Genomic DNA, 69,525 nt, shown 5'->3' on the forward strand with positions numbered 1-69,525 from the left:
CAGGCGCTGAGCCAGGAGCTGGAAGAAGTGTCAAAAATCCGCTAACACGTTCTTGAAGTGGTGCAGCCTATGTTTGGGTCCAATCGAGTGGCAAACATGGACAACAACTATGCATCTGTGCAACTACTGCAGGGGCAACGCCTGAAAGGACTGTATGGACGCGGTACCACTCGCATCAACAGCAAACACTTTCCCGGTCACACCATGCTTGACAAAGACGATAAGTGTAAACGTGGCGAGAGCGTCAGGCAGAGTCCCGAGAACATGCAGTGGTAGCGGGGTCCTGATGTGATGGCAATATTGTGCATATGGTGTCCAATGCGGATGCCTCCACGATGGCAGCGGTTAGACAAACAGTCGGAAGCCTGGCCCTAGAATTTCTAGCGCCTACATGCATCAATGAGTACACCCGCAACATGCAAGGGGTGGCCAGATTGGACTAAATAAGAGGAAGGTCCTCCATTGCTAATGGACATAGCTACAAGCGGTTGCATAATAAACTCGCTGTCGCTCTGGTCGATGTAGCTCGATCGAATGCACTCCTGATTAGGTGCTTGGTCACGCCAGAATCCACCGTGCGCGACCCGCACAGAATGTTTACGACGAATCTAGTAGGCGAACTTATCGGTGGGCCAAATTCGAGTACTTAGGTGCTACCACTGGGTCCATGAACTGCGTCACAGCAGTAGCGAGAGCATCGAGCCCACAAGTGTCGACATCGTCGCTGAAGAATAACAAGCTGCGTTGAGTCCACGAGCGTCACCGTCAGTGCGGAAGCGGCGGCTACTACCGCAGTGTCGACGAGAGCTTCGACGTTTTCACCATGCTTTAGCCCGTATATTCGGTAGCTATGACACGACTACTATCACGAACATAATTTGAAGCAGCATCGTGAGCGACGGTGTCTGCGAAATACTGTCAACAAGAAGCTGTATTTGCTACGTTAGTACTAGCGTCGATATATGTAAAGCAACTGTGATCCTGATCTCTAACTGCATGGGACATCAAGCTTATTGATAAGTTATACTTGATACAGAAAGGTTGCATGCATGGTGCTCGATAACTTGGCCAAACTAGAGAACTTACCACAGCTAATCGAACATTAGACATGACACATAGTTCTCGTGACGATACCAGTTTTGCATCTTCTTCAAACAAAACGTTGTTCGCAAATACTATTGTAGCCTGACATATCGGTGATTTCGATGATATAGCTGCATTTGTTACATCCCCTGCTATCAGGAGTACTTTGTGTAGGTGGGGGTAATTTCGCATAGACTGTAGGATACGATCCTCACCAACTTCGCAAAACTCCGCCCGTAGTTCAATTCCAATGCACGCTCGGACGTTGGTTGTAAGCACTACCTGTTCTAACATGTTATCAACTCCCGCGCCTACGTCGAGGAATAAATCGTTGACGTCCAATTGGAATCAATGTCTCCGTTAGGTAAAAACCTCCAACTGGGATCACTTCACCAGCATTGCCATGCATTCGACCGGCCTACTGTCGTACTGCACCCGCCCTTACGTCGCCAAAAATAGTAGTCATGGTTCGAACCGTTTCCGGCTGGGACAGCGGTTCTGATGCGAAACGTAGTGCAGCCTTCTCTTGCGATAACGTAGTCCTAGGGATCCCTCGTGATGTAAAATGTCTCGAACTTGGAGGGGATGCTACCGATGGCGATGTGGCTGGTGAACTCGCAGGTGGCACCAAAGTGCTTGACCTTGACGGAGACGTAGTTCTCCGGTTTGATGTCACTACTTCTGCTATTGACGTCACCGCTCTTGGATGGCTTGCCAACGGTACTTCATGGGAGCATGGTGATGGTGATGCAGCTGGTGGTGGGTGACGCACTCGCAGGAGACGGCAGTGACGCCGCTGTCACGCTCGATGTAGCTCCCCCAACAGTCGCTTGCTGCGACACGGAGGTTGGGCTCGGTAGCGTGTGTGTGCTCGCTGGTGCATGTCCAGCTTCTGGAGGCGACGATATTGGCATTCATGCCGCCGTTCGTGGCGGTGACGTAGCTCGTGGACTCGTTGGTGGAGGCGACGTGGGTGATCTCGATGGAGACGCTGCTCTCGGACCCGACACAGCTCCTGCTCTAGCTGTTAGCGGCGGGACTGGACTTGGTGTCACTGACGGCGACACTCGGGAGCGCGATGTAGGTGCTCCAGCTGGTGGTGGCGGTGCTGCCGTTGCTGGCCTCGGTGGAAACGCACTTGTTGTGGCCGACACAATTACTGCCGCTGCTGCTAGCGGCGTCACTGGACTTGGAATCTCCGACGCAGCTCTTGGGCTCGGCAACGGTGCCACTGGTAGAATCAGTGTTGCTGCCGTCGGTGGCAGGGCTGGTGTTGCCCTCACGTTTGGCGATGATGTAGATCGAGACACAACTGTTGTTGGTGGCGAAGTAAAGCGGTCAGTGGTGGCGGCGCTGCCACCCTTGTAGTCGTCGCGGATGTCGCAGTCGTTGTCCTTGCTAGGTCGACCGGAATGTTGCGAGATCCCAGCCAATTCTAGGCCACGACCCGTCAGTCAGAAACCCAAACCCTACCACGTACCGGCCCCATGGCATCTCAACCATGGATATTTGTTGACCCAAGTCTGGGCTTTGTACAGAATGCAAGTTGGACTGGCTTGATCAGGAAACTGGGCTCTGTGGACGTCAAGATGCAGCAACCTCGGACCACAGGTCTCAGATTTGAATTCAGTCTGGGGCTGAGGTCTGGGATTCATTCTAGAGGCCACATGTCTGGGGTTTCAGTCCTTGAATCTGGCCCTGGGTAGATATCTGTGCTTCGGCCTTCTGAATCTGTGCCTTGGAGTCACTTGGTTGCTTAAGTCTCAGATCCCAGACCTCAGATCTAAATGTTTGGGGTGCCTAGGATCCTGAGACCTCGAACGTCTGAGCCCTTGGGATGTGGAGCTTAGTCTGGGGTTTGTCTGTGCACCAGACCCAGCAACGAACGCGTGAACTGGTATTGGCTCTGAGATGATCAGTCTGGGGCCTGGGAAGAGAGCCTGGCGTTCGGTGTCCGATTTCATCTCGGCTCTGGGGTGCCACAGCTGGGATATGAAATCACGACCTGAATTTTGCCCCAGCTCAGATTCTGAGCCTGGGAGTCTCAGAACTTGAGCCAAAGCTGAGAGTCGGCAATTGTGAACAGAGTTTGGGAGCTGGGATTGGAGTCTGAGTGACGGTGTTATCTCAGAATCGGAAGTAAGGAGTCTGAGATGCGGAAGGAAAACTGCGCGGAAGTGATCGGTGACCCGAGTATTAGGTGGGAGCTGGTCTGAGATTTGGCGTTATCCCAGACTCTGAGACTTGGCGTCTGGGATGCTGAGATATGGCCCAGGTCTGGGTTATGATGGCGGAGTCTCGGAAGCTGGGCTAAGACTGGATGAAAGCCAGCGACTGCCCCCGTGCCCAGAACGCGTTTGAGAGTCTGAGGTGTGGCTCCCAGACTTAGGATGAGACTTCGCAGTCTGGGATATGAAGTGGCTACATGGTGCTAGCTGTAGGGACGGTCTGGGATCTGCGGTAGTTGGTCATTGAAGTTGGCGGGTGCCTTTTCGAGGGTCGCTCCGTTGAGACTTTTCGGTGCCTGGTGTCTGGCACACAAGATTCGGCCCGACCAGTCGCCTTTGGATATGAGGCAATCGGAGGCCTGGATCTTGGCGACATCGGATTACACCTGATTTGTACCCAGAGTAATCAGTGCAATCAAGTGATGACAGACCAATTCCGGCCAATCCAGGCCACAAGTTCCTGGCGTAATCGGAATGCTCGTGATTTGCACCCAAGAATCTGATCTTGGGTCAAAATTACGATACTGATTTCATATCCCAGCTGTGGCACCCCAGAGCCGAGATGAAATCGGACACCGAACGCCAGGCTCTCTTCCCAGGCCCCAGACTGATCATCTCAGAACCAATACCAGTTCACGCGTTCGTTGCTGGGTCTGGTGCACAGACAAACCCCAGACTAAGCTCCACATCCCAAGGGCTCAGACGTTCGAGGTCTCAGGATCCTAGGCACCCCAAACATTTAGATCTGAGGTCTGGGATCTGAGACTTAAGCAACCAAGTGACTCCAAGGCACAGATTCAGAAGGCCGAAGCACAGATATCTACCCAGGGCCAGATTCAAGGACTGAAACCCCAGACATGTGGCCTCTAGAATGAATCCCAGACCTCAGCCCCAGACTGAATTCAAATCTGAGACCTGTGGTCCGAGGTTGCTGCATCTTGACGTCCACAGAGCCCAGTTTCCTGATCAAGCCAGTCCAACTTGCATTCTGTACAAAGCCCAGACTTGGGTCAACAAATATCCATGGTTGAGATGCCATGGGGCCGGTACGTGGTAGGGTTTGGGTTTCTGACTGACGGGTCGTGGCCTAGAATTGGCTGGGACCTCGTTACACTTAACGAAAAGTGTCTTAGATGTGAGATAATTCACGGCTGCGTTAAACTCTCGCTTGACATGGACTAGCCTCGGCGACTTGAATTTTAGACGTAGACTCGAACTTAGCTAGCAACAACGGAAGCTTGGTGTTCAGACATTGGATCAGGCCCTGAACTTGTTGTATTGCAAGAATCTCCAACTACGACTAAATCTGAGATCCCACGTTCCAACGCTATGCGAGTACCTTCAACGAGACAATGATACTCAGCTTCATTCACCGTGATGTCGTCAAAGCGGAAACCCCATAGCTTCAACAACATCCCAGGATGGCAACTTCCGCATAATGCACCCAGAGCTGCCACGCCGAAATGAGAGCTTGGCTACTCCGTCGAAACTAAGCAGCCATCCGTCGTAATCAGCTTCGAGCATATCCAGACTGATAGACGGGGGTCGGACTACACGTCCCCTAGCTGGGATCAGGTTCTCAGTGATTTTATCGAGTTACTCCCGGGGGGTAATCCCAGCTCCCAAAATTGCAGCAAGACCATCCTCATTTCTCCGTGAACCTCTAACGGCCACGGAGGTAGGCGAGCAGCCCACTGCTCACAGCGACCTCCCAAGGACTGAGATCTGAACAACCATTTCAGAACCGAATATCGGGTATAGACACTTGGTTCCAACCAACATCGTGTAGAACACGCTGAGAACCCAGAGCAAGGCCACGACTTCTTTCTCAGCCGGGTGGTATCTGAGCTCCTGATCGTGAAGCACCTTCCAGGTAACGCACCGGATGAACAAGGCAGCGATAGCCTGTACCAACCACAAGTCGTCGTCGTCACGTCCATCGGGGGGGGGGTTGAAAAATGCTACTCCCTGGAGGATTTATACATCTCTTTTATAAAACAGGTTGGTATTGGTGATGAGGCGCAAGTAGGGCACACCAATAGGCGTGTTGGAAATGCGGCAATTTGGCGGGGCTGTTATTATAATTCCTACGGAATTAGACCCTTAAAAGGGCGACTAGCCCTAATTTAAGGCCAATTCTACCTAGGATTGTAACCGATCCCCCAACTCCCTCGATGACATATCGACGGGAATACGGTGGCGGGTAAATATAATAATGACATTGCTGTATTATAGCAAACCGCCGTTCCGAATGCACTACTGCACCTCCCTCTTACCCGGTCTTGATTACTGTGGTAGCTTATTCCGCCTCAACTTCTCCTCACATCGCCACTCCTAATTCGGTCACGGAGTGACAGCCCGTAATTAGCGTGTGAATTAGCCATGAACATTAGAATTACCCCAGACGAATAGGTAAAAGACACAATACATGTTGCAAATAACATCTAGTCTATAGGCACTGCTATCCTGTGGCAGCATGAGGATAAATAAGCTGGAGTCTACTTCTCGTGGCTAGCACTGTACGGCAGTAGCAGTTGTGAACGGACGTCGCTCCAGCACGCGCCGGTACTTGAGTGCCTTCTTGGCAAGCAGCGCGTTAGTGCTGCAGACGTCGGTCGAGGCGGCCGTTGCGGCCAGGTGCACGAGCTCGGAGATCTTGGCTTGCGTGCGCAGTCGAAAGACTTCATTTTGAAACGAGACGCCATCTGCGCGTCGCGAGTACCGCTCGGAAGCCGCGGTAGCAGATAGTTGCCGCCGGGCTGCGACGTTGAGCACTGGCAGGCGAAGCGGCTTGGTCGAGGCGCATTTGGAGGCGGGGTCCTCAACAAACGGCGCGCACTGCATCATCATCATGTTGCACATTGCTGCAGTGGGTGGAGGAGTGGGTGCTGCGCGGTGTAATTGGAAGTGACTCATCCAGTGGGCAGAGCCCGTCGGACACGCCGGTCATAAATAGCGGCGCCGGTTTGCGGGTGGCAAGCACACGCGCGGCGCTCCGCGCGACTTTGCCACTTCAACATCCTCGATTAGTGCTTGGATCGCCTCACAGGCGCCTTGCATGCGCCTCGCGCATTGCGGCGGTTTTCGAAGCAGGGCTTTCGCCTACAGCAGCGAATGCGTTACACAACCTCGTCGAGCGTACATTGAGGCGCTCGCCTCATCGCCGCTTCAACTTGCTCTTCGTGTTTCTGCTGCAATGTGACGAGTCCCAGCATCCGTGCGGGCTTTTCCGCCGCGTCGTCATCTGCACCGAGCAGCGGTGGTGACAAATAAGGCGAGCGTGAATATTGCGCGTCGCTGCAGCGGGGATTGCTTGGAGCAAGCGTAGGTTGAAGTCGAGCAGCGTTCACAGATCGTGAGTCGCCACACACGCGCTCACGCATCTTTGATGAGTTTACCGGAATTGGCGCGCGCTCTGACCTGCCAACTGGGCCGAAGCTGCCGTTGGCCACGGGCTTGGGCGACTCGCCACCCCTCCACTCAACCTTGATTGGATCGCCACTAAATCGGGAACGGCGGCGACGGGGAAGGCGACGCACGTTTTGGCGCTGCTGAGACGGTGGCGCCAACGCGCGAATCTTCCAAAATGGACGGCGATGTTTCGTAGGTTGGGCCAAGTTGTCGGTAAAGTACCTGCAACCAGAGCAGCTTGGCCGCGGCGGGGCTGGATCTTCATCTCGTCTAACTCGTGAATAGCACATGCCGACAGAATGGACGAATGGGCGAGATTTCCCGACTGGACAAGCCGTCGAGCTTGCTCAATACGAGAGCATCATGCAAGCAAGAAGACCCACGCAATTACGTAGTGCATGTTACTGCTGAGCTCTAGACGTAGCTTTTGTGCTGACACCTCGCACAGCTCAGAGAGCTGCTTGTACAGGAACCTTAACGAAATCCGCTGAAACTAAACAGCGGGTCGAGGAAGTTCGCCAACAGCGCCAACACCAGTAAGAAATGAGGTGAACCACCAAGTACTGAAGCGTGTACACACTCTACAGACAACACCGTGCATCGTCAAGAACGAATACATCCTGATCAGTTGCTGTAAGGCCCGACCGGCTTATTTTGTGCGGATAGTAACTTCGTGGTCAGTGCTCGCTGGATAATCCATCTTGCGTACAAGTACAAGTACTGGTGTTGCTTGGCTACGCCTCACAATTCCATCCATTTTCGAAGGGGAAATCCGCTGTCAACAACGAGGTGTCACTAACTACTGCTTGGCAAACCGGCAATTCAATCTCGTTGTTCGTCCCCGCAGTACCCACGCGGAGTTGTAGTGGAGCCAAATTTCAGACCTTACGGTGCCGATATCATAGGGGAACAGTGGTTGCACAGTAGTGGATAGTTTCAGGAGTATAGCGTTCAGATCGCCGCGGGCCGTCGTGAAGCTTCATTTGAGATCCCAACGGTCCTGACAGTCGGCGGTCGAACCACCCTGCACTTTTATTTACTTCACTTCACTACGATGGGGGCGAACATTTCGGAGATCGACCATACGTGGCCTCGAAAGCGAACCGTCGTCGCGCAAGTCTCACCACGGCCACCATCGCCGAGGCACACCCGATTAACCTGCCCACGGTGTTCAAGAACGAGCGCAGCGTGTCGTGTCCGTTGCCTTCCGAACACTTAGTCCAGTCCCCCTTTGGCGTCTCCGTTGAGAGCGAGTCCTCCTCCGCCAGACCGAGGCGAAAATTCTGCAACATATTCACACGGCCAACTCGCCCGTGAGCTTGAGGTCGAACGCTCTGCTGGCCCAGAAGATGTCCACAAAGCGCTCTAGTGCACTAGCGAACGACTACTTGAATGATGGAGACAGCTAGCATACACCATTGTACGAGCAAACACTACCCACCCTAGTTTCTAGATGGATGCGACACACATCCGGGGATGACACCGTGATATCAGCCACACAAAGCATTTAGCTTATATTACAGCACCACTATTCATGTAACAACAAATATGAACGCTGCCCCAGCCTTTAAGACCAATCTAACGCCTCGATAATGGACAGGTCAGGCGAACACATGTTCAACTTTCGATGCTTATTAAGGACCTCGGCAATCAGCGCATTGTTGGCGCTGGTGAAGGCGTCCATTTCCTCGATAAGCTGCTGGATCTTCGCACGCGAGGCTTCGTCCTCGAAGGCGATATCAACTCCAGTTCGAACGGAGCGCTCCAGCTTTTGCTGTATCAGCTGTAAATTGCTCATTGAGTAGTCTGAGTCATCTGGGGCGGAACCCTGGAGTCGGTACACGAGCACGGAGGAGGTTGTGAACGGAGCTGGTGGGGTATCGTAGACATTGCTCTCGGCTACTGAACGACTCCTGCTCTCGTTTCGAAGAGTGGTCAGCGTCGGGGCAGACGGGCGACCGGACACTTTCACCACGAAAAATCTCCCACGCACGAGATCCCGAGTCGGTTTCTCTAGAGAGGTCAGACATGGATGCTCGCTCTACACAGGCTTGGCATCCATGTCGTGAGCTGGCGGTCTGGCATAGTACAGCGGGAGGGGCCCCGTGATCAACATGCAGCCTCAGGGACCCCCCTGTCACCTCCACCGCCAGAGCTGTGAAGTGGGCTATTCTCCACTGGCTGCGCTGTTGTGGCCTTCTCAGCATTCTGGTTGGCATGACGACTACGACAGCGATGACTCATCGCAGTTCGACGCGTTATTAATAGTTTAACCAATATTAATACATCTGTTGCGATACATGTACAAAACAAAGTACGCGGCACCTCTGCAGCTGGTTGCCGGCACCCTCCCTAGACGAAGACTCCTTGGCGGCACCGCTTCGAACGTCGACGGTTTCGTTGTTGCCCTGTTCTCCGCTTGGGCAGAAGCCAGAATGCTGCAGCACAATAAGGCTCTGCCAAAGCAACTGACGACTCGAAGGGGATAACAGGCGAAGCTAGGCACATTTACAAGTGGTTGGGTTTCTTACCTCCCTCCACGCCAATCCTATTGCATTCTGTCCGCGCTGTCAGATCTGATCCGATTTATTACATTTGGTATTATAATAGTCTCCGTAGACCAAGGAATCGCTTGAGCACCTGTGTGGCCCCAAGATCGACCAACAATATCTCGAACGATAGCGCGTCGACAAATGCTGTGAGTTTGGGAAATAAGCGCATATCAGTGAGGGTGTATTATATACATACACACATCACCTAAGGTTGGTACAACATCCGACGCTGCTCCGACCAATGTTCTCTTACGGTGAAAATTTACATGGCAAGAAGCAGGCGCTGAGTCCACTACACCTACAAGATAGAGGTGTTGGTACCCGGCATACACTGGTATCGATTTGTCTTTCGTGGGTAGTCATTCGTTCGGAGATTTTCCACCGTTTCGTGGCCGTACTGGTGGGATACAGTTGAGATCAACGTTTCCTAAGTACTCTTTGCAGGGATATAGTTTAATATTAAAAATATCACCCGTCACGGGCTGTTCAAAGTGAGAATCTCTACTATCGTCGGCACTGCTCTAGTTTCTGCCCCTGTTGGTACAAACCCGTTGTGGGTCCAAATCGGATTGGCCTTGAATTTTCGCTGCAGACAAATAAACACTAAATGCACGTAGCGTCAGCTCGGGTGTCAGAGAGGCATACTGCTGATGGACTTCTTGCAGGCTGCATTCGAAGAAGACTCGATGGTCGATTCGAAGACAAACTGGAGATCGAGATTCCACCGAATTGCTGGATAAGCCGAATGGAATCGTCCGTTTAGCATGGTCGAAAGTTGAAGTCTCCACACATCCTCGAGACCTTTCTAACATTACAAAATCACTCAATATCGATAGCCACACCCGCACGTTGAGTGTGTGTGTGTGATTGAGGGTGCTGTGGTGGCGCTGGCAACTCTTGGAGTAGTACAAGTACTCAACAAATATCAAGAAAATGATGAGCATAGGAAAAGCTAAACGACCTATGCGCAATGTACACTTCCACCGTCACTTTCCGCGTCGTCCGACACGAGTTGCAAACCAACTACAATCTAGACATCAGTAGACATCGGCGGTCAATCTCCGACAAGACACCCACTAAAACTTACCGCGCGGCTGACGATGCAGCACCCGAGCTTCCGCTTCTTGGCCACCCCGAAATGCGACTTGCACCTCCCCACACACTCCTTTGACGCAAGGAGCAGTAAACAAGTTGTGCGCACATTTCGTGGGCTAAGGCGGTGTCCTCGATAACAAGAGGAAGGACCCAGCTCGTATCGTAGAGCAACTACCGCTGCTACTTGTTGGCTTTATCGAGGTCACTGCTGTACATCGGTGGACTCTAACATGCCAATTCCAACGTTCTTCTTCCGGATTTCCCCAGGAAGCAGTGCGGTGGTGATCAAAGTTGACACATCGGTGCTGTTCGGCAGTCTGCAGTGGTGTGCGATGCTGGAACACGGAATGTCTCCACTTCAAGATGACTGTTGTACTTCGTTCTGATCGATGGAGATGCCCGTACCACCCGTGTCTCCTGGCTTGATTAGTCGGGCTCCGCACTGCAACACGAGCGGAGACCAATCCAGGCGCCTTCAAGACGGACGGCTCACTTCTGTTTTTGCCTCGTCGAGAAGCCTGCAGCAAATCGCGTCAAAACCTCGTCGCTGGATCGCGATGAACGAGTCCCCCACCAACGACTACGAGAAGAGGTACGACCAACTCTTGTATTCCATTCGTGTTCAATCATCTGAACTCAACCGACTATGGATATACCCCAGCATCGCTACCCCAACGGAGACGGACACGAATGCATCTCATCCAAAATCGAGAAGAGCAGGATGCTGTGGCCCGCGACGACTTGGCCTCCTCTTGATCGTATCGGGGGTCCTTTTGACCGTGACCGCCATCGTCTACGGATCAGCACTAGCCCCCGTGATCAACAGTAAGGTCAAGGATGGCGTCGTGGTGTGCGACGCCTCGGACGCTGCAAAGGAATCCTACTACGACGCATACGGCGACTGCGACGACTGCAACCCGTACTACTACACGATGCACATGTTCAACGCCTCGAACGCAGAGGCGTATCTGGCCGGTGAGGCCTCCCAGCTGCAGCTGGACGAGGTGGGGCCTTACGTCTTCCGTCGCCGAGAATTCAAGATCGACATCAACTTCCTGGACGACGGCGCTAGGGTGAGCTACAAATCGTACACGTACCACACGTTCGAGCAATCGCTGAGCTGCGACGGGTGTTCGGATTCGGACCAGTTCACGAGCTTTGACGTCGGATACTTGAATGTCATCGCCCAAGCTGGAGGCGAGGAGGCCTTCCTCACGAAGCTCGCAGCCGGCTCCTTCTCCACGAACGAGACGGTCATTGCCGACGCGATCGTCAACTACGGTTCGCAGATGATGCGCTGGGTCAATGGCCTCAACTCGCTTGATCCCGTCGCGATGAATACCGTTGCGAGTGGAGGCACTGTGCTGACCTTCCTAGCCACGGGCCCGGAGGCTATCGCGGACTTGGATTTGTCCGGGTTTGTCTACAACGGACTCTTTGTGACGCGGACAGCTTCGCAATGGGCTCTCGGATACCCAAGTATGCTGGCTGGACTGGGTCTTGGCAGCGAATATGTCACGAACTGCAACGTCACGAACGGATGGGACGAGAAGTGCGCTAGCTGCGAGGGCGACGCCTGCCTCGATATTTGGTACGAGTGCAAGCAGTGCGCGCTGGGTGCGAGCGTCGTCGCTATCAACAACGTCACGTGTGGCATCATCGAGGATATCTACGCGGAGGAATATGGTGCGGAAGAAGCGGCGACGTTCAGGAAGAACACGTGTGGGCTGTGCGAGACCTTCGGACTCTGCGCCGCCCCACTCCCTGGCATCGCTGAAGACTCGGGGCTGGACTACTCGAAGACCCCTCCTTCCGCTGACGATCTGGAAACGTACATCCAGATAACGGGGTGTGCTGACGACACGGCGATTCTGGACTACGTGGAGTTCAACGGCTTCACCTCCACAGCGCTGTGGGTCACTACGCTCGGCGAGGAGCGCCGGAATCCGACACTCTCAGAGATCATTGCGTTCAATGACTATGGAAACTGTGCCAACCCTACGTCTAACCTCACGTGTAGTGACGTCCAGGGCAATGACGCCACCAGTATCAAGCCTGGCGGTGCTGGCATGACGGGCTTTGACGATACACTCACGCAAGCATCGTCCGATATGTACTTGGACGAAGGCAAGCAAAACGTGACGCTGTACTCGACCGGAACGAAGGTCGACTACGAAGGCATTACCTTGCATCGCTTCAGCCCGCCAGTCGACCTGCTGGTCAACTCGGAGTACAACAACGCAAAGGGTACGGGTTGGCCAGTGAATGGAGTGCAGCCGCTAGCGTTCTCTGCGGGGTTCCTTGCGTACGTGTCCTACCCGTTATACATCTACGGCAACACGTCGCTTCTTGACGCCATCGAGATCAGAATGACTGACGGCGTGGTAGCGTCCGGCGAGTCCATGTACGATGCGGACTCGGGCGACCTGAAGCAGAAATACGTGGACAAGTACGTGACGTACATCGATGTGGAAGCTGGTACGGGCAAAACTATGGTGGCGCACAAGCGGCTGATGGCGTCGTACGCCCTGTCGTACTCGGCTCTGAACGAGTCGGCCCCCATGTCGGACGTGGTGTGGCCCAACCTCGATGCCGAAGTCATCTTCCCTGCCTACTGGGGCGAGGAAAGCGCCACGGTCGGCAGCTCGTCGGTTGACTACTACCATTTGATCCAGCACCTGTTGAAGTCGGTTATCCCAGTGCTCGTCGTCGGGACCATTGTGGGGCTAGCACTCGTGGGAGGAGGCTGCTTCCACCGCCGCAAGATTGCGAAGCAGTTGCACCTCCAAAGGAAGGACCCGGCGGGCGACGTGTAAGTTGTTGAAGTTTGCTCGTTTGCGTATCGTTGATAAGTGAGACTTTGCTCATCCGCATTGTTGCTCGACGGAATTTGGTCGATAATGAGGGGTTATCATCCCTTCCACAAACAGGGTCTCGGTCCCGGTCCTAAGAGGGTTTCTATGGAGCGGAGGACCTGACGTGAATATCTCCCAATCCGAAGCAGATTCACATTAACTCGAACTGGATTCACATTAACTCGGACAAGATTCACTATAAGTCGGACGAGATTCACTATAAGTAGGACGAGGTTCACATTAACTCGAACAAAATTCACATTAACTCGACGAAATTCATATTAACTAAGACTAAAGCAAACAAGCTACACAGGAGAAGAGACCTAATGCATATCGTCGAGGATCTTTTTGTGTAGAAGCGCTCGAAAGTTTTCTGCCTTCGTTGTATTCAACCCACCACGCGTCCATTTCTCGATCTCATCAGTAATAGAAGTTGGCTCAAACCTCGAAATCATGCTTGCAATCACATCCATGTAGAAAAGCATGTATATTCCGCAGTCCAAGCAATTCGACTGCTGAGGCTTCGTCTTATACGCATATGTACTCCATTCGAACACTGGAGATGAGGTGTCATTGATGGTGAGAGCGTGAGCGAAAAACCACTGCAGAATCACGAATATATACTCGGTACTGTGGGCGCCCTTTAATGAGTTGATGTGATATGCTTTTGCTTGGCCTTGTTGCGTAGCATTCTCAATGATCACAAAACTCCAGTGGTTCCCACCAGATATTGGGAGTAGCACATAGCGATACGATTTCCAGTCAAAAGCACTAATAGCGGCACGAATTCCCCGTCGTTTCTTCACGGGGTTGCCCATATTGTACGCTAATTCGATCTCACCAAACAAGCCAGATCCACAAGGGCATACGATGTTATTCTTTTGTGCCATATATCGAAAGATGAAATAATCTAACGATGATTCAGTTGTTGTTGCACCCTGCAATAAGCTGTCCAAGTCGTCGGAGAAAACATGGATTGTAAGCGCACGCTGTGAATCCGTCCACGTCACCAAGGGAACACTTTTAGCATACCGCTTCCTGAAAAAATGACTTGAAGGATGAGCACTGCCAGTACCCTTTGCAGAGATAGCTGCAGCAACTCCACCACCAGACACATTTGCGTCGTTTTCATTTTTGCTTCCATCTAGAACTATAGGTTCTGCAGCATCCTGTCTAGAGTGGCTGGCACCTGCATCTTCACCAATCTCGGGAGCACGTTCTTTGCCTTCACGACAGTCACCACACATTTCTTTTGCGATCGCATCGTCTTCGAGCTGTGCATCACGAGCCATGCTATCATCAACTGCATCATTAGTAACGAAGTCACCACTGTCTTCGCTAACAGCCACCATATCCACATCGCTATCACATTCATCACTTTCGTCACTTTCATCATCTGCAACACGAGTGCCCAATAAATCGACGTCACCACTGACATTTGCCGCGTTGTTGACTGCGACTTCTTGATCAACAGTGCTGATACCCTTTCCAGTCTCACGAGTATTGCCTTCACGTCTCTCCGCTGAGGAACTCCCATTACGCTGCTTCTGCTCTCGGTATCGATCAATGAATCGCCGCACCCATGTCTTCTGTGTGTTTTCCTTCCAACGAGCAAATTCCTCAATTCTGCTGCAGTATGCCAGCAGGTCACTTGGTGTGCAGCGTCCATCCTCTAATAAGCATTTGTCGTAATATTCCAACACTCTTAATTCAAATGGGGCGAGCTTATGGACGCGCCCCCCTCCTTTTGCACGCATTCGATCGCCGACTTTCGCATCGAGGTCTCGGTCCAGATCGTCCCAGTACCGCTTACGCCATCCAGAAAGAGTGCCTTTGGATACTTTTAACATCTTTCCGGCTACCTCAGTACTCCATTCGGGGTGCTGTCTCCACCTTCTCAGTCGCACAAGCTTCTCCTTCAACGGTAGATTTACGCAGGAACGAACCATCCCTCGTGCTCCCTGTTCCCGAAGAAAAGCTGTAATGGAAGGCTGAGAATATTCGACTTATTATGACTCCCTGGTCGACTTATTTTGACTTCATGGTCGACTTATTTGGAATTGGTCGAGTTAATATGAAACGAGGTCGAGTTAATCTGAATTGGCGGTCGAGTTAATTTGACACGAGGTCGAGTTAATCTGAATTAGGGGTCGAGTAAATCTGAACCTCACGCCATCTTGCACAGCAATATTTGGGACGCTAGAGGCATGCGATTGCATCGGCCTCAACTTCATCTTTAATCATTTCTGCATTTTGAGAGACCCAGTTCAACGACTTCTTCCGCGATCGACGGCACTTTTCAATAGCAGCCACAGATATTTGAATCGCAACTTGTTCTGGTATTGAAGATGAGCTTTGTACAGTGTTTGCAACAGCAATTACAAGATCCAAAACACGACGCCGACGATTAAAAAACCGGCGTTCCTCGGAATCACACCATTTAGTTCCATACTGCGACTCGAGATCACGTACAGCGACGTCACCATCTATACCAAGAGACCATTCATTCCACAATTGTTGTACAGTCTCCAATCCTCGGCGCATTTTGTACTGTTGCCTCTCGTAAGAGCTGCGCTGAGTTAGTGGAGAAACCGAGGCCGCTTGAACTGGGGTTGCTAGCTGAGCACTTGGTTGATCCCCTGATAGAATCTGCACTTGGAGGATTGCCTTACCATCCTGAAGGGGAGCCAGCACTTTCAGGACATCGGTAAGGCTGCCTTCAACAGCTTCTAACGTTGAACGCGCCTGACATATCGCACTTTTGAGATCATTATGTACGCCATCGATTTTCGCATTCAGAACAGGTACAGCTTTCTGTAAGCGCTGTTCAGCAGGATCTTCCAGGGTGCTCAAATGCTGCTTTGCCTTCTGCTTGAAGATTTTGAACTGCTGTGATGCAAATATGCTGTGCTTCCAAATCGGGTGGTTTGGTACTATATCCTGCAGCAAAACAGCATCTTGCAGCACAACCTTCCGCAGATATTGTAATAGTTCAAGAAAGCCACCTGACGCAATTGACTGCTCCGCCGCCCCGGTGTTGATAGCTTCTTGCCATCCTTCTACCTGTGGGAAAACTTGTCTTTCCAGTGCCACAGGTGGATCAACAGATGCGCGGACAACAAAAAAACTCCCTCGCGCGGGCTCAAAACCTGCCAATGTGCGCATTGCCTCCCTAGGAAGCGATGTGAGGTAGCATTTCTGCATGGCTTGATTGTTCCACCTGCCAAGGCGTCGAATTTGGGATTCGCTTGCACCAGCTACGTCCGCCATGCGCGACCCAGAGCCACGGCCAACATGTGTCTTGGCTGTACTATGAACACCGACGAATTTTAATGCCGCTGTGATAGCCTCGTTATGGGTTTTGTATGACATTGCCTTGGTAGTATCCTTTCCCGTTTTCAATAACTTGGTTGGGTACCAGCTTTCCGATGATGTAAAGTCTGGGAAAGGCTCGCCATCGATATGCCAACGCCAAAACAAGTAAAACCCTAGCAATCCATGAGGGCAAATTTCAACGTATTTGCTGCGCATGCAAGCGCCAAACTCAATGCGGCCAACCTGGTTGGTTTTTCCCTGCCTCATCACCATCACCAGTGCTCTGCACGGACTGTATCCCTCATTTTCAAGAAGAATGGAGTGTAAATCTGCTAACTCCAGCATACGCGCGGACTCTCCGCGCATTAAGGCGTAGTGACTTAGCAAAAACGCGAGGAGATTCCTCAAGCGTTTACCAGAATCGCGTCCTGGTGTCCAAAAAAATGAGATATCTGCTGAAGCTGCTCCATCGTAGTATACCCGTCAAGAAGGGTGTCAGCACCGCGATCTGCAAAGTTTTTCCGCTTTCTGTCGTCTTCTTCAAACTGGGTGAGCTTCAACAGTGCTGTTACGGCGTCGTCGCGAGGTGAGGGATTGCTGTTAATGTTTGCCCGCGCTTGCTGCTTCCAAAGATCTACCATCGCTGCAACATATGCATTCACACTTGATCTCCCTATTGTGGTTTTCCTTTCGCTGGTGTTCTTGGATCCTTTGTGACGCTTTACCCTCCCAATCACGCACTCTTCCAGGAAGAGATGGAGCTTCTCCCCTGTCACAGTGAAGCGCGTGAGTTCATTAAACGAGCTTCCCTTCGACCTGCACCAGTCCAAAAACTCCTCCTGGCGCTTGCTGTACGCCCTCACTGTATTTTTTGGTCTAAGGTTGATTGCTCTGCTATAGGTCCGCTGCACCGACTCCTTCAGCTCGACGCGCATGCGTGCTTCCTCGGCCATTGTTTTTTGTGATTGAGCGCGTCTAGCCTCTAGCAGCCATAATTTTGGCCAACCAGCAACCATAAGTCCTGGCGCTCAAATAACCAATTATCCTACTTCAAAACCGGAAATAACTGAAGTGATTTGTCCTGAATCCACAGGGTACCACCCAGTCCCGGACCGGACCCCGGTGATGATAATATCATATTATGATGTGCATGGTTAATCCGTTGCATGCAGACCGTGCATCACAGACTGTGTTTAGATCTAATTGTGTCATCCGCTAATAGAGCTTTGGATAAGAGCGTCAACGTCCACCGCGCTGTGAAATGAATCCGACCTGCAGGGCGGAAGGAACTGTCCGAGTGGCCGCCGAGAATACACTCGTCTGGGGGAGTAGGAAAGTTCGACACTGTCACGTCAGCGAAATGAAGACGGCTCTGCTGAATATCAAGCACAAGGTGGCCAAGTGGCTACATTGGCTGCACAACCTCAAGACGGAGCACCAATACCTCGGTCGCTACTCCGTCGAGTAGATCTGCCCATTCTACGCCTATTAGGAGAAGACAAGCATCTATCGAGTGATTGCAGTCATCACTCTGACCCTGTTACCCACTGCACTCACGTTATGGGGACGCGATTGCCTACACGCTGCGTGATCCGCGCGGCGGAGCTAAGCGTCACGCCACCACCTTCCTGCAATCGATTCTATCCCACGCGGTCATGGCGTACATGCTCCTGCTGGCTGGTACGCACTCAACCGTCGCAGCACGAGGTATACTCACAAGAAAGTTGCCCTCATCTCGCTTTGTGTGGCGGTCTGCCTCGAGGCCCTCGAGTCCTGGTGGATTATCTGAGCGTTCGAGTGGCGATTCCCAATACCGTGCCGTGATTTTCTCGGCGTGATATCATGGGGGAATGCTCACCGTTCTCTTCAACTACATTTTCGCCATAGACGAGCTCACGATCGACTGCGACGATACATTCCCGTTGTGGGTACCCCAGGTGATGCTTTTCTACTTTCTGCTGTTCCCGTCGGTCGGGCTTGCCGCCGTGCCGTGGTGGGCGCAGATTACAATGACCTTCCTATTTTCTATCGTCAAGCTGTCGATTAAGCGTGCACATTCGGAAATAAACCGCATCCTGAACGACAGCAGCGCGGACGTGACAATTTGCAAGGTGGAATCTTCAGGTTCGCTGTACCAAACCGTGTGCATGAACTACGTCCAAAGCAACTTGATAGCGTTACTTCTGATGGTGCTTGACTTCGTGCAAGTCGCACACGAGGCCCACGTATACATCCGCCACGATTATATTAATGATTCGAAGTCTACTATGCAAACTGCAGTAAGAATCGTCGAGAGTGCCCTGTACTCCGATACGATTGATTGAGAAGTCGACTGCTAAGAATTCAATTTCGCCGCTGCCGTTTGAAGAATACCACGAAGGTGGTCAAGCAACGGCATACATCTCCAGAGCAGTCTCTTGAACAACCGCCCAGGGTTCGTCCGGTGATCAAGGAACACCATCGTTTTCGTGACATGACATTTGAACCAGAACCGAAAAAGGATTCGTTCTCGGATGCCATGGTGCATCTGCTGAGGAAGGGCACTTATTGGCGCAGAAGAAGAAAACAACGTCGATCGCGCGCAAGTATGGTGCTAATGATCGGGGGGGGGGCAAGGAAGCCTAACGTCAAGTCCATGGGACAGAAGAGACCTAAGATTAAAGCAGCACATGAAAGTTCTGCTACTTCGACACCACGGCATAGTAGCGGATACTCTGATCAATTAGGCCCACGCGGCGCTGGCTTGCACGGAATCAACACCAGTCGTGAGGTCGCCACCTAGATTTTAATCGACTCGAACATGAGGCAATATGTGCCGCATCCTGGACTTCGGCCAGGTGTCTGTCAGCCACATCAAAAGCCTGATCTGAGTGCCGCGGGGGTTGAAAACGAGCTTCCAACTGCACTCGCGACGACATTTGTTCCATCTGCCAGCAAGCTGCGAGATGAATCACAAGACGTGGTCAAGGAGTCCCCTGATCGCAGAGTTCAGCGGCTCGAACAACCATAGCAGATACGTCATTTGCTCATGGGAGCGAGGCTTCGTCCGATCGCCCAACAAAATGTCCAGTCGATCCATCTTGCCTAGACCCGCTGGAAGACGGATGAGCAGCAGCAACATCATGACTGATTCAGAATCAGTCATGATGTTGAATCAGTGATTCTACTACCCCTCGCACTGATGATCCCGACGATGAACGATTGTTTGGACATCGCGGCATTGAGACTAACGAATATACAGTAGGCTCCATTGATGATATCTTGATTCGCTGGAAGGATTAAGCTCGCATACTTGAGCAAGCGCTGCTGCTTTATTTGTTGTGGAAGTGCTGCTGTTCGTGAAATATATGGAAGTGTTTTTCCCATCTTGAACGCTGCGTGCGTTGGTGGTTTAAGGAATCTACCCAACGCGAAATGTAATGTCATGCTCATGAACATGAGCTATAACGCGATCTTTGTTGAAGTCTTGACTTCGATTGGCTACGCGATGCTGGAAGTCGTGTCTTTCTTATCCGTGTATTATTCCCTCAAAAAGAAATACGGCATTCAGCACTCGACCGGCTCGCGTTCCTGCTCGAATTGTACACGATGACGTTGCAAGGCAAGCCCATTGGTTGCTTCATCACCATTCTCAATTCGTCGACAATGCACCATAGTATCGATATCACGTTCAAGTTCGACTGGGATGCCCTTCTCAAGACCCAAAATCCCTACAAAGCCGATCAGTAGAAACAACACAGATAAATCTACTGACACGGACAGAAAGTGTCGTTGAGTTTCGTGTTATTGTCAAGTTTCAGGTACCAAGCCATTTGTGCCATGAGCGTGGAGATATGTGTATATGCACGCGGTTGCACACCAGTACGAGTTATAGGAAGAATTTTCTTGTTGTGCTGGGGTTGAAGCCTTTTTAACCTTATCAATAAGGACAATGGCGCACGATCGCATCGAACGTCGAGCTGGAATTGGTTGCGCATCCTACGAACAGACTGCTCGGAACTTCGTTCTGGTGACGGACAAGAAAGCACGTCAAAAATCGGATTCGTCATATGGACCTGCGGCTTACCCGACATACGGGTGAATCTATCGATCGTGATCAACGTTTTTGTTGGCACTCCGACGTCGGCCAATAGACTAAATCTTGTGTTTCTCGTAAGCTCACCGTTTCTTTCCAATTCACGGACATGAGCCCAGACAGTCACACCAACAAGTTAACAGCATGGCTGGGCTGGCTGCAGGATTTCAAGAAGGAACAACCGTACATCGGCCGCTACTCCGTCGAGAAACTCTACGCTTTCCACGAATACCAAGAGAAAACAAGCATCTACCGTGTGATCGCGGTCATCGTGCTGACTCCGTTACCGACAATCCTCGTGCTGTAGGGGCTCGAATGCATCCCGCTACCCGATCTTCGCGGGGGTGCAAAACGGAACGCCGTCACGTTCTTGCGATCGATTCTGTCCCACGCGGTCATGACCTTCATGTGTCTCCTCTGCGGCAAGCAGGCAGTTGGTCTCAATGAAAGAAACACCAAGTGGGCATTCGAATGGCACTTTCCAACCCCATGTCGTGAGCTATTTACCTTGATACCATGGATGAGTCTCACGGTGCTGTTCAACTACATTTTCGCTAGAGACGATTTCCTGAGCGTGTGGGATCGGCTGCAACGGTATGTTCCCGTTGTCAGTACCCAAAGTGTTGTATTACTTCCAATTGTTCCTATCGGTGGGATTTGTTGCAGTACCATGGTGGGCTCAAATAACGATGATCTTCCTCTTCCTCGTCGTCAAGCTAGCTATTAAGCGCTCGCCCTGGAAATACGCTCGAAACCTCCACGATATCAGTGCGGACGTGACAATCTGCATGGTGGAAATCTCGGGTTCATTGTATCAAACCGTCTGCATGAACTATGTTCAAAGCAAGTTGATGGTGATACTCTTGATGGCGCTCGACTTCGTACAAGCAGCCCGTGAGGCTGACTTGTACATCCGTCATGACTACATCATCGATTCAAAATCTACAGTGCAGAGTGCTGTGCATGTTGTCGAGAACGCGCTATTCGAGACTGCAGATGCAGAGAAATTGACTGCGGACACCTCTCTCGTTGCCGTACCATTTGACGAAAACACAGATGAGCAATACAATCCGAAGACCATCTTGGACAGTTTTCGGGGCAAAAGCTTACCAAAAGTCCAGCCGTTGCCGAAGAGTAATGAAGATATGAGAGACACCTCTCACGTTCTACCTGTTATCCGAGGCAACAGTCTAACAACGAAAACGATACTATTTAAGAAAGCCTTCAGCAGAGCCGTGGTAACAGCACTTGGTCCCAATCAACGACAACACAGAGTATCTCCTCCAAAACCCAGAGAAGAAGTCTCAGACGACGAACGATTGTTCAGACACCGTGGCGTCGAAATGCATGGTACGTCTGGCATTTCTATTGATGGTGTCCTTATTCACCAAAGAGATCAGGCTCGAATCCTAGAACAAACGCTGCAGTTGCTCTTCGGAGCCGAGGTGCTGCTCTTCGTGCACGTGGAAATGTTTGTGCCTGTCCTCTATTCCGCTTTGATAGGGGGCCTCTGAAATTTACCGAACGCCAAGTACAACGTGATCCTGATGAACATGTCCTACGACACTATGATTCGTGAAGTGGTGACGTCCCTCGGATACGGTTCACTCGAGGTTGTGTCCTTCCTGCTTGTGTACATTTTTTTGAAGAAGCGATACGGCATTTCTGCACTCTACCAACTCGCATTCCTTCTTGAGTCGTACACAATGACTCTGCAAGGCAAGCTTGTCGGCAGCTACATCGTTATTTTGAATTCAACCACGATCCATCAAGGCACCGACGTCACCTCTGGGACGCGCTACTCAAGACTCCGAATCCATACAACTAGTTATACAAGCTAGGAGCCCGACGGACAAGGCAAGTTCATAATCAATGAATTAATAATATGCATAAGTACTCCGAGAAAAAATTATGTACGACAAGGCTCCAACAGTTCGAGAACAGCTTGGCACCTCCGCTGCCGCGCGAGCTTGACTCCGTGGTCGATGTTGCAGCTTTCGGGTCGGTTTTGCATGAGGAAATCGACCACCTGCACGTGACCACGCAGCGCGGCTTCGTTGAAAGCCCTCGCAGTGCAGCCTTCCGTCCGGTTCTGATGAAGGAAGCGCACGACTTCCACGTGGCCCCACAGCGCCGCATAGTCCATAGCGTCCGTCGTGCAGCCCTCTTGTCTGTGCTCATGAAGGAACCTCACGACGTCGAGGTGGCCTTTTGCAGCGGCTCGATCCATCGCCCGCGAGGTGCATCCTTCCCCCCGGTTCTCGTGCAGATACTTGACAATCTCCAAGTAGCCCCCCGCCGCCGCGTCGTCCATCGCCTTGGTGGTGCACGACAGCTCGGGGGCGTGGGTGTTCAAGAACACCAGAACCTCAAGCTGTCCTTTAAGCGCCGCCTCCTGCATGGGCACGACTCGGCTGGCGTCCGTGTATCTCTGCGGCGCCTGCTCGTGCAGATGGCGGACGATATCCAAGGCGCCTGCGGCTATAGCCTCGGACATGGCGCTCTTGACGAAGCCCTCGCCCCTGGAGGTCAGGTACTCGACCGTGTCCAGGTCTCCGGCCGCGCAGGCGTGCACCAGCGTGTAGGACGGGCGCGCGTCGGAGCCTTCCTCGTACAGGACGCGCAGCATCTGCGTCTGGCGGCGCTGGTAGGCCACGACCTTCGCCTCCGCCGTGGGGGCGTCTCGGTGGCGCGCGAGGATGGCTCTCACGGCCTGCAGGTCGTCGTTCTCGGCCGCCCAGCGTGTGGCTCGACCCGACCACTTCTCCGGCCGGTGCTGCAGCAGGAAACGCGCCACGTGCTCGTGCTGCGCGTCCAGAGCGCCGTCCAACGCTCTGCTGGTGCAGCCCTCGCGGCGACGCGCGTGCAGGAAGCGCACCACGTCCAGGTGGCCGCGACGCGCGGCGCCGTCCATGGCGTCGGTGGAGAAGCCCTCGGCGTCGAAGACGTGCAGCAGGCGCAGCATGGGCAGCTGGCCCTCGGCGCACACGGCGTCCGCCAGCCCGGCGGCGCACGGCGCGTCGCGCGTGGCCAGCAGCACCGTGGCCACGTCCGCCAGTTCGTCAGCCAGCGCCTCGCGCAGTGTCCAGACGAAGGAGAAGACGCGCCCCAGCGCGTCCAGCGGCAGCCGCGCCGCCACGAAGGCCCGAAGCGCCGCCTCCGCCTCGGGCTGCCGCGCCATGATCGCGATTATTTTTTCTCTAAAAAGCGAAACAAAGTGTACCCATGTGCCGCTGGTTTTTCACAAATTTAGAGTGCGGAGTCCGCATTTTCCGCGCGCGCCAGAGGAAACCCAAGCCAAGCAGCAGCAGCACGAGCATGGCCGGCGACGACGCGCCAGACGCAGCGGAAGGCCCCGCGCCGCCGACGACGGAGATGGACACGACGCCGGAGAACGCGACCGAGCCGCAGCCGCAGCCGCAGCCGCCGGCGTCTCCCGCGCCCCGCAGCGCCGTGTCGACCCCCGCCACGCCCTCCACACCCGGCGCTGTTGCTTGTCCGCCCGTGAAGCGGCTGATGATCACCAAGATGCAGCTGGAGAACTTCAAGTCGTACGCGGGGAAGGTGGAGATCGGGCCCTTCCACAAGTGCTTCAGCGCCGTGGTGGGCCCCAACGGCAGCGGCAAGTCCAACGTGATCGACGCGCTGCTGTTCGTGTTCGGCAAGCGCGCGTCCAAGCTGCGGCTCAAGAAGGTCTCGGAGCTCGTGCACCGCTCCGCGGGCTTCCCGGACCTGGACACGGCCACGGTGTCCGTCTTCTTCCAGGAGATCGTCGACTCGGACGGGCCCGAGGACGCCGCCGACGACAACGAGGCCAACTACACGGTCGTGCCCGGCTCGCACTTCAGCGTCACGCGCACCGCCACCAAGGGCAACGTCAGCAAGTACTACGTCAACGACCGGCCCAGCAACTTCACGCGCGTCACGGAGCTGCTGCAGGACAAGGGCATCGACCTGGACAACAACCGCTTCCTCATCCTGCAGGGAGAGGTGGAGCAGATCGCCATGATGAAGAGCAAGGGCGCCGAGGGCACCAACGAGGACGGCCTGCTCGAGTACCTGGAAGACATCATCGGCTCCAACGTGTACGTGGAGCCCACGGAGAAGGTCTGGGAGGAGGTGGAGCAGTGCAACGAGGTGCGCGGGGACAAGGTGAACCGCGTCAAGCTCGTGGAGAAGGAGAAGGCCCATCTTGAGGGACCGCGCGCCGAGGCGCTCGAGTACCTGCGCAAGGAGAAGGAAGTGTACATGAAGACGAACATTTTGTACCAGTTGTGGATCCAAGAGGCGTCCAAGAACCGCGAGTTGTGCGAGACGAAGCGTGATGAGCTGCAGGCCAAGTACAAGGCTGAGCTGGCTCGCATGGAGAAGAACCGCGAGGAGTTGCAGTCCGTCGAGGTCGTCTACCAACGCGTGAAGAGCGAGCACGACGAAGTCGCCAAGCAGCTGGACGAGGCCAAGGCCGAGTACGCTGACTTCGAGAAGCAGGACGTGAAGCTGCGGGAAGAGCTCAAATACGCCAAGGAGCGCCAGAAAGAACTACAAACAGCACAGAAGAAGGAGCTGAAGAAGCAGAAGAACATCGAGCAAAAGGTGCAAGAGAACGAGGAACTGGTGCCGCAGCTCGAGAAGGAGGTGGAAAAGCTGCAGGCTAAGCTCAAGAAGCAGGAGCAGGTGTTGGAGGGTATCCTTGAGAGCCACAAGGAAGAGACAGCCAAATTGCGTAGCACCATGGAAAGTATCCAGCAGGATATGGAGCCTTTTCAAACCGAGATGAATGCTTTACGGTCGATTATTGATACCACGGAGACGGAGATCCAGCTGGTGGAAGAACCCGTGACCAATGCCAAGAAGGCGCTTGAAGCCAACGCATGCGGCATTATCGAAGCGGAAGCTAACCTGCGTGGACTCGAAGAAGACCAGAGTGAAAAGCGTGAGAAGCTTGAGAAGATGAAGGACCGTATTGATGCAGCTCAGCAGGAGTTGGATGACGTCAAGAGCAGAGAAGGCAGAGTTGCTGAAAAATACCGCGAAGCACGCACGAAAGCCGAAGAAGCTTCAGGCGCAGTGCAATCGCATGCAACTCGAAACCGCATGCTGCGGGAACTTCTTGATGCGTCGAAACCGGGTAAGCCGTTGGAGCATGCTGGGCTGTTTGGCCGTCTGGGTGACCTTGGCGCGATCGATGGCAAATATGATGTTGCTATTTCAACTGCTTGCGGTGCATTGAACAACTTAGTGGTGGAGACCACTTCGGGAGCGCAGGCATGCGTTGCCTACCTACGCAAGCATAACTTGGGACGCACAACGTTCCTGATTTTGGAGCAGCTGGGCTACCTAAAGTCGAAGTATGCCCAACGTTTCCGTGATGTGACTGCTCCATCCGGGCATGTGGCCCCACGCTTGTTCGACTTGGTGGAAGTAAACGATGAAAAGTATTTGCCCGCATTTTACTATGCGCTGCGTGATACGTTAGTGGCTAAAGACCTGGATGAAGCTTCTGCGATCGCTTATCAAGGACGCCAGTGCAAGTACCGTGTTGTGACGTTGGATGGACAACTAGTTGAGATGTCTGGCGCTATGTCAGGTGGTGGTAAACGAGCTCGCAGCGGAGGTATGTCGAGTACACTTGCGAGTGGCTTAAGCGAGGACGAGATTCGGGCTCTGCAAGAGGAAGCATCATCGCAGCGTGAAGAGCTAGAACAGATCCGGGACGAAAAGGCCTCGCTGGAAAAAGAGTTATCTCACCTCACCCGCAAAATTGATCAGTACGAGAATGAGTTGCCTAAGATTGAGCTGGACGTTAGCGCTACGAAGACGCGCCTAGAAGATTTCAAGAAGAATACGAGCATATTGGAAAAGCAAACAACGCTGTCTGCAGAAGCAAAGAAGCAAATTGAAAAACTCAATAAGACCAAAACTGCTAAGGAGGCCGAGTACAAAAGCACGAAGTTGAAGGTGGACAAGATGGCAGCAAAGCTCGCCAAAATGAAGGACCAGATCCTTGATGTGGGTGGTGAAAAACTTCGCAAGGAGCAGGATGTGGCGAAAAAGATCTCAAAACAAATTGCCGAGAAAACGAAGCAGATGACTAAGATTCGAGTCGACTTCAAGAGTAGTCAAAAGAACGCCGAAAAGAATGAGCAGGCCCTGAAGAAGATCGAGGAGGATATCGAAGCCGCTAAGAAGAAAATTGAGGATACCCGAGAACAGATTACTGCGATGGAGGAGAAGGCCCTGGCGGTTCTCCAGAAATGTGAGGCCGTTCAAGAGCAGGTTACCGCGAAAGGAAAGGAGCTCCGGAAGGACGAAGCGAAGTACAGAAAGCTGAAGAAGGAGTATGACGAGATGGCTAGCGCTGAAGTAGATTTGGCCAACAGTTTGGAGGACTGTGAGAAGATGTTGGAAGAAAACGGAAAGAAGGAGACCTACTGGAAGACAAAGCTCAGCTCGCTCCATTCTGCATTTATCACCGAGCAAGAACAAAATGCCGGGGTCTTCGAGGACGAAAGAGACTTGCCAGCTCGGAAACGCCAGAAGAAAAACAAGAGCGCTGACGGAGACGAGGACATGGTAGAGGAGCGCAAGGAGGAGGACGATGACGAGGGCGAAGAAAGCGAAGAGGAGGAAGACGTTAATCTGGATGTCACGCTGGAAAAGCTTCCTATGTTGGACGCCGTGGCGTTGTCCCGCTACAGCAAGGAGGAAATGAAGTATGAGATCTCCGTGCTAGAGCAGCAGCGCGATGAGCTGAAGGCAAACGTAAACATGGGTGCGCTCACAGAGTACAAGCAGAAGGAGGAGGAGTACAAGGCTCGCGTACTGGAGCTGGAAGAGTCGACTAAGCTCCGTGATGCGAAGCGGCACGAGTACGATGAGCTTCGTCGGAAGCGACTGGAGGAATTTATGACGGGCTTCCGCACCATCACACTGAAACTCAAGGAAATGTACCAGATGATCACGCTTGGTGGCGACGCCGAGTTGGAGCTTGTGGATTCGTTGGACCCGTTCTCAGAGGGCGTAGTGTTCAGCGTTCGGCCCTCAAAGAAGAGCTGGAAAAACATTTCCAACTTGTCTGGTGGCGAGAAGACCCTTGCATCCCTGGCGTTGGTGTTTGCGCTGCACCACTACAAGCCAACGCCCTTGTACGTCATGGATGAGATCGATGCTGCTCTGGATTTCAAGAATGTGTCGATCGTGGGCAACTACATCAAACAGCGCACGCGTAATGCGCAGTTCATCATCATCAGTTTGCGCAACAATATGTTCGAGCTCGCAGATCGACTTGTGGGTATCTACAAGACAAACGACGCCACCAAGAGCGTGACCATCAACCCGAAGATTTACGAGCAGGGCACCGGCAAGCCAGCAAACGGTACTGCGACGCCGATGACGAAGAAGCCGAGCACTCCTAGCATGACTAGTCCGAAGAGCGGTCGCCGCTCCGTCAAGAAGGCACGTCGGTCTAGCAACCAGTCCGTGGCATCCCCCGCCCCACAACAAAATGGGTCGGCAACGAACACGCCTTTGCAGGATCGAACGAACCGATCGTAGTAGAACAGTAGCCTCGCCAGCGTTTAAAAATCCGAGCAGCAGAACTAGTACAGGTAGCGTTGCACACTGAGTTGTCTTTCAAGCATACCAAGCTACTGCGTCTTGGGGGGTGGGTGGGTGATGGTCTTCTTGTATGTTGTGCGGATTCTACTGATTGTATACTAAAGAAAGAGTCCAAGGGATCATCACGCAGCCGTCGAATCAACTGGACTGCATTTTCGTAATACTAAAGTCAAACACAGTTTACATCACTGTTCATGGCCGACACATTGTACTGGCGGGCGTTGACTACAACTTTTCACAGCAGTTCAGCTTGACGCGCAAGTACAGGATCAAATTCGGTTGTTTGCTTCGACCAGTTGAGCAGGGAAATCGATGCGTGGAGACAATGGTTAGGGTGGAAGAGGAAGCATGAAGCATGACTTGCATGTGTGTGTGTGTATGGGGGGATGCTACTCGATCGATAGTCTGCGTGTCCGTGGTGCATTCATCGCCCGCTTCCGTCATTCGGTAGCCTCCGCGCTTCGGAGCCGCTCGTGCACGTCCCAGGATGGAGTCTTCATTACTGGTGGTCTCTGATATTGATTACCCGTGGTCGAGCTGGTCGTTGTAGTAAGAGTGACGAGAATAAAGAATGAGGTGAGTCTGAGCTGGTCTGAGGAGCTAGCTTGATTTTGACGGGGAAATTGGAGAAGTGATTAGTCACGCTATCTCGACATGCGTTAGGAGTGAAAAATATCCAGTAAAAGCTAAAGCTTGTTCCACAGAGAGCGGTGCATGGGCTTGTGAAACAGAATCCAGACTCCAACTTGAGCGACGGCGTGCAAATGGACGCTGCATCCTTAGCTGCGCTGGAGGGGTTTCTCCTCGAACTCGAATCTGCTGGTGTGGTCCCAGAGAGCTTGCCTTATGACTCGCTCAGCGAGATCGCGTTGCCTCCAGCAAATCCACCTGCAACAAAGAGCATCGACGAAATCGATGAGTTGGCACTGAAGCAAAGTCAACGAGAGGCCCAGCACTTGCTTGCTGCTCAACGGCGACAACGATATGCCAACAAAGTTAAATCTGAAAGAGCGAAACTCAAGCAGCAAGAGCACGAATTGTCAGCTCAGCTAAGCCGACTCCAGGAAGCTCGCTCAAAACTAGAAGCAAACATGAAGACGGCTGACTATTTGGCCTTAAGTGCGTGGAAAGCTGTCGCAATGCGGCAAAGAGAGAGACTACTCGAAGCGGAGGAGCAGCGGCGAAAGTTGAAGGTCGTTGTGGCTCACCAAGCGAAGTTGATCCGAGAGATGAAAGACTTGTTGCTGCTCAAGCCCGTGCCACGCAGCTCAGTCAACGAGCAGGCTGGGGCGTATTCGTCAGCACCGTTCAAGACGTTCGCGCATGAACTCGATGCACTTTACGCCATGACCGACCAGGTCTGCAGTCAACTCAAATTCAAGTTCTCGTCGGCACCGCTGCAGTTCGGTTTGACGCGCGAGTGGAACCACGCCATGACGTTCCTTGAGAGCGCGGACGCCACGACGATTCCATTTGACCTTGAACTCGCCAGCAACGCGATGACATCGGTGATGCTGCGCGGCTCAAAAGTAGACTGCTACGAAATCGATGAGTCGGAACACAGTACCAACACCGCGGCCACCAAGAACTGCTTCGACTATTCGCAAGAGTTGGGGGACAGTGCGGTCGTGACGATGCACACTGTAGTGAGGAGATACGTCGAGGCGGATCGGGTCGTGTTCGTGTGGCGCGCACTCACCGAAGGTCAGGGCGACTTCGAGGGTCTGTACACGGATGAAACCGCGTGGTATGTGCTCCGTCCGTCGACCAAAGAGGTCAACAGCCCCATGATCGTGGAGGCCTTTACCCGACTCGTGCCCGTTGGCTTCGAGCTGTCAGGAAGTGATGCGCGTGGGAATCGGTTCGTGGAGATATTGGCGAGGGCGGACGAGGAAGACGTCGACGACATGACTCGCACGCTCGAATGTATGCTGCTTGGGCAAGCCAACAACAACTATCCGTAGTGACTTGTAATAATTGACATGCTGCGCTTGACTCACCTCGCCAAGACGCTGTGCTGCATGCTGGCCTTTCCTACGTTCGCCTCCGTGCATGCGTGTGTGCTGTACACAAGGGCATCCATCGGCAGAGACCGACCGACGAGAGACCTCCATGCGCGCGCACGAGGAGCAGATGGATGCAGCGTCGCTGGCGGCGTTGACGGAGTTCCTACGCGAGTGCGAAACGCCCCTGGAGGTGCAGAGCCAAGTGGCTGCCGGCACCGTCGGTGCGGCTGATAACGGCGACCTAGGGCATCACCCCGCGTTAGCGGAGACCGTGGTCGCCTCGTCGCACAGAGATGACGACCACGAAGGTGATGGAGCTGGAGCCAACGACGAGGAGCTCGAACACTCGCGCGTGGGTCCGAGTGCAGCCGAGAGACGCCGCAAGATCAAGAACGCGCAGGCCGCCAAACGCCGACTGCGGTACCTCAAGAAGCTCAAGGCCGAGCGCAAGACGCTCAAGAAACAGGAGGTGGAGCTCTCCGCGCAGCTGAAGGAGCTGCAGCAGGCCCACGTGAAGGAGAGGACGGCGAGAAATAAGAAGATGCTGGCGCTCAGCGCGTGGAGAACGACTGCTTCGCGGCAGAAGGAGAGGCGACTTGAATCCGAGGAGAAGCAGCGTCAACTCAAGATGGCTGTCGTCAATCAGTCCGCGCTGATCCACCGGATGAACCATTTAGTGCAGCAGCAGCGCCTGCTGAACAGCTCCGAGTCGTATGAGGAGCAGGCGGTAAGCAGGGAGCGCAAGGGCAAGGCGCTGCTGAAGACATTCGTGCGTGAGATGGATTCGCTGTACGCGAAGACCGACGATGTGATCGGTAAGGTGGACTTTGGCATGTCCCCGCCTCTGACGTACGAGCTGACTCGGAAGTGGAGTAAGGACAAGAGCTTCCTCGAGAGTGCGGATGCTACGATAATACCGTTCAGCTTCGAGCAAACGTGTCGCGCGGTGTCGTTGATGATACTTGCTCCGAGCTATAACGATGAACTTGAGGATCCTGATAATACGGCCATCAGAACGTATCGATTGAACTTTTCACGTGAGCTAGGCAACAGCGCGATGTTGGTGGTGTATAACGCGGTGAAGAGATACGTCGAGAAAGACCGTGCGGTGTTCGTGTGGCGAACTCTTGCGGAAGGTCAAGGCGAGTTCGATGGGCTGCACACGGTCGAGACAGCGTGGTTTGTGGTTCGTCCACTAGCCGCAACCGAAGAAATTGGAGCGCACAAACCCAGAGGCAGTGCAATGATTTTGGAGAGCTATACACGCTTGGTGCCTGTTGGGTTTGGAAGACCGTCCGATAATGATGCCCGCGCGAACAAGTTCATCAAAATTCTTGCGAAGGCTGACGAAGCAGACGTCAACGACATGAAGCAAATGCTGGGGAAGCTTTTGCTCGACGAAACGCGGGGGAATTCAGGTAAACCCTCTGGTCAAAGGATAGGAAAATGATTCTGCTAGGTTCTATGCTGCCACAGTCAATGTTGAAGTTCCCGTCAACAAGGCCGTCGTCCCAGCTACAGTAAACGCAGGCGATGATTTGATTCTTCGTAGAGAACCCACGTTTAAGGCTATGAATAATGGACCCGGACGAAGAAGAAGAACTCGAAGAACTATCTCTTTTCGGCAACCTCACGTCATCTTGGAGACCCCAACGCCCATGTCTTAGACGCGATGGTATATAGATAACGTGCGTGCTGGTGGCACCTGTAATGGTGTCATGCGATCGCCGCACATGATGCACTCGCTACTCACGCCAGCAAACGCTGGCCCGCCGAGTAAACAGCCCAACTTTGTGCACCGTGTCGCAAAAATCGAGAAAAGCGCAAAAGTCTGTCCTCTGCGCTAGGCAGCGTTAACCAGTAGGCACGTGACTTCCGAATTTGGCCGCTGTACGCAAGATGGTGATCTTGGTGGACCAAGCTTCACTGGACGCAGCTTCCATGGCGGCGATGGCGGAGTTTCTGCGAGAGTGCGAGTTTTTCATCGATGATCTCGAGGGAGATAGCAGTACATCGACATGGACCTCCGCAGCGAACCGTAACAAGATCAAGGTTCACCGCCGCAGAGACCGTTATCGTGAGAAGATGAAAAACGAAAGGCAAATCCTGCAGCAAGAAGAACGTAAATTATCGAGGAAGCTGAGACAACTCCAGGATGCCCACGCGAAAGCAAAACGGCACGAGAAAGAATCGTATACGATGGCTTTGAGCGTGTCACGATCAACAGCAATTCGACAAAGAGAACTCCGGGCAGAAGCGGAAGAACGGCAACAACGCCTGAAGCTGGCAGTGCTCCGTCAACAAGAAGTCATTCGTGGGATGAGTGCACTGCTACAACAATGTCGAGGCAGCAGTCCAACGGAGGCTCCAACCTTGCACGACGACCCGGTACTTGCGAAATCAGTAAACGGCGCGTCGCTATACAAAATATTCTTGGGCGAACTAGACTCATTGTACGCGCAAACCAGCGCTATTTTTGAAAGCGAGATACCCAAGGTGGTGCGCGGAGACGTACGCAACAAAGCGGAATTGGAAGCATGATGGAGATAGCCTCAAGCGGGTGGATGCGACCGAGATCACTTTTGACGTGAAGCAACTTTCGCTGGCCATGTCATCGATTTTTCTGTCAGGCACAGACGGAATCCGCTACGACGGCGAGATTGACGATCCCGCCAAAACTACAGCTATGACGTATCGTTTGAAACACACGCTGGAGTCCGGCGAGAGCGCAACATTAATTATCTACACGGTGGTGAGAAGATACATTGAAGAGGATCGTATAGTATTCGTCTGGCGATCGCTCAGTGAAGGACAGGGTGAGTTTGAAGGCTTGTATGCGGACAAGCACGCGTGGCAAGTGATTCGTCCATCCGTTCAGGGGCGTGATGGACGAATCACTCAGAATCCTGTTAGTGTCTTAGAGAGCTACGCTCGTTTGAAGTACATCCGGCTAAACGGCAAGGCGGTTACCTCGCGTGGACAGCGATTTGTGAAGATACTGACAATGGCGGACAAGGAGGATCTGGACGACGCCACTCGAGCATTGTTGCGACGGCTTGTGGGTGATCCTATCGCGTCTTGCTCTGAGGAGGAGGAGATTATCCGATAGTGCTCAGCTCTGATAGTTATTTCGACACGAGCAGCATGAGCGCATTCTCCTTCAACGCGAGCACAACAGGATTAACGAATCGCTATTTGCCGAACCCTCTGCAACACATGTACATGTAGTTGATCCTGGCAATCGTTTACCCCACATAAATTCTCAAAAGATGACTGGTCCACCAGGGGACCAGCTTTGACTGTAAATGCACGAAGTGCTGTGACACCGATGGGATACGCCGACTAAACATGCAGAAGACTCAACAGTCCAGCATTGAACTTACAGATGTTGGTTTTGCTGGGGAAGCGAAAGCGGGCACTGCAGGTTTTCGATCAGGGTTTTTACCGTATGGCATGCTGGTACTTCAATCTTTTCGTGGGGCCCTCGATGCAGCTGGAACCAGGCAACGGAAAAAAGAGTTGCGGAATTGCAATAGATGTACCGGTACTATTATAATATATAGATCATTGGTTCACACATAATCAAACAAAATTATGAATTGAGGTAGTTATCGCAATACGGTTTTGTCCAAGAGGACGCAGCCCGGTTTCGTTTCACTCTCCGCGTATTTCACTCTGTACTTCATCAACGTGATGTCGGTGGTGTATATTATGTTTGAGTGTATTAATACCTCCCTGCTTTGTACTGCATGCAGCGGTGTCGACCTGAAAACACACGGAGGTAATTTTACAAAGATTTGCTGCTTTTGACTGGGAATAATGGGAGATCTCTTCCTACAACCTGAGCGCCAGAGAGAGCGTAACAAAAGCAATATAAAACCAACGCTCTGCGTATCAACTTAGTTGTTCGTATTGCATCACTTTATTCGCGTGTGAACTACTTCATTTCTGCCAACGCGTTAGTCCTCACTGACCTGCATTCGTCAACTGATTTCGATTCGCCGCAGCGCCAGGTGTATGTAATTTGGGTGCACATTGTCTTTCGTACTCACCCAGCAAAACCTCCATATAAAAATCTCGTTCAATTGTTCATGGTTTCCAGTGTGCTATCGTGACAGAGTTTCAGCAAACGGCGATCTTCAAGCAAGTGCATCCTCAGGGTTTTTTGTCCAAGCTGCTTCTCGCAATTTATTTAAACCGGTGGACCGCACAAACTAAACTTATTGCTATATTTGGTAAAAAGAACGAATTTTAGTTTTACTCACGACTAATAGTGGAGATGCTTTTATTAATAATTCTACATGGGTACTTTTCATACCCAATCAGCTTTCAAAATTCAATTCAAAATCCATCGAACTGCGGGCCCGCGAACCAGTTAAAGTTTGTGGGGCTGGTAAACCAGCAAGCTGGCCTCCCAGGATTACGCTTAAAATGAGGACTCGAGGACTCAACACTGGTTCATGTTCTCTTTGTCGATGATCCCTAGCGTACAATAAACATCCATGAACTGCTGGAGTTTTTAAACTGACGTTTAAACGCACGCAGGATGTTACTACGACTACAAGTGCGATTGTTGGAGGAGGCGAGTGTCCATGTCGTCAATTTCCGCGTCCACGTTATCTCAAAGCAACCTTCAGTGAAGGCTTCACATCATGCAAAATCCGCCCGTGGGTAAGCCGGGGCAGCGATATCCGGTGTGGGGAGGGTTGGTGCATAGGTTACCACAGTCACATTCGCGCGAAAGATGGCAGGCAACGACGGAATGGACAGCGCCTTCGTGGTGGCGACGGAGGAGTTTCTGCTTGAATACGAAGAGTCTATCGGGCTGTCGGACGTTCAGCCGCACGGCCCGTTGATAAGGGTTCGAGGCAAAAGCGCACCGCCATCTCGAGCATGCCGGACCCCAACGGATAGGAGTAGAGTCAAGGCCGCTGACAGGCGTGAACGCTATCGCAAGAAGCTCCAAAACGAGAGGGAGACGCTGAAGCAGCAGGAGCAAGAGCTCTCGATCGAGCTCACCAGCCTGCAGGAGGCTCATGCAAAAGCCAAAGAAGAGCAGAAGAAGGCAAACACATTGGCGTTGAGTGCGTGGCGGGTGACAGCTGCAAGGCAGAAAGAAAAGCGACAGGAAACGGAGGAGCGACAACGACAGCTCAAGGCTATTATAGCTGATCGGGCCCAGCTGATCCGCCAAATGAACGCCTTGCTGCTGCAGCCAGTGATGGACAAGCCGTTGAAAAGCCTGAATGCAGTTGACGAGGCTAATAGCGCCTTACTGTTCAAGAATTCCATCGGCGAGCTCGATTCGCTGCACGCGAGGACCGCCGACGTCATGGCCGGCGTGGAATTTAAGCACTGGTCTCCTGAGGAGTTCGCGTTGACGCGGTCGTGGAACCAAAGCAAGACTCTGCTGGAGGGTGGGGACGCGACGGTCTTGCCATTCGCCTTCGAGCAGACCTGGCTTGCAATCTCAGTGTTGCTGCTATCGGACACGAGCGGAAGCCTTTACACCGGCGAGATCGACGACCCGGAGAACACTACAGCCATGACGTACAACCTGCCTGGTATGTCTTTCATCGTCTACAGCGTTGTCCGGCGCTACGTCGAGGACGAGCGCGTCGTGTTCGTGTGGCGCGTCCTCACCGAAGGGCAGGGCGAGTTCGACAGCTTGTACGCAAACGAGCACTCGTGGCTCGTGCTGCGGCCGTCGACGGACGAGGCTGGTCGTCCGACGACCACCTTGGAGAGCTACACACGGCTGCAACCCTCCGGACTGGACGGGCAAGTGTGCAGCGGTTCGCGCGGAGACCGATTCATCGAGTCGCTGGCTCAGGCCGACGAGGACGGCATGAAGGATGTCCATCAAGCGCTGTGGCGGCTGCTGGTGGACGACCCCGATCATGACCTCGACGTGCTCGAGCAGAAACTGTAGGTAGATAACCTTAGATGAACGACCACGCCTTGGTGCACATGCACTACATGTATATAGCGCGAGATATCATACCGGCGGGCAACGCCGACACCTTGACAGCGTGTCCCATTGCTCAGCGCTCAGGCGACTCAACATCCGCGTCGATCCCTTCAGAACATAAACCAGGAGCAATAGAAGAGGAAGAAGACGCCGCGCGCGATGGAAGACAAGCAGCAGATGGACGCCACGCTGGCGGCGGTGACGCAGTTCCTGAGCGAGTACGAGGCGCCCGCCGCCGTGGACGCGGCGCCGATCCCCGCGGTGGACGATCTGCTGCTCGCGAGCCAACTGCTCGTAACGGAGACCGAGGCGTCCCTCGCTCAGAGCTCCGTGGACGCTCAGGCTGAAACGCTTGCGGCGGACGAGAACGCGTCGGACAGCGACCGCAACGCGGCGCCGCAGAGCTCACGGGCCAAGGCCGAGAGGCGGCGCAAGATCACCAACGCGCAGGCGGCCAGGCGCCGCGTCAAGTACCTCAAGCGCGTAAAGGACAAGCGCGAGACGTTGAAGCGCCAGGTGCGCGAGCTCTCGGACGAGCTGGAGCGCCGGAAGCAGGACCAGCAGCGGGCCAAGGAGGAGGCCGAGCGGGCCGACGCGCTCGCGCTCAGCGTGTGGCGGGCCACGTGCGTCCGCCAGAAGGAGCGCCGACTCGAGTCCGAGGAGCAGCAGCGGCGCCTCAAGGCCGCGGTGATCAGCCGAGCCAAGCTCGTTCACCAGATGCACTCACTACTGCAGCACCGCATGGCCAGCAGCCAGCTCGAGAGTCTGCTGTCGCTCGAAGGTCCGTCCTCGGGCTGGGAGAAGAAGGGCACGGCGCTCTTCAAGACGTTCGTGCACGAGCTGGACGCCATCTATGCGCAGACCGACGAGGTGATCGAGAACTCGGACCTGAAATTCTCGTCCTCGCTCATGTACAAGCGCACGTGGAAGTGGAATCAGTGCATGACGTTCCTCGAGAGCGCGGACGCCACAGTCATCCCGTTCGGCTTCGAGCAAGCCCGACATGCCGTGTCGTTCGCGATGCTGTCGGACCCGAGAGAAAACCCGCACAGCGAGGGCATCGAAGACCCGGAGAACACGACGGCCTCGACGTACCGCCTGAATTACTCGTGGGAATCGGGTGACAGCGTCACCTTCGTGGTGTATTGTGCGATCAGGAGATATGTGGAGGCAGACCGTGTGGTGTTTGTGTGGCGTGCTCGAAGTGAAGGCCAAGGCGAGTTCGACGGCTTGGCCATGGATGAAACTGTGTGGGTGGTCGTCCGTCCCTCAGACGCCCACACGGAGGATAACCCCGCGACGGTCTTGGAGATCTACACGCGGTTAGTGCCGACTGGGTTTGGCGGGCCATCAGTGCCGCCTCGGTTTGTCAAGATATTCATGCGTTCGGACGAGGAGGACATCACGTATTTGATGCGGTTGCTCGAGAGGTTGTTGATCCACCAAACGACTCCCAACAGCCGATCAGTGCCTGTGTAGGCTTGATGTTGAACGCTGTCGTTGAGTAGCGACAGCTAGGTATGTACTCCGCGAGTTGAGTATGGATTTAAGTGTTTGCATCTCTTGCATTTTAGTACAGTTTGCACGCGTCGAGCATCGCTACAACGCGTACCCAAACAACAAGCCTCGACTCACAGTAAATACTTCAGAACAAAGGCAACACCTTTTATATTGATTCGCAGCGAACGACACGACTTTAGTCTTCCATCGGCGTCGGCTGTTCAACCCCGTTCTTAATCTTGGGCTTGAAGATAATATTCAACGACAACGCCATATCCCCGACGAAAACTGCGTCTGTGATCGTGAGGCTCTCTCCGTCCTTTACGAGCTCACGCAGCGGCTTCGATAAGTTGACGCTGGTGGCAGTGCGCAACGCTGGCGGGCCCTGCATGAACAGGTTCGCGCTTCCTGAGCTGATTGAGGGCTTCAGCAGCCGGAAATCGTCACCGCAGAGCTGGTCGATCAGCTTCTGCAGCGTCGTAGCGTCCGGGTCCACATGCAGCGTCTTCTGCTGCGAGGAGCACACAACGCAGTCGGTCTTGCGGTCGTACTGGAACGTGTGCGAGTAGCAGCCCGTGGCGCCCATGTGCATGTGGTAGTTGTTCATCAACCGACTGCAGTAACTCATGGCTTTGAGCGCCTCGTTGACGCACATGGCCGACACCACGGCGTTGGTCGACGCCACCGCCGGGATAATGTTCTTCACCACGCCAAGCGTGAGACTGTACGTGACCCCGGCAATGCCGAACTGCTCAGCGCGCTCCTTGGCGGCCTGATAGACCCACTGCATGTGCTCGGGCGAGTCCTTGTCCAGCTTCTTCTCCGGGAACTCGCGCGGCCACAGCACGATGAAGGCGTAGGCGACGCAGTGCGCGGGCTGGCGCGGCGTCTCGGCGATGGTGCACATGGGGAAGCTCTTCTGCGGCGGGAAGGTCTCGAGCGAGCATTCGAAGCAGCTCGTGATGCGGGGGATGATGACGCGCGCCTGGCCGCGCAGGCCCTCAGTGCCCCCGTCGATGAGCGGGATGATGGTGGCCGGGTCCACGTCGCCGTCCTCGTCCACGTCGGCCAGCGAGACCACGAGCGAGTTGAGGTAGCGGCGCGCCTCGATGTTGTCGAGCCCCGAGAGGATGACGTGGAACTGGCGGTAGAAGTCGGCGTCCATGTCCTGCACCTTCTTGAAGTGCGGCGTGATGTCGCCGCCCATGCGCGCGCGCACGAAGGCGGCGGCGCACTCGGCCTTGGACTTGCCCACGTCGGCGGCGCGGAACAGGAACTGCCGGTTCAGGTTGGACACGTCGATCGTGTCCATGTCCAGGATGTCCACCCGGCGGAAGCCCGAGAGCACGCAGTCCTTGAGCAGCTCGCAGCCCAGGCCCCCGGCGCCGATGATGAGCACGCGGCACTCGCTCTGCAGGAAGGCCAGCGTGTCCTGCGCGGCCTGCGGGTCGAACTCGCCCAGCGGCACAATAGACGTCTCGCTCGGGAAGGCCGTGCGGCGGCCCAGCAGGCGCAGCAGGTCCCAGTGGCGCTGCTCGCCGCGCACCGAGTGCAGCGGCGCGAGCTTCATGGCGGAGGAGGGCGGGGACGACGGGGAGGGCGCAGCGTGGCTCAGCTTGGGCTTCTTGTGCGCGAGGGAGCGAGGAGACGCGGCCATAAACGTCGCTCCCGAGGGGGAAGCGGCTACAGCAGCAGGCGACGGCGGCGACGAGCTCCGGGAGCTGCGGAACGTTCGACCGATAGTGAAGTGGGCGAAAATGCGGGTATCTTGACCTGATGGGTGGTGTGTGACACATTATCAAAGTGGAGTGGTGCACATCGATAATCACAGTATCGGGTTTGGGAGGGTGGAGCGCGAAACGACACAAGGGAGGGCAGTTGAAGTTGCAGTGTAGTTGGCGAGTATGGTGGCCACGGCTGCGGCACGGCCCAAGCCGCACATGCTGGGAGGCAGCAACAACCTCGTGAGCGAGCGGAATCGCCGCGATAAGGCGGAGGCGGCGCTGCAGACGGCGAGGCTGAACCTGTGCACGCTGGCGCAGGACCTGACGCCGCAGGTGCAGCGGCTCGCGCAGCAGGTGGAGGTGCGTGGGTTCGAGCGAGCGCTAGGCTGTTGTGTGGGCACTGAGTGCGAAGGAGGGGTGTTGGTGGTGGGGCAGGCGCTGCAGGTGGAGAAGCGCCACCGACTGCAGCTGGACGAGGCGTCGCAGGAGCTGCTGGAGGGCCTGCAGGGCCAGATCGACGACGTGGAGGCCAGGCAGCAGCAGTGCTGCGTCGTGGACTGCAGGATCGAAAACGCGGTGAAGCATGTTGACGAGCAGGCCACGGCGGATCGATATGTACGGGGTTGAAACGTGTTGGAAATGGTGGATTCACTTCTGCTGACAGATTACGTGAGCGGTGACAGGAGCTGCGGATGCTGATCAGCAAGTTGCAAGAAGTGCAGGATAAACACGCAGTGGAGATTCGACTACTGCATCAGGAGGTGGGGGTCGCCGCTGCTGGTCATTATTGCTAGTCGGTGATGTGGAGAGCATTGACTGAGGATCTTGTGGTTAGCTCGTGGCGTCGAAGGAGTTTATGGCGCAGAGGATGAACGCCATCGAGGACGCTGTGGCTAGCGTCAGAAGTGAGATCGCACGTGGGAGCGAGCAGCAGCGCAATACTATGCAGAGTCATGCCAGCAAAATCGACGAAATGTATGACAAGCTGTTCGCGCTGGACAAGGAGCTGCTCAAGTTGAAATTGTCGCTGCCAGCGTCGGTGAAGGCGCAGATCCCCACTTCCTTTACAGATCAGCGCTCTGGTTCTGGGACAACAGCTACCGCGAATCGAGTGGAGGTGACACAGGGTGGAGAGTTGGGTGTCGCCCTCAAAGTCCACGAGCTAGCAGCGGATATCGAGGCAATATAAGGCGGTACCCAACAGTATGCGTTGCAAACCAATCTGAACTCACAGTTTGTGCGCGCTTCCAGGAAAGCAGATTCGTTAGCGTACCGCTCGGCCGACAGGAAGCAGTTCGACGCACTGACAAACCGAATGCGTGAGGCAGCAAAGAGCCACCACGCACTGAAGAAAGAAGTCGCGACCCGGTTGCAAGACAGGCAGGTTTGCTGCGACCAGGTACGGGAGTGACTCCAGGCCATTGACCTATCGATTCACCTGATGTTGTTCAACGTCTTAATGCCTTGATGCATGCTGCAGATGGTCACCAAAACCCCCAGCGAGTTGTCAAAACGCCTGCAGAAGGCACAAACTGTATAGGATGGCGAGATCGAGACGCTGAAGGCATCCGTGCTCACACTCGAGGCATTCTACAACGTACAGAAGCGTAGAGAGACTGCTGCAGCTTCCAGCAGCCATCACGGCTCGCATATGGATATGGAGCAGCAAAAGCTACTGGAATGTGTCAAAACCTACGAAAGGAGGCGAACAGTCTGAGAGAAGAACACAGCTCGCACCTTACGCGCATCGATGCGGACTTGCTCAGGTTGTTCGACTGGACTCGGGAGAAAGTTGCATCCGTTCGAGGCTTTTGAAGCGAGGGCGCTGCATTTGGACGCACATCATGTGCGGTGGACACGCAGGACAAGCTTGGCTGCAGCACCTGGTTGCTTCCGTCGCAGCGGGTGCTCGTAGGTTGCGGCGAATTGGCTCCGCCTAAATCCTCTGGAGGTGAGACATAGCGTCACAAGGCTCCACAGCTGAGCTCGTGGATGCCCACGAATTCAGGCGAAAGCGATTTGCAGCTTCGCCTCTCACACATGCATTACCACTTGCAATGTGACAGCGCCACAAGACGTGCCATCTTATCGAGAACTCGCGCCCGGATGGGGAACAGCAAAGGCTAATGGGTTGTTTTCGAACATGTAAAATGTTCTTTTGTGGCACAAGAAATGGCGCTCACTACACTGTCTTCGGTAATTAGTCAGACTGAGACTATTTTGTGTTTAGAGTTTTTCTGCTAGTTTACAGTAATTAGTCGTACTGAGATTAATAATTGGCTAAGACTATTTACGAACTCAAAAATAGCCTTAGGGCTCCAGCAATCTTGCAGAGTCGCGCCACAGACCACTGAGCCAAATCTGAATGAGTATCAGAAAACATCAAATTGTACTTTTCTTTACAAATGATCAAGCATCGGAATACTTGTCGTCAGCAGGCTCTCCTTCAAAGTGCGGGCGATGTTAGCTCAGGTAACACCAGACACGCAGCGTAAAACAGTTGTGGTTCTATAAGTGGTTGTACTTGGTCGGCACTTCGAGGATCACTAGCAGCAGAAACAGCGGCTATGGAATCAAAAGTGTAATGGGTGACTCAAACCTAGTCACACTGATTAGCAAGTTGCACCCTTTACCGCTCAGACTACTGACTATGGTAGTTATGAAGTTACCTTGATCAGACTATTTCCGAACTTCAAAAGTTTACTTTAACAACAAATAGTCTGACGTAAACTAATGTCGCACATAGAGGAACTGGCCGCGCCGCGTTTGTGAGGATCACGAAGACCCGCCACTACTACGATAAACGACAAACTGTCGGGGCTCATTAATCGTGAGCCAAGACGTATTTCGTGCGGTGCACAGGATCGAGTATTGTACGACTAATTGGAAGAGAACACGAGGGACGGAAAATAGTTTTTTTGCGCGCTTTGTAGAGTGCCACCAATTGATAAGTCATCTGTAATGCTAATAGTGCTAACTACAAAATTGAAGATGAAAAGAAGATTACTTAGTCTAAACGAAATATATCCATCTACCGATATCCTAAGCCTGATGTGGACGACGTATCGGACGCATTCTCCACTCCGCTGAGCGCCATATCCCAAACGGACTGCTCCTTGGTCTCCAATTCAAGCAATACCGGGGCGTTGACTGCAGAATAAGTCGCGTCCAGACAGCGAAGTCATGCAGGCCATGCCAGCACCAGTCAACGTTAGGTCGAAAATGCCGATGGCCAGCGCTCAGCTACCCACAGGTTCGTGGCCCGAACTGTTAACAGTCAACGCGGCTGTCCACGGTCGCATGGGCTATCGGCTGTCGTTCAGCAGTACTGATCTCTCTGCTACAAGGGAGTACCCCCAACTGGCGCTCGCGCTGTTCGTTACGCATTCGGACCATCCTGTCATTTCGGAATTCATATCCAAGTATCCAAGCCGTCCTGACCTCCATTCCACTCCACTGCAACCAAGTCATTCATGAAGCTTGCTGGGCTTATCGCGTCTTTGGGTCTGCTGAGCGTAGCTACTGCTGATTCGTGTACTACCCAGCCGTCGACTTTGACGCCCACTCCGACGACGGCGGTCGGGTCGCTGTCATCTTCATCGTCGGGCACCCCGACCACGATCCCCGGAAGCGAATCGACCTCTTCATCCTCGTCGGGTACCCCACCCATGTCAACCCCCACTGCGACGACCAAGTCGCTCTCATCTTCATCGTCGGGCACCCCAACCACGATTCCCGGAAGCGAGTCGTCCTCTTCATCCTCATCGGGTATCCCATCCGCGCCGACATCCACGTCATCTCCAGCCTCTTCGTCAGGAACAACCCCGACGATCGCTCCGTCCTCAACATCGGGCTCAAGTCAGCCACACTTCGCTCGCTTCTTCGACCAGGATCAATTCCACACTATATTTCCGGATGCTGTGTCGCTCTACAACTTCAACGGTCTTGTGAACGCCGCCAGTAAGTACACGGAGTTCGCCAACACGGGGAACAACGACAACGACAAACGCGAGTTGGCTGCGTTCCTTGCCCAGACTGCTCATGAGAGCGACAACTTCAAGGCGGCGGAGGAGTACGCATGGAAGACGTACAGTGTCCGGCAATACTGTAACAACAGCACCATTTCGTGCGCTCCTGGCCGTCGCTACCACGGCCGTGGTCCCATTCAGCTCTCGTGGAACTACAACTACTACCACGCTGGAAAAGCCCTCGGAATCGACCTCCTGAACAACCCGGACATCGTCGCGACGGATACCGATGTAACCTGGATGACTGCACTCTGGTACTGGATGACCCCGCAGGGGCAGGGTAGTCAAGCGATTCACGATGTCGTGACGGGCGAGAACGGTTTTGCTGAAGCTACGAAAATCATCAATGGTGCTCTTGAGTGCGGACCGAATGCTCCAAACAAAGCCAACGAGCAGAAGCGCATCGAGTACTACACCAAAATGTGCGCGGCGCTGGGTGTGCAACCCTTGGGTAGCTCCTCCTGGAACGCGTAGACACACTGTAGCGTTTGGGTGCAACCCTTGGGTAGCACCTCCTGCAACGCGTAAACACACTGTAGCGTTTGGGTTCGCATGCAGCCCTACATCTCGAATGAATTTGTCAATGAACTCGTGTCAGCTCCTATTTGCCATTAGTTTCATATCAAAACCTGCAGCTCTCAAACTGCACCATGCGCGCTCACTGCAGAGCCACAACTGTTTTACGCTGCGTGTCTGGTGTTACCTGAGCAAACATCGCCCGTACTTTGAAGGAGAGCCTGCTGACGACAAGTATTCCAATGATCATTCGTAAAGAAAGGTACAATTTGATGTTTTCTGATACTCATTCAGATTTGGCTCAGTGGTCTGTGGCGCGACTCTGCAAGATTGCTGGAGCCCTAAGGCTATTTTTGAGTTCGTAAATAGTCTTAGCCAATCATTAATCTCAGTAAGACTAATTGTTGTAAACTAGCAGAAAAACTATAAACACAAAATAGTCTCAGTCTGACCAATTACCGAAGACAGTGTAGTGAGCGCCATTTCTTGTGCCGCAAAGGAACATTTTGCTGTTCCCCATCCGGGCGCGAGTTCTCGGTAAGATGGCACGTCTTGTGGCGCTGTCACATTGCAAGTGGTAATGCATGTGTGAGAGGCGAAGCTGCAAATCGCTTTCGCCTGAATTCGTGGGCATCCACGAGCTCAGCTGTGGAGCCTTGTGACGCTATGTCTCACCTCCAGAGGATTTAGGCGGAGCCAATTCGCCGCAACCTACGAGCACCCGCTGCGACGGAAGCAACCAGGTGCTGCAGCCAAGCTTGTCCTGCGTGTCCACCGCACATGATGTGCGTCCAAATGCAGCGCCCTCGCTTCAAAAGCCTCGAACGGATGCAACTTTCTCCCGAGTCCAGTCGAACAACCTGAGCAAGTCCGCATCGATGCGCGTAAGGTGTGAGTTGTGTTCTTCTCTCCTCATCGCCTATCGAGGGCGGCGTGGTCGCGCCGCGTGGTTTGGATGGACTGGAGGCATGCTGCATGAGACTTTAGTGGGTGCTGGCACGTGAGCCCCCGACTGCATGTCTAAGGCGCGGTGCAGGAGCAGCCTTCCGTGGCCGAGTATCTGACTGCTTTTGCTCATTAATAAACTTTCCTCTTTCAACACATACCGGGTATTCGCGACAAAGCGAGCTTTGCGCTCGTCGAAGCGTTTAGTTTGTTGATCCCGGAAGTCGTCGACTGTCCGGAACTTCGTGTCTTCGGTGCGCGTGACAACTGAGAGTTTCCTGTCGTCGTTTGGTCAAGAACTACCGAGCAACGTCGACTAAGTACGAGGGCAAGGAACTTCGTTACTCCACTAAGTGCGGTACTACTAAGTTCGCATTAGGTTCGACTGGAGTGGACTTCAACTATTCCGGGCTACGCGGTGGACTCCGACGGTGATGTGGAGATGTCGCTGCCGCACCCTATCTTCGAGGCCATCAGGGCTCCCGAGCTTTCCAGCTGGGGCCATGCTGCTCTGATCGAGTGGCACCGTGAGTGCGAGCGCTACGCCCCACCACCGGCGAGACGTTTGAGAACGTCATTGCCACCGTCAAGGGCTCGGTAAGGCCAAAGACGTCGAAGAACATGGCTACTTACGTGCTGAAGAAGCTGGTGGCCTCGGTGACCGACGCTGACATCATGGGCGCTGTGGAAGCACGCTGTCACACGCTCAAAAGCGAGTTTGTACCGGATGTCACTTCTTTGTTCCGCGCGAACCTAAGGATGGACCTGACGATTGATGACTGTGACGCACGTATCTTTCGCTACTTTGAAGATTTCAATTGTATAATGGAGAACAATGGTCTTCAAGGTCTCATCGGTTCCCAGGATGAAAAAGGCCCCCAATACAAGAGCAGGATGAAGACTCGGTGCCGTCTTCTGGTCGACAACCTACAGCCTCCGGTCCTCAAGGCTCAAATCGGACGTCTCATCGAGCTAGAGCGGCGCAACTGCAAATCTGATGACGTCGCGCTTTCTGATCTGATTCTCGAGCATGCTAACGTGCAGCAACGATTCCACCGGATGTCGCAAGACCATGCCGGAAGAACCGATGCCAAGCTGGCGAAGACCCAACGGAACCCGCAAATGACCGGCAGAGCTAAGACTGGATCACCGACAACGACCCCTGCAACGTCGACGCCACCTAGCAACATGGGCAACGCCACCACTCGCATGCCGCGCCAACCGACGGGTGCCCCGTCGACAGATGGCTGCCCGGTCTGTAAGGGGCCGCACTGGCTCAAAGACTGTCCTATTGCCACCGAAGTCCAGCGTGAAGAAGCTCTCCGAAAGTACCGTGAGAGTAAAGCCCAGAAGCCTGCAGCCATGAGGTCCAAGGCCGCTAGGTACGCAGGAGCCACCAGATCCGTCCGTATTAATGGCCTGATCGAGATGCCATACTTGCCATACGCGGCGGCTGACCAGAGTGTGGTGCCCAAGAAACGCTGAATTCCCTCCGGGCAATGCAACCTACGCTCAAAGTACTGAAGCTCGCTGTTGCTGTGGAAGCTGTCATGGCGAATGGGCAGACGAAGATGTGCGACGAGGAAGTGCTGTTGGACTTAGAATTGGCTACAGTCGTAGGGTCGGTGGCACTACGGTCGGTGCCATGCTTGGTACTGGCTGACGACGGTGACGAATTCCTCCTGGGTCGCGAGATACTCAAGGGACTAGGTATCGACGTGGAGCAGCAACTATCTCAATTGGCTGGTTCGCCACTACTCGAGAACGAGGAGGACGAATTTCCAGTAGGCGACGCGATTCCTCTGCCAACGGATGGAACAGCGCCTAAAACTTCTCTTGATCAGCCGATCAAACATGCTATCACCAACGGTTTACCCGCTGAACACGTCGAAGCAGTCCGTGAATTGGTTGCTGCATTTCCGGATATTTGGCGCGACGGAGTTGGTCCTGATCCACCAGCTGATGTTGAACCTTTCCGCGTGACGGTGCGGCCAGACGCAGTGCCCTATCGCAGCCCTCCACGGAAGTATGCCTGTGCAAGCCCAATTCATCCGCGACTACGTGAAATCACTCGTTGGCAATGCCTTAGTGGTGCCAAACAATGCGTCGCGGTGGGCCTGTGTAGTTGTCCCGGTACGCAAGCCGGGCACGCAAGACACGTTCCGTCTAACTATTGACTACAGACCTATCAACAACGTCACCGTCCCGATTGCAGGTGGAATGCCTTCAACTGCGTCCCTACTCGACACGTTTGAGAATTTCAAGAACAAAAGGGTAGTTGGTAGAGTTGACTTCACTCAAGGCTTCTGGAAAATGCCTCACCACGAAGACAGTCGAGAAATGTTCTCATTCATTACTCCTGATGGTGTGTTCACGCCTACCATTGCCACAAGGTGGCATGGACTCAGCACTGCACTTCCAGAACCAAGTGCAAGCCAAGTTGGCGCCTTTAATTCCGCATTCGGCAATTGTTTGGGTCGACGACGTGCAGCTTTTCGTGCTGACAGTAGACGCGTTTTTGAAGACGCTCCGCACATTTTTTGAAATCGTGCATAAGGCCCGCTTCAAACTCAATATGGCGAAGTCATCGTTGATCGAGCTGGAAATCTTGTGGTGTGGCCGTTTGATCTCGGGCAAAGGTGTCCGTCACGACCCCACCCGCGTCAACACGCTTGCTAACTTGCCCCTACCAGCTACAGTGGCAGATCTAAAGTATTTTGTCTGTGTCACGAATTGGTTGTACGACTTGCTCCCGGACTACGGACGTATGATCGCTCCACTACAAGACAAACTGAATGCGGAACGCAATCGGATCGGCCATCGCAACCGGAACGCTCTGAATGTGGTCTGCAACGAACGAGCTGCCTACGATGCAGTGGTGGCTTTGGTAGCGATTCAGCACTCATGACGTTCCCCGATGCAAATGCTTACTTACTCCTCTGTACAGATGTTTCTGCCACCGGATATGGTATTATCGTGACTCAAATCCGAGACTGGGACGCAGCGTTGCCAGTCGACAAGCAACACCACGAGTTGATTATCTATAAGGGCGGAACTTTCAAACACTCGGAACGTAACTTGTCGGTTGTGGAAAAGGAAGCTTTTTCTATTGTCAAGGCCTGTCATGACCTTGAGTATTTGCTACTTCGGCCAAAGGGGTTTCGTTTGTTTTGTTCTGCGACCATGCCAACTTGGCGTACATTTTTGCTCCCGACGTCGAGCTGAAAAAAACATGTCCGAGACCGGTTGCAGCGTTGGGCTATGCGACTCTGCGGCCTTCACAACACCATCGAGCACATCCCGGGCGAGAAAAATGTCTGGGCCGACATAATTCTCGCTGGAACACGCGTGACACCGTGCAGATAGCAGCCGCACAGACTCGCGGTCATCAAGTTGCCCCTGTTTCCTCATTGTCGCGCCTCCGCCTTCTCGCTGACGAGAATTTTGTGTTTCCGTCTCGTGACGACATTAAAGTTACCCAAGAAGCCGCCTCGCGTGAACGTTCCCGGCTGACCAACTTTTCGGAAGAAGAGGATGGAGTGGTGACCATCGACCACCACATTTGGATCCCCACGGGAGCACATGATCTGCTCGCTCGAATTTTTGTGGTTTCTCACTGCGGTTCCCACGGACACCGTGGCCACGAACCGATGCTCCTGATACTGAAGGACCGTTTCCACATTTCAAGACTAGAGGACAAAGTGGCAAAATTTGTTCGCCAATGCTTATTGTGCAAACATTTCAAAGGGCCTCGTCAAATACCCCGCCCATACGGTCCGCTGCTAACTCCAGTCCGGAGGAACGATATTGTCCACTGGGACTTCTTGACGCTCGGCGAAGGCTTTTGCCATTCAGCGTGCCAGCTAGTTGTGAAAGATGGGCTATCCGAATTTTGCGAGCTTTGTCCTTGTGGCTCTCCAACCGCGTACATTGCTGCTGAAGCATTGACACTCTGGCACGCACGGTATGGGCTGCCGGAGACGCTGCTGTCCGAGCAAGGAACGCACTTTCGCAACGAGATGATGAAACACCTGTCTGCACGATTGAAAGTGGAGTTAAGTTTCACTCCTGTCTACTCTCCGTGGCTGAACGGGACAGTCCAGTGGCTGAACAAGGACGTGCTCCAGGTTTTCAAGCATTGTTGATGGAGTACGAATTGAATACCAGTGAATGACCTTATCTACTTCCCGCGGTGCAGGCGAATCTCAATCATACGCGAGTCCAATCGTTAGCAGGACGCGCACCAGTTGAAGTGTTTACAGGCCTTCCGGCTTCATCGGCTCTAGATGTGATCGTGGTGCCTGCTACCACCGAAAGGAACGAGCGCGTCGTCGACATGGACAACATTGCCGATTTCGTTGACCAGCTGCGAGTGTGACTCCACTCTATCCACAAAGAAGTGACTGATACCAAAGAGCGTCAAAGACTCCGCGATATCGCCGCGCATCATGGAATTGCGTCCAACTTTGACGTCAGCGATTTCGTGCTTTGGTCCAGAGTTGATCAACGCCTGCCCAACCATAAACTATTGGGGCATTGGGTTGGGCCGGTTAAGGTTGCCGCCGCACTGCCTCACTCGTTTGAGATTGAGCACCTAGTGACAGGGCGAAAGTACGGCGTCCATGCCTCCCGCTTGAAGTTTTACGCGGATGCAGAGCTGAACACAACCGCGGAACTACTAGAATTGGTATCGAGCCAAGGTATGTTACTTGGTGTCGACAAGTTCATCAACCACCGGTTTAACAGCGCATTGGACGGATGGGAACTCCTCGTGTCCTGGATAGGCCTGCAAGCAATCGAAAACTCATGGGAGCCCCTGACTACGCTTCTGCAAGATGTCCCAACCAAGGTCCATAATTATGTGTCTACGACCAACGAAGATGATGAACTACGCGACCAAGTTGACTAGCTTTACGACAATTATCGCCGTGACCAAGCTTTTTTGGGGGGGGGCAGTGTCGCCGATTACGGCCTCGGTCCAAGTTGTTCAAGCTGTGGTCACGTCGGATGCCAACATCCCGCGCTTCCTTGGCCAATGGCGGATTTGCACGCGCGCCTCGACGCCTATCGAGGGCGGCGTGATCGCGCCGCGTGGTTTGGATGGACTGGAGGCATGCTGCATGAGACTTTAGTGGGAGCTGGCGCGTGCGCCCCCGACTGCATGTCTAAGGCGCGGTGAAGGAGCAGCCTTCCGTGGCCGAATATCTGACTGCTTTTGCTCATTAATAAACTTTCCTCGTTCAACACCCCCCGGGTACTCGCGACAGCTGAACAAAATTAGGTGAATCGATAGGTCAATGACCAGGGGTCACTCCCGTACCTGGTCGCAGCAAACCCGCCTGTCTTGCAACCGGGTCGCCGCTTCTTGCTTCATTGAGTGGTGGCTCTTTGCTGCCCCACGCATTCGATTTGTCTGTGCATCGAACTGCTTCCTGTCGGCCGAGCGGTACGCTAACGAGTCTGCTTTCCAGCTGAGGTCGTGGATGCCCACGAATTCAGGCGAAAGCGATTTGCAGCTTCGCCTCTCACACATGCATTACCACTTGCAATGTGACAGCGCCACAAGACGTGCCATCTTATCGAGAACTCGCGCCCGGATGGGGAACAGCAAAGGCTAATGGGTTGTTTTCGAACATGTAAAATGTTCTTTTGCGGCACAACAAATGGCGCACTGTCTTCGGTAATTCTCCGAAGACAGTGTAGTGAGCGCCATTGGGGGGGGTAGACTCTCTTTGGGGTCGTATACGGTCTGATCGCGTGTTTGGGTCGTGCGGTTTACAACGCCAGGCCAAACCGGGAGTATTTTCGTGATATGAATTTACGTGATGCAATGTTCTCTGGAATTTATTTCAGAGCTAAGAGGTGGAGCAAGTGGACGTGCAAGTTTGCCAAGTCAAATACCCTTCAAACGAGCATATTGATATCGAGAGATTACTGCTTGGTGTTTTCCTGCTGGATATAATAACTTGCACAAAACCATAAATTGCCTGGATGTTACATGTGTCTCCACCTCAGCTAAGTGCGAAATCTATTAGCCAATAAACTCGTATCCTTGAAATCTATTAGCTAATCGCATTCATCGGATGTAGCACGAAGGTTGACCCATGCGATGCCGCTCCATGCGAGCAGATCGGCGGCTACGTGAAACGACACTTTTATCGTTGAGGCCGTGGATGTTCATTTGGTGAACTTGGGGGTAACGATGGCCAACGTAGGTAAGCAAAGGTGCTAAATTTTCAAAAATAAGAAATATCATGTAGAAGCTTCTTATTCATTTCTGATTATCGCTGTAACTAAGCCTGCCAGATACGAAGCTGTGCTGGCACGCACAGTAAACACCACGAGCACCACATATACTCATCCAAGTTGCCGTCCAAGCGGTCCCTCGTCATGCCGCGCATGTGTTTGATGTGGCGCATCATTCGGGTTTCCCAGAGTCCTTCAATAGTGTTTGTATGCGTACCCGTTACAGGGTCGACAAAATTCAGCGTGTGGTTCACCCAGCTGTGTGAGTAGTGCATTCCCGCCAATGATCGATTGTTTGCTAGTGTATGTTGTTTACCACCTCGTTCGCACACGTAAGTGGCAAACATATCTGACAAAATAAGAGTACTAAAAAAAGGCTAGAAAAAAATAAGATACAATCATCACAGTTGCACTTACCGCAGCTTAATAAATTTCTTAGTAAGCGGTAGGAGCGTTGCTTTAGTCCTTGTGTTGTACACAACGCGACCAAACCAACGCCCCGTACCACGTTCGACACCGCCGAAAAGTCAAACTCTTCATGGCGGCGGCCGCGATGATACTTTTGTTTTTTTTTGCGAGACTGGTCTCGTCAATTTCGACAACTTGGCCTTCTCCACCGATCTACATATATAATATAGCCATTACGGTTAGTGTTGCATTAAGTAAATATTTAAGTTGCGCGTAAGTTACCTTAAACTCAGTCCGTAGTAGCTCCTTGGAGCACGTCGAACGGCAGTAGGCGTACCAGTTGTGGACAGTACGCTCGGAGACGTCCGCCAACTCCCTGTCCTGACCGTGCGCAAGTCGCATGCACCAAGCCAGCAGCAAGCGCACGGTATTACATAGGTTTAGCTTAGTCTCGCTGAAAACCGAGTTGGTCAGCATGCCCAGGCTGACCTCTTTGCCTGTGGCATGCTGCGTACGGCGGCAGCAGCGCCAACGCTTGCGCTCGCAGCTGAGACGCATGGGCATGCTGCATAGTGGGCAGAACTTGATCTTGCCGATCAACCCCACCTCCTTGCACCACTCCACGCAATCAGTCTCCTCGCAGGTGACCTCCATCACCCTCTCGTTGCTCACGCGGTACTAATGCGCGGAGGCCATGACGGTGGGAGGCGGGGCTGGTGGAGGGGGGGGGACTGGTGCTTGGTGGTTGCATGGGGGCGAAAAGGCGAAAGCTATAGTGAGGCCCAGACTGTGAGGAGGACAGGGCTCGACGGGCGTGTATTTCCATTGCATAGTAAAATACAGTATAGCGCAAGATAGCTCTGTCCGCAAATTGGCACAAAAGCGCGCGTATCGTGCACTGGTGGTTGGCTTGGAGCGATCTCTGGATGTGTTGTGTGCGGACACATCGTATAGTGTTCATACACAATTTCAGTTCTCCCCGTTTACTACAGTTCCGATTTAGTTCTGGATATTCAAATTAGAAAAGCGGGCGTGTTGTTCAGGAGAGCCACGCTGAGTACTGCACCGCTATTGTGACCATGAACTCTGTACTCACCATTGGACTCTAATCGCCCTCCGCGGGTCTCTTCATCAACGACCTCCCGAGCCACCTGGTCATCGATTCGAGCGCCTAGATCCACGTCGCCATGTGCGAGGTCGCCAAGAACGGCGGCATCTACGTGAGCGCGTCGTTCGTGACGACGCTGCTCACATGGTACGCGGTCCCTAAGGCCAAGGGTGCCACCTGGTACTTCGACAAGTTCACGCCGCGCATCGGCGTGCTCACGCTCATGGCGCTGCTCTTCGCGATCATCGTGCTGTTCGCCTCGCAGAGCACGCGCATCTCGTCCAACCTGGGTTATCTACGCTGCTGTGCCGCTGTTCATCTATTTCATGTTCATGTTCGTTGTCTCCTTCCTGATGGGCTGGTGGCTCGGGGCCACGTACGAGCAAGCCGTGACGCTTTCGTTCAAGGCTGCCAGCAACAACTTCGAACTGGCGCTGGCGGTGGCCATTGCGTCGTTCGGACTCAAGTCGGACCCAGCGCAGATGAGTGTTGTGGGTGCGTTCATCGAGATCCCCACGATGCTAGCGCTCGTGTACCTGGCGTTTTGGTTCTAGCCGGAGTCTATTCGATACAGTCAAGTGTTCGGACCTCCTGCACGCGAAGCTCTCCAATGCGTTGAAGCATCAGCCACAGCGGTGAGAGTAGGTCTTGTCCTGTGTGCTTTTTGCCGCAAAGGTGAAAGTGAGCTAGTTCCCGTTGGATGGGAGATAAGCATGTGCCCGTTAGCTCCGCGTGCTATCGTTGCACCAAACTAACTTCAATACGACAGGACTGAGCTTGAGCTAAGTAATGTGTAATATTATAGTACATATTGTATGCAATATTGTAGGTATTCTGGTTGTTGCTCGTGTGAGTGTGTTTCGTGACCATCATTGTGTTGGATGTGTATGGAGTTAGAAGCAACATTCAGTTTTGGTGTGAAATGATTGCAACGGTATAATGCAGATATAAATCTGTTGTGGTGCTATCATTTCAAAATGGGGAGGGGTTTTGGGATCGCTCCAACAACTCTGGATTAAAATCCAGAGAACAGCCGTAACCACAGGAGAACAAGAATCTTACATAACAGGTTAGACAGGCACCTTGCCAGAATGGAACAGTTGATCAGTGATGAAAATAACAGGTTAGACAGACACCTTGTGAGAATGGAAGAGTTGGACAGTGATGATGATACATGTAGGTGGGTAGGAGCTGGAGAGAGGCAACAGGAAAACAGTGCAAGAATAACAGGTGATAAATACCACCGTTTTTTATTTTTCGTTTTATTTTCCGCGGTCGCGCCCAGGGTGATCCCTAAAAAGAAAATTAGCCCCGAGTTGCGGCAACGCCTTCTCCGCAATCTGATGACCGCAAATATCGCGCGGCAGTGTGCAAAAGAATGCAGTTGTGTGGTATGAACGCTACATGACTGATGAAAATACAAACAAATTGTGGAGTGCAATTAAGTTCGAGATGATGATGATGGAGTTTATGGAACACAACTTTGAGGAGAAAATGAGGAACAGGTTGCTCACAATTAAGCGGACTGGTGGCTACACCGCCTACGCAGGCAAATTTTGAGGGCTGTACCGAATTGTTCGCGTTGATCCACTGACTGCAATTGATTTGTTCGTTAATGGACTGTCGGACACGCAAATGAAGCGTGAAATTCAGCGAAAAAGCCTCGAGATTTAAATGAAACCATCCAAGTTGGATTTCTCGAGTGGGAACTGAGAGAAAAACCCACGGGGAATAACAAACTGACTGAAAACAAGTCTAAGGGCAAGGTTTGGAGAAATAGTGCCGCGAGTTCGAACCAGCCGCGCAATCTACCTCCAGCAGCTCGTAAGTCATGGAATATATATAGACCAATCGGGAAATGCTAACACCAAGACTACCAGCAACTGTAGTTTTTGCGGTCGTGGACCTCACCGAGTCGAAGACTGCTGGTTCAAATACCCCGACAAGCGTCCCTCAAAAGCGAACAAGAAGGTCAACTCAATGTTCGCGCGCATGACAGTCGCTGAGAATCAATCGAGTGATGAAAACAATCGTTTAAACGGGTAAACGCACTCAATATTGAGTGACTGAGGGGGCATGCCCGCAAGGTCATCAGACTAAAGGGTGAAAATGATGGCTGCACGGAAGAAAATGAAGAAGTGAGTGCAGTTAGAGACGTGCATATTGGCGGGGCTCTGACCGTCAGCCGCTGTCAATCCCTTTCATAGATGACAAAACGTTTCAGCAGATTTAGGAGGAAGATCAATTTACAAACAATACAGTTCTGATTTTACCTTAACTAAGGTACTTGGAGTCTCTATTTAACTTATATTATACTTGTGTACTCAAGTTATTACTAATACCTACTCTTCCTCATACACGTAGCGCAACGTGCAAGCTAAAGTAGTGAGTCAAGTTAGACTCACTACACCTGGTAGCACTTTGTAGTTCGTCCAACGACCGACCGCTTGACGTTCGTACAAGGTGTAGGAACGCGGAGCCGAGAACCACATGAGCACGGAGGTGCCCATGGAGAGCTCCAACACGCCTGCAACGCATGTTGCACTCGCTGACTGCCCCCACCTGTCTGACCCAGAGTGAGAAGCCCATCAACGAATGTCAACAGTCATTGGAGAAGCGGCGATAGCTACGATGCTGCGTACGCTATCGCCGACGGAGCAACATGGTATTGCTCTAGGGTTCATCATGAAGAAGCAGCGTGATGCTGCTTCCTCAGTGACGGCGTCGTCAGGGACGACACCGCGTGCTCTATCGTTGAAATTGAGCGTAAGCAATTACGTGGGAAGCGAGAACGAGCCTCTCCTCCGGTGGCTTGTCGAACTAGCCTGCGGCAGGCTAAACGCCACGCGAACGTGCCCCGGCCGCAACCGCGCCCGATAGTGAGGACGGGAGGTCCGGAACCAATGGACCTCTCGAACGCAACGGCTGCTGCATACCAGCAGCAAGGAGGCAATGTGCGATGCTTCTGTTGCGGAAGGATTGGTCACTTTGCACGGGAGTGCACAGCTCCCATGCACCCTGGAGGTAGCTGTCGTGGTGATGCTAGGCATCGCCGCGGACCAACCAAAAAACGCGAACATCCAGTAGGCGCGGGGAGCCCTACTGGTAATGCAGTCACGCGTGCCGACATCGGGCACGCGACACTGAGGACTACAGCCCCCAGTGAGACCAGCTCTCGCTGCAAGAAACAAGATCACAGGCCGAACCTAGTCATCTTGAAGGTTTACTCGAAGAGAGCGAGTGACTCTCTTCGAGCCTTGGTAGATTCAGGCGCGTCGAATAACTTTGTTCGACTACGGAACCTACCGCGTCTTGACTTCGAGGAGGTACATGTACCTCGAAGTCTTCTGGAAGTGCGACTGGCAACAGGTGCCATCGTGAAGACCGAGAAGCGTGTCGTGAACGTGCGTTTCTCGTACAAACAACGAGTGTTTGTCGAACACTTCATCGTCTGGGACCTGGACGATACGTACGACGTGGTAATGGGCATGCCGTGGCATACACGGCATGATCCGATAATAGACTGGAAGAAGCGCACGCTCGTGCGCTCCGGTCGCGACAGTGGAACAGAGAGCGATGGTCCTGTTACCGCAGCGCACGCACCAGCAGGTGCACGCGGCTCGCCAGCCGAGACAGCGCTTAATGCTGCTGTCCCGGAGTACCCAGGAAGCACGCGAGGGCGCACACAAGTGAAACCAACGTCAGCAATGCTGTCGACGTCAGAAGAAAATGATGTGCTGGTTGCGGGAACCAACACCCACGTTCAAGCGTGTAAGGGACAGTCCCTGACCCGAAGAGGTCAGGTCGACAACGACGCGTCGGCTCCCGGAGCCGACGCACCCTCGGTCATGAGGGGCTCCGCCAATGAATGGCGTCGAGGTGACAAAGGCGTGTCGACTCCGGGACTTGACGCTGCAAACCGTGCGGACGGTAACAAACGTACCGCACTGACGCAATTTGCATGCTGTCGTGCAGCCGGGCTTCACGACGAAGCGCCATGCGATCACGCCGGGCTCGATATCGCGCGCCCGCAGACAGGGTCTGCCGGCGAAGGAAAACATTTCCGTGCAGCCGGGCTGTACGAAGGAACATGCGGTCAAGCCGGACTTGATACCGCGCGCCCGCGGACAAGGTCCGCCGGCGAACAACTGTCCACGGCCGGGCCTGGATCAGAAGGACAACAGTGCGGAGCAGGGTTCCGCATAACAAGAAGACGGTGCATCCGATGATCTCTGCGCAAGTCTCGATCTGGGAACGAGACGCCACAAGAACCGTCTGCCGGGCAGACGCAGGCGGTGTCGCCGGACGTCGAGACGCTAAGCGTCTTGACGCGCACCGATACTGGATTCCAGTATTGTGAAATGTAGCTCGCTAATCCTCCGACGACGGCGCCGGAGTTGACTTCGCTTCCAGCCATGAGCTGGACGCGCTTCACGCGCGACTTGCACGATGGACGCATCGAGCAGGTCTGCGTTCTTTCGGACAGCGAAAGAACGAAGCGCGAGAGCGAAGAGCTGAGGCAGCTCATCATGGGAAGTACCACTGAGAGTGAAGACACTCTTAGTGCGAAGACGAAGCGAGAGCGCTTCGAAGAACAAGGCTGGGACTCGCTGAAGTCGAGTCCCTATTACGAATTGCTGAGGGAGTACAAATACGTACTCCCGGAAGAGATTCCTGCGGAGCTGCCGCAGGATAAGGATATTCAGCACGAGATTGATCTCGTGCCGGGCACGAAGTACTGTGTCACGCGGCAGTGGCCACTGCCGCGAGAGCAAGTAAAAGTAATCGACGACTTCTTTGAAAGTCATCCCAAAGCAGGATAAGTGCGGGAATCAAAGGCCACGCACAGTGCTCCGACGTTCTGCGTGAAAAAGCCACAGGGCGGATGGCGCATCGTTCACGCATACACAAGCTGAACGATGCGACGGTACCGGCGCAGACGCCGATACCACGAAACGATGTTATCATCGATTCGATGGCAAGGTGCACCGTTTACAGTGCTCCCGACTTGTGAGATGGATTCTATCAGATCCGAATGCGTGAGAGTGACATCCCTCTCACGGCGGTGAGCACACCAAACGGCATGCTCTGGGAGTGGCTAGTAATGCCGCAGGGGCTGTGGACGGGAAGACCGACGTAGAGATGCACAGGGTGCATCTCAGGAGGCTACTTGATCTGGTGCGAAAGCATGAGCTCTACGCAAACCTGAAGAAGTGCATCTTCGGGGAGAGCGCGATACCCGTCCTCGGGTGTCTCGTAGGGAAAACATGGTGTTCACTCTGACCCGGAAAAGGTCAGAGTGATCAACGAATGGCCAACGCCTTCAAGTCTCAAGGAACTGAGGTAGTTCCTAGGCTTGGCCACGTACTTGTGCAAGTACGTGGAGGATTACGCGGGCAAGATTCGCCCGCTGTCACAGCTTCTTAAGAAGAAAGTTGTGGAATTGGACAACTGACTGTCAAGAGGCATTCGACGCAGTCAAGCGGGGCTTGCCTGAGGCGCCGATCTTGACAGTGGCAGACCAAGATCACCCATTCCACATAGTGTGCGACGCATCCGACTTCGCAATCGGACGTGCGTTGATGCAGCATGATCACGAGGGCCGTGATCGCGTCGTCTACTACCAATGGCGTCAGCTGAAGCCAGCTGAGCGCAACTATCCGGTGCATGACAAGGAACTCCTTGCCATGAAACATGCACTCGCAAAGTTCCGAGTGTATTTGCTTGGAAGTAGACCGTTTGTGGTCTACACCGACCTTGCATCACTGCGCACTCCAGTGAAGTCGCCACATATATCACAAAGAATGGCGAGATGGCTCTCATTCTTTGCGGAATATAACTTCTGGGTCGAATACAAACCCGGAAGGTTGCATGTAGTGGCCGACGCGTTATCACGTCGGCCGGACTACGCAGAAGCTGCTGACGTCAATGCCATTGACGCCATGCGATCGAGCACACCCACGTCGTCTCTGTTGGACGACGTGAAGTCTGCGTACGAGAACGACGCGGACACGAACCTCTTGCTGGTCTATGGCACAGCACCTTCTGACAAGGCTCGTCAGAAGTTGCCCAAGCACCTTCGTGCGCGTGCACACCGATATCGGGTGCATGACGGAATACTGCTTTATAATGCAGTCGACGACAACGCGGACTGCGTTGTCGTGCCAAATGATCATGATCTGCGACTCAGGATCATGTACGAGTATCACGATGCCCCGTCTGCGGGACATCTCGGACGTGAGAAGACATACGTCCTTCTCACGCGTGACTTGTACTGGCACCACCAGTACAAGTGGGTGGGCAAGTACGTCCGTTCTTGCGAGGTATACCAACGCGTAAAGCCTGCGCCATTCGCGCAGGCTCCGTTACAATCACTACCGACTCCGTCGGAGTGTTGGAAGTCCATGTCTTTGGACTTCATCTTTGGTCTTCCCCCGGACAGCGGAGGGAATACCGGTGTTGTGGTCTTCGTCGACCGCTTCAGCAAGATGGTACATCTTGCTGCGGTGCCGGCAGAAGTGACCGCGAAGCAGACGGCCCGTCTGTTCGTCGACATGGTGTTCAAACACCATGGCATGCCGACCGACATTGTGTCGGACAGAGACCCGCGCTTCACATCGCACCTGTTGCAAGAAGTGTTTACACTTCTTGGGAGCCGACTTTCAATATCGACTGCGGATCATCCGCAGACGGACGGTCAAATCGAGCGCGTGAATCGCGTGCTCGTCCACATTTTGAAGAGCTACGCTCACGCATTCCAATACTGGAGCGAGTGTTTGTCGACAGCAGAGTTTGCCACCAACAACTCAGTGCATGCCACGACCGGGCGTACACCGTTCTACGTGAATGCCATGCGGCATCCACGTCTACCGAGTTTACTCGGAGTGATGGTTCCCACTTTAAGTGGGGGAGGATCTACGACTGCAAAATAGCAGCCGCAGAAAACCGCTGACACTTGCACAGTGTCACCTGCAACAACGAACAAACCACATGAGTCTGCGCAGGACACAGACTCCTCCAACAACAAAGACAAACACCACGGGTCTGCGCAGGGCGCAGACACCGCGAAGAACCACGCAGAGGCCGGGCCTCTAGCGGAAAGCGAGCCGAACGACTTCAGCTTGGATGCAATCGACTTCATCAACAAAAGACAAGCCGTGATTCTGTTTGACCAAGATGCAATAGCAGCTTCTGTTGATCAACAGAAGCTGAACGGAGACAAAATGAATTCAAAGTCAGTTCATTGGTTCTGTTAGCTACACAAAACCTGCCTAAACATACAGTTTCGGATTTCGGAGCAAGCTTACTCGCTCCGCGCTACATCGGGCTGTTCACCGTGTTGGCACGGCACGGTAACGCTTACACACTTGACATACTGTGTAGCATGCGCCTCCATCCGACCTTTTACGTCAGACAGCTGCAGCCGTACCTGCAGCACGAGCCACCTAGCTTGGCTGACCCGAAGCCTCGGCCGAAGCCGAGGCAGTAGCGGAAGCGGAAGCCTTGGCCTCGGCAACGATCTCCTCCACCGCGCGGACGCGCTGGAGCAACTCCTTCATCCGGGTCCCCAACTCGACCTGTATATTCGAGGCGGTCTCCGAGACCGCCACGGCCTGAGCCGTCTGGTTCGCCAGCTCCGGCTTCAGGGCGGCGAACGCAGCGCCATGCTAACGCTCCACGGCGGTCACCCGGTCGTGGAGAGGCGCGAATTGGTCAGCCCGGGACTGATCATACCCGGCGCGTGTTCCTACCCCCGCCACCGCTGATCCGTGACGCCCGAGGCTCAACCCGCTGGATTGTTAAGCGGGTTGTTGACCATAGTATACCGAAAACGAACCCTGAAGGGGCTCGTTTTCGTATTCGTTGGAGAGGACTTCCTCCCCATCAAGATACATGGGAGCCGCGGAACGTCTTGCTGGAGGACGTTCCGGAAATGGTGAAGGCGTACGAAGAGCAGTACGCGCTGGTGCAGCGGAAGTAGTACGAGCGCTGCGATCATCGCTAGCGCCCGAACCCTCACGTGTTAAGAACTTAGCACAGAGCTCTTTGAGACTTTCAAACAAAAGTTACCGAGTAGTTTACCTCCGGAGCCACAAGATGTGTACGAAATGGAGGTAGATACAAAAGCACCCGTATTTAGACAGCAATGGCGTCAATCCCCCGCTCAAGAGGCAGAGATTCGATCGTGGGTTGAAGAAATTCTCAATGCAGGATTGATTAGGCCATCTTCGTCTCCCCACAGAGCTCCCACATTTTGTGTGAAGAAGCCCGTCGGGTGGCAGATTGTTCACGATTATCAAGCAATGAATAATCACCCAGTGAGACGGATGTTGCCGATGTCTCGAAACAGTATCATCTTCGATAGGATGCAAGGTTGCTGTTGGCACAGCTGCATGGATCTGCTAAGTGGCTATTACTAATTTCGAATGCGTGATGCAGACATTAAGTACACAGATTTTCAGACAGCAGATGGATCGTTCGAGTACCTTGTCATTCCGATGGGTCTTTCGAATGCGCCAGCCACATTTAATGAAGGGATTCGCAGATTATTGAAGGACCTGGTTGATTTCGGTTTGTCATATTTCGATGACATTTACGTATTCACCCGAGGCAGATGTCTCGAGAACCACTTGACAGCTCTCGATCGTGTTCTAGCAAGGCTCGAAGAAATGAATACTACGTCAAGTTAATCAAGTGAGTGTTTTGTTCTTCAGAAATTCCGTGTCTTGGAGACTATATTGGCCGTAATGGAGTACGGATTGATCCAAAAAAGGTGGAGATTCTCCGCAAATGACCAATACCGAAGTCCAAGTCAGAGTTGCAGTCTTTTTTGGGGACAACAACCTACGTCCAGCGTTTCTGTGAAGGTTTTGCCCGTGATGCCGGACCACTATTTGACATGCTGAAACCAAAGGAGAATCCGCAGCAGAAGGCAAAACTAACGTGGACATCTGAGCAAACGCAGCGCTTTGAGCGTCTAAAGGAACGCGTTTCGTCTACACCAGTTATCGCTATAGCTGATTTTCAGAAGCCATTCTATCTACGAATGGATGCGAGCGATTTCTCGATAGGAGGTGTGCTTTTCAGACGGAAGAACTGGACGGCGTCCCAGTGGAGCGTCCTATAGCATTTCAAGGCAGGAATTACAAGGGTGCAGAGAAAACTTATTCAATCAGAGAAAAGGAAATGCTAGCGATACTTTTTGGTTGACCAGTGTGAAGAATCTATCTTCTAGACAAACCGTTCGTTGTGGAAACGCTCGAGGATGTTTTCTCACAGAAGCGTATTTCGCGTCGTATTGCGCGGTGGTATGACGAGCTGAGTGAATATGCTGTGACTTTCAAGTATATCCCAGGAAAATCTAATATAGTGGCCGATGGAATTTCTCGGCGGGCAGATTTTCAAGAGCGTCACGCGCTCCAAGCTATTATTTCAGTAAGTGCGGTGCAATCCCGGATGGAGACCGGTGTTCAGGCGTTGATTGAAGAAGCAGTGAATCGCTATAGTGAAGACCCACACACTGAAAATATTATTCGAGCGCTAAAAGCTAATGCACCGTCTTCTGTAACCAAGATTAAGTTAATTGATCGCTACACGCTTGACAGTGTAACAGATGGGCCCAGCCGAGGGACCCATCTGTGGCAGATGTCGGCGAGCGAGACGTAGGCGATGACGGTGAGCAGCGACGTGAGGCAAACGCCCATGTTGAACGAGGGCACGGCAATAATGGGCGGCATCGGAGTGGTCCGGGAGCGGTCGGCGGAGCCAAGCGGACGCCCCTGAGTGGGCGAGTTGACGAAGAGTGGCACAGTCAGCAGGACTCGAGGCTTGCAGTTGGTACCCGAGGGTTGAGTCGACACGGCGGCCAAGGCACGAGACTGCGGGCGACAGCGGCGACAGAACAGAATTTGCGGGCTCGAGCACACATCGAGACCGCCTGTAGCGCGAGTTGCATCGCGAGACGCAGCGAGCACGCACACGAAGAACGGGGACGTTAGTCCTCCTGAGGAACGAGGGACTTCCGTAGCGTTAGCTACGAAGCCAAGAAACTGTCGTTGGACGGTTGAGGCTCACAACGAGGAATGACGGACAGCGTGGGAAGGGGCTAGCGAGGGCTGGCGACGGACGCGTGATTTTGGGCTGGACGTGCGTTAGTGTCGGCAGAGGGTTGGCATTAGCTTGTGTTTGGTTGAGTTGAGTGTAAAAGAGGTTCTAGTAACCCCACCTTAAAAAAATTCGACCGGACACGAGGGTGGACGGTCGGGCGCAGCGATTGATATCGCTGTCGGCCATCTGGGCGTTGGAGACGTAAGAGGTAGACACGGCCGCGCAGCGACGGCTATACGACTCGCTTCACAGCCGAGCGAGGTAACAGGTCTGCTTCATGGTGGTCATACAGGGGCCTACTTCGTCGTCTACCTTCGAAACTACGGGTATCATCACGCGAGCGATGACGACGATGTATCCGGCGGCACGAACGAAGACGGCGCTGAGATCAGGCAAGTCCAAGCGCGTCTTGAAGTCGAAGACGAAACACGACGATGATGAGGATGAGAATGAGAATTCTAGTGAGGTCGAGACGATTCCACGGAAGGATCGCAACGACGCACCACGAGACGAAGAACGGCGAGACGAGCCACATGAAGGACCCGCGACGGATGTCGAGGCCCAGGCGCACGCACCTGCAGGGTCACAGCTGGCAAACCCAAGGACGGCCGAAGCGTCGGTCAGGGCACCGGGCACGGCAACGTCCCCGAGGTCCATGGGGATGGAGGCGATCGCAGCTACACTGCGGCAGCTGACGACAATCGTGGCTGGTATGCAGCCTGCCGAGGCACCGGCGCGAGGTGATGTGCCAACCGAGGAACGCGCGCAGGTGGCTGCAGCGGCATTCGGCGCTGACGGTCACGAGAGACCGCAGGTGACGACGGCTTCGGACGAGGTGACGGGTGACGAGCAGCGACGACCACCTGCACCCGCGAAGACAACGAGTACGATGAGCGCAGCGACGACCGGCAGGACAGTGCACATGAATGCTGGGCTGACGGTGCCCGTAGTTCCCGCGGCGAGGGCGATGAGCGGCACGAATGTGATGACACACCTGGACACCGGAGTGACGACGGCGGTTCAGGCGAGTCACGAGATGAGCACGATGGGCGGAGTGACGGCGACGGGCCACTGGAACACGGTGACCGCGGCGATCCAAGAGCTGGCGGGACGGGTCGATGGCTTGCAGGCAGCAGCGAGTGAAGCTAGACGCGTTCCAAAGCGACCTGTGGCGGACGTGACAGCCGTGGCGCCCACGACAACGACAGCGGCGGAGAGCGGTTCTCGACCACGCACACATCACGGTCATGCTCGGCGTGAGCAAAGAGACGGCGGCCAAGTGTCGGTGCAACGCGGACGACGTCATGCTGGCGGCCGTGCGGGATCACGACGAACGTCGATAGTGGTTCCGGCATCTTCGGACGGTGGAAGTAGCAGTAGCAGCAGCTCGGACGAGTCGTCCAGCGACGACGACCGGCACCAGTGAAGTGGGCGGCAGCGAGAAGTGAGCAGCGGAAGCGGTTCGGGGAGCGACGATCAGTCCGGCGGCGACGACGGCCACCATGGCGACTCGAGCAGTGACGATGACGACCAGCGTGACGATGATCGGCGCGAACGACGTCTACGGCAGCGGGAGCATGAACCTCGACACGAACGAAGCCGACGACCACGTGAGAGACAATCAAGGCGCAACTGTGTGAAAGACCTCGAACTTCCTACCTTCACTCCGTCGCCGAAAGGTTCGGTGTCGACTTGGATCGACAGGGTTGATCTGGCACTGAAGGGAGCTGCTGAGTCTGGGCGAGGCCGATGGTCCGATAAGTCACTGTACTTCATTTTGGGGATTAAGTTGATGGAAAACGCTGCCAAATGGTGGGTAGACATGGATCGGCGCCTACCTGAGCGGAAGCGCACCTGGACTAACTTGAAAAAAACTCTCTTGCGCCGGTACGGGGAGGAGCTTGACAAGTCCGCGGCTGAGTGGCGTGTCAGCATGAGACGAATGATGCCGGGCGAAACGCATGCCGATTTTGCGGCTGTCCTGCGTGACGTGGTCGGTAGAAACAAGGTTAGTGAACGCGTGCTACTAGCCCAATTCTACAGATGTCTTGACAATACGACGAAAAAGCTGGTCCGGCAAGAACCGAAGCCGCGAACCCTTGAGGAAGCAGTGGATAAGGCAACTGAGATCGATGATCCGATGGATAATGTTGCTCAAGGTATGATTAACATAGGTCAAGCCTTGGCTACAGCTCCTAGTCGCTACGTGATTTCAATGAGTGGACAACCGTCGACACCAACGTGATCCCAGGGGTCAGCGGAACGGGGTTGCCTACGGATATGATCGGGGGACATGACGGCGGAGCGATTGTGCGGCCAGAAGTGGAGCATGTGGCCCTATTCACGAATCCGATGGGGGTATATAATGCTTACTCCGGCACGTGGGATATTCCTCCAAGCCACGTGTGGAATGGGAAGCATTGGTACGAGCCACGAAAGGCGGCGAGAAGGTCTACTACTGCTACGACAGCAGGTCACAGGACGGCGACGGTGAGGTCGAAGAAAGAGAAAGTCGAGTCGAGCAGCGAGGAGTCCGACGCGAAACAGCATCGCAAGCGTCTGAAGGCCGTGGCAAAACAGGCAGCGGTGGAAGTGAAGTCAAACACAAAGCGCGCAACGAGTGAACGCTGGCATGTGACGTCAGGCAGCAGCGACGGCGGGCAAGCGAGCGGCAACTGCTATCACTGTGGACAGGCTGGTCACTGGGCGTCTCAGTGTACGCAGGAAGTCAAGTGCTTTGCCTGTAATCAGCCTGGTCACTAAGCGCGTAACTGTACCGATAGCGAGGCGAAAGCAAGGAATGTGGAGTACCTACAGCAACGTGGGGGGAAACCTCGGGCGACGTCGGGGAATACCAGCCCGACGTCGTAACGGGGGTGTGGCGTTCGGATCAGACCGAGGGTCCCCGGGAATTGGGTGCGAATGAGGACGAACGGATGGTAGTAGTGACTATGTCGACGCGAGCCACAATTGGTGGCAAGCGGAAAACAAGGGCGCGGTGGTGCAGCGGCTTGGATGAGAAACAAGGACGACTGAGGGTGGCGAATATGCTACTGGTGGCCGCGTCGAAGGAAGAGTTTCCGACGACGAAACACCAACGAACGAGAATGAGATGAGTATGAATGAGAACGATAATGATATGAGTACGAACGAAGACGAGACGAACGAGCATGAGAACTAGATGACGCAGAATGAGATGTGGGTGCCAGAAGTGGTATACCTCGACGACGACGAACCAATGATGAGAGCGGTACGTGCTGCACGGTGTGCAATGTCCGCAGGCCGTGGTAAGGTGCACCGAGTGGTGCAGTGGATGAAGGACGATGCGGTCTCGCGTGATGGCGAGCGGGCTGCACGGTACGTCGCAACGGTTCGGCCATCGATGGCGACGGTTCGGTTCGCACACACGGATCGGGAGAATGAGCGAATTAGACGCACACGACGTCGGGAACGAAAGGTGGCGAAGCGCTGATGAGTGAAGGCGCTACTGGCGAAACGACGGTGCGAGGGGCGCGAGACGCGCGCCGAGCAGCAGCGCGTGGCCGCGGAACAACTTGAGCAACGCCGAAGAGCAGAAGCTGCCGCAATGGTGGAGCTCGAGCGGCACCACCAATAGCGCTCCAGCCAAGTCAGTGGGGCTTCCAGCGACCAGACTCAGACGGGGACTGCGCGTGTGAGCCTCGCGAAGCAGCGACGCTGGGCGACGAGCGCACCCAAGGCTGCTGAAGACGACGAGGTGGAGTACGTAGGTGTCGATGATAGACTGCCGACGGCCCTCATGGAAGTGAACAGCGTTCTGCGACGAGTGAAACTGGTCAGTTGTGCACGGTACACCATTGCGGGCACCGAGTGGATGAAACATGGCGACAAGGTTGCCATGGAGGCGCCTGTAGACTACGTAGAAGGTATTAGGGGTTTCCAACTCGACGTGATTGGCGTCCACGACAGCAGTGGTGGAGCACGGATTGCTGCAGTACGTATGGTTGGTAAGGCGCGACTCCACGAGCACGCGGTGACCCAGTAGATATGCCAGTGGCGGCAACAGATGGTGAGTGTGGCCTACCTACACACTATACTGGCGCCGTGATGCTGGCGGCCACGGTAACTACAGCACGCATGGGCGCCCCTGCGTGCCGGCTATCAACAGTTGTGAGCTGCCTGCAAAACTCCCGAACAACAAGCAACTTTGCACGTGGTGCTGATGGCCTCGGACATGTCCATGCCTGGGATGAGTTGAGAATTGGAGGCGGAACGAGTGGAGCAATGCTTGGCGATAGCACCACGCCTTTGAATGATGAAAGTGATGAACATATTGGAGTTGATGAGCCAAATGCACGTGTATTAGTTACTAAACTACTTCGTGTCTACCGCTCATTGACTGCGAATGATAGTGAGTGCCCTCCTGCTACGACCTTGGATGTGGAGCACCACATCTATGTAGGAGATTTGGAGCCCATCATGATGAAACGGCGACGCCAAGCACATGCAGAAGATCAGATTATTGAAGAGAATGTGGTGGAAATGCTACAAATCAATGTTATAGAAGAGGGCAATGGTGCTTGGGGCATCCCAGTAGTTCTAGCCAAGAAGAAGGACGGCGAAGTGCGATTTTGTGTAGAATATCGAGCGGTGAATAGGATGACGAAGAAGGATGTCTACCCTCTCCCCCGCATTGACGAGTCGCTTGAGGCGTTGGGTGATGCCCTACTATTCACTACGCTCGTCTTACGACCAGGTTACTGGCAAATGTGAGTTGCACCTGATGATCGAGACAAAACCGCTTTTACCACGAAGAAGGGACTTTATCGGTTCGTGCGCGTGCCTTTCGGTCTAACCAACGCGCTTTCTGCTTTTCAGCACATGATGAATGGAGTCTTACGAGGGTTAACGTGGGCGACGTGCCTAGTCTACTTGGATGATATTGTAGTGTTCACACGCGGTGGTATTGAGAGCCACGTAGTTGAATTGGCTAATGCATTGGAACGGTTAGCTCAGGCTGGGCTGACCCTGAAACTCAAGAAATACATGTTTACGACGCGGTCCATGAAGTATTTGGGCCACGAGTTGAGCAGTGATGGCGTGTCTGATTTCCGCGGTGAGAAACTTCGCACGACCAACAGATGCTGTTGAGGCGAAGCGGTTTGTTCATTTGGCCGGCTACTACCGCCGGTTTGTGGAAGGTTTCGGGGCCATGATGGCGCTTATCACTAAATTGCTCAGGAAAGATGTTGAGGGGATATGGTCAGAGGAGCAAGAGTCGGCGTTTAAACAGATCAAGTTGATTCTTACGGAGAAACCCTTACTAATCTATCCTAATTTTCAGCTGCCGTTCCGGGTAGTCATGGATGCGAGTCAGGCGGGACTTGGTGCCTGTCTGATGCAGGACCATGGTGACGGCTGGAAACCTGTTGCATATGCTAGCAAAGTCAACAGCAGTACGGAAGGTAAGTATGGCATAACGGAGCTTGAGTGCTTCGCGGTGGTTTGGGGGATCAAATTGTTTCGAACGTACCTGTATGGTCGTCGCTTTATCATCGTCACAGATCACGCAGCATTAAAATGGTTAATGACGAGCACCAACTTAACCGGCAAGCTACATCGCTGGGCGCTCACCTTACAAGAGTTTGACTTCGCGGTGGAGTACCGCCCAGGCACGACGATCGTGGTGGCGGACGCCTTGTCCAGAGCACCGGTAGCTGCGAAAATGATGGCGGCAATCGGACGGCGTCGGCGGGCGAGGCAGCGAGGTGCTGCACGGGTAGCAGCTACACCAACTATTGAAGCAGCAGCAGCTTCAACGGTACACACGGCAACGGACGGTATGAGGGTGAGCACTGCAGGTGACGCGGGAATCGCGGCTGGACTAGCCGTGGCAACTGAGGACGAACCGGCTGCGCGACGAAATGCGTCGCAAGGCCAGCGGGACGAGCTCTGCCGGGCCTCCGACAGCCCGAGGACGCCGGGTACAACATAGAGGTAGTAGGCAGCGCGGCGGATGGCTCAGAGCTGCAGGGACGAGATGCAGCAGTACCGGTAGCGACGCCAGTAACGGGAGAAGCCACGGAGGAGACACGGGACGACGTCAAGGCGAAGCGAGTACAACGAACGAAGACTTGGCATGAAGGGACGCAACCACTGACGCGCGCAGAAGCGCGACGACTTGAAGATGAGAAGAGACGAGAGCAAGAAACGGCGGCGAACCGAACGCCGCATGACGAGGTGAGCACGAGAACGGCGAGCGAGGAGCGAGCCAAGGACCATACGCCATCGACACCGGAGGCCCGCACGACGGTGACGCGAGGGTCAGCGCCGAGCACGGAAACCCGGCCACGAGACCGAAGTACGGGTAAGAGTGGAGCGACGACACCAGCGCCCGAGACGAACTGCGACGGCAACACGGCGGCGGCTGAAGACGAAGTATCAGCAGGACACGACGATAAGGTAGTAGTCACTACCACAATGGCAGTGGGCACCAGTGAGACGAGCACCAGCGGGACGAGTACGGCGGCGAGTTCACGGACGCCGACATCGCTGACGACGACGACGGCGACTCCTCGGGCAGGGATGACCGAGGCGACAGCACGGATGGGTGACCAAGGACGACGACGGAAACGAGTGACGTTCGCGGAACCATTGGAAACCGACGACGAGCCGCGTGCAGCAGGTTGTGTCGACGGTGAACCAGCGCGACCACCGCGACAGCGACATGGGGCGACGAGCGCAGGCACGGCGGTG

At 53.9% G+C, this 69,525-nt stretch overlaps 13 protein-coding genes across 14 annotated transcripts in view; 9 read left to right on the forward strand and 4 right to left on the reverse strand.

Moving 5' to 3' along the window:
• IUM83_19898 (uncharacterized protein) overlaps positions 1 to 2,451 on the forward strand; it is a gene marked incomplete at both ends in the record, with an annotated part of 3,867 nt that extends 1,416 nt beyond the window's left edge. Inside the window, one exon of the mRNA XM_067944967.1 lies at positions 1,973 to 2,451. Coding sequence (XP_067781670.1) covers positions 1,973 to 2,451 — 479 coding nt within the window. The remainder of the gene's footprint in view (positions 1 to 1,972) is intronic.
• A 3,371-nt stretch (positions 2,452 to 5,822) lies between these two features.
• IUM83_19899 (uncharacterized protein) lies at positions 5,823 to 6,173 on the reverse strand (the record flags this gene model as incomplete). Its single annotated transcript, XM_067944968.1, has 1 exon — positions 5,823 to 6,173. The coding sequence occupies one exon, from the start codon at positions 6,171 to 6,173 to the stop codon at positions 5,823 to 5,825; it is 351 nt and encodes a 116-aa protein (XP_067781669.1).
• A 4,753-nt stretch (positions 6,174 to 10,926) lies between these two features.
• IUM83_19900 (putative croquemort-like mating protein M82) lies at positions 10,927 to 13,185 on the forward strand (the record flags this gene model as incomplete). Its single annotated transcript, XM_067944969.1, has 2 exons — positions 10,927 to 10,961; positions 11,031 to 13,185. 2 exons carry the CDS (start codon positions 10,927 to 10,929, stop codon positions 13,183 to 13,185), a joined length of 2,190 nt encoding a protein of 729 aa, XP_067781658.1.
• Positions 13,186 to 22,523: 9,338 nt separating this feature from the next.
• On the reverse strand, positions 22,524 to 23,795 carry IUM83_19901 (Sugar transport protein 10; the record flags this gene model as incomplete). Its single annotated transcript, XM_067944970.1, has 1 exon — positions 22,524 to 23,795. One exon carries the CDS (start codon positions 23,793 to 23,795, stop codon positions 22,524 to 22,526), a length of 1,272 nt encoding a protein of 423 aa, XP_067781657.1.
• A 137-nt stretch (positions 23,796 to 23,932) lies between these two features.
• IUM83_19902 (structural maintenance of chromosomes protein) lies at positions 23,933 to 28,168 on the forward strand (the record flags this gene model as incomplete). Its single annotated transcript, XM_067944971.1, has 1 exon — positions 23,933 to 28,168. The coding sequence occupies one exon, from the start codon at positions 23,933 to 23,935 to the stop codon at positions 28,166 to 28,168; it is 4,236 nt and encodes a 1,411-aa protein (XP_067781660.1).
• Positions 28,169 to 29,460: 1,292 nt separating this feature from the next.
• Positions 29,461 to 30,195, forward strand: IUM83_19903 (Sugar transport protein 10; the record flags this gene model as incomplete). Its single annotated transcript, XM_067944972.1, has 1 exon — positions 29,461 to 30,195. The coding sequence occupies one exon, from the start codon at positions 29,461 to 29,463 to the stop codon at positions 30,193 to 30,195; it is 735 nt and encodes a 244-aa protein (XP_067781659.1).
• Positions 30,196 to 30,343: 148 nt separating this feature from the next.
• IUM83_19904 (Sugar transport protein 10) lies at positions 30,344 to 31,687 on the forward strand (the record flags this gene model as incomplete). The annotated part of the gene is made up of 1 exon (XM_067944973.1): positions 30,344 to 31,687. The coding sequence occupies one exon, from the start codon at positions 30,344 to 30,346 to the stop codon at positions 31,685 to 31,687; it is 1,344 nt and encodes a 447-aa protein (XP_067781666.1).
• Positions 31,688 to 34,981: 3,294 nt separating this feature from the next.
• On the forward strand, positions 34,982 to 36,169 carry IUM83_19905 (Sugar transport protein 10; the record flags this gene model as incomplete). Its single annotated transcript, XM_067944974.1, has 1 exon — positions 34,982 to 36,169. One exon carries the CDS (start codon positions 34,982 to 34,984, stop codon positions 36,167 to 36,169), a length of 1,188 nt encoding a protein of 395 aa, XP_067781661.1.
• Positions 36,170 to 36,367: 198 nt separating this feature from the next.
• Positions 36,368 to 37,687, forward strand: IUM83_19906 (Sugar transport protein 10; the record flags this gene model as incomplete). The annotated part of the gene is made up of 1 exon (XM_067944975.1): positions 36,368 to 37,687. The coding sequence occupies one exon, from the start codon at positions 36,368 to 36,370 to the stop codon at positions 37,685 to 37,687; it is 1,320 nt and encodes a 439-aa protein (XP_067781667.1).
• Positions 37,688 to 37,778: 91 nt separating this feature from the next.
• IUM83_19907 (putative ubiquitin activating enzyme, E1 family) lies at positions 37,779 to 39,278 on the reverse strand (the record flags this gene model as incomplete). Its single annotated transcript, XM_067944976.1, has 2 exons — positions 37,779 to 37,807; positions 38,156 to 39,278. The coding sequence occupies 2 exons, from the start codon at positions 39,276 to 39,278 to the stop codon at positions 37,779 to 37,781; spliced, it is 1,152 nt and encodes a 383-aa protein (XP_067781662.1).
• A 370-nt stretch (positions 39,279 to 39,648) lies between these two features.
• IUM83_19908 (uncharacterized protein) lies at positions 39,649 to 40,972 on the forward strand (the record flags this gene model as incomplete). 2 transcript variants are annotated; one of them, XM_067944978.1, is made up of 6 exons in its annotated part: positions 39,649 to 39,792; positions 39,868 to 40,047; positions 40,116 to 40,193; positions 40,268 to 40,337; positions 40,761 to 40,831; positions 40,913 to 40,972. In XM_067944978.1, 6 exons carry the CDS (start codon positions 39,649 to 39,651, stop codon positions 40,970 to 40,972), a joined length of 603 nt encoding a protein of 200 aa, XP_067781664.1. The 2 variants fall into 2 exon arrangements, with proteins under 2 accessions (XP_067781664.1, XP_067781665.1); XM_067944977.1 differs by having other exon boundaries at positions 40,283 to 40,337.
• Positions 40,973 to 51,626: 10,654 nt separating this feature from the next.
• IUM83_19909 (uncharacterized protein) lies at positions 51,627 to 52,229 on the reverse strand (the record flags this gene model as incomplete). The annotated part of the gene is made up of 2 exons (XM_067944979.1): positions 51,627 to 51,788; positions 51,858 to 52,229. The coding sequence occupies 2 exons, from the start codon at positions 52,227 to 52,229 to the stop codon at positions 51,627 to 51,629; spliced, it is 534 nt and encodes a 177-aa protein (XP_067781663.1).
• Positions 52,230 to 52,762: 533 nt separating this feature from the next.
• Positions 52,763 to 53,237, forward strand: IUM83_19910 (arsenical-resistance protein; the record flags this gene model as incomplete). The annotated part of the gene is made up of 2 exons (XM_067944980.1): positions 52,763 to 53,017; positions 53,091 to 53,237. The coding sequence occupies 2 exons, from the start codon at positions 52,763 to 52,765 to the stop codon at positions 53,235 to 53,237; spliced, it is 402 nt and encodes a 133-aa protein (XP_067781668.1).
• Between the last annotated feature and the right edge of the window lie 16,288 nt (positions 53,238 to 69,525).

The sequence above is a fragment of the Phytophthora cinnamomi genome, assembly GCF_018691715.1.
Source record: "Phytophthora cinnamomi strain GKB4 chromosome Unknown Contig115, whole genome shotgun sequence".
Taxonomy (NCBI): domain Eukaryota; phylum Oomycota; class Peronosporomycetes; order Peronosporales; family Peronosporaceae; genus Phytophthora; species Phytophthora cinnamomi.